General features: G+C 38.0%; 1 pseudogene; it reads right to left on the bottom strand.

Moving 5' to 3' along the window:
- Positions 1–31,059: 31,059 nt before the first annotated feature.
- LOC149186397 (beta-amylase 1, chloroplastic-like) lies at positions 31,060–64,359 on the bottom strand (annotated as a pseudogene).
- Between the last annotated feature and the right edge of the window lie 7,730 nt (positions 64,360–72,089).

Genomic DNA, 72,089 nt, shown 5'->3' with positions numbered 1-72,089 from the left:
GTGGTCAGAGGGCGAAACATATATTAGAACTTGTGCACAGTGATGTGTTTAGACCTGTGAAGGTTCCATCACTGGGTAAGTCTATGTACTATGTATCATTTATAGATGACTTCTCAAGGAATACATGGATATATTCCTTAAGAAGAAATCTAAATTCTTTGACAAGTTGAAAGAATTTAAGGCTTTGGTGGAAAACCAGACAGAGAAGAAGATAAAGGTGTTGAGGACAAATAACGGTGGAGAGTTTTGCAGTAAGGAATTTGAAGAATTCTGTAAGAAGTGTGGTATAGCATGGCAGAAGACTACTTCATACACACCTAAGCAAAATGGAGTTGTAGAATGAACAAGACGTTGATGGAAAGGGAAAGAAGCATGCTCAGTGGTTCAAGGTTAGGATAGGAATTTTGGGTAGAGGTGGTGGAGATAGCATGTTACTTGGTCAACAGATCACCTTCATCAGCATTGGAGGATAATACTCCACAAGAGGTATGGATTGATAAGAAACCCTCTCTTTCACATCTTAGGGTATTTGGATGTGATGCATATGTACATGTTCCAAAGGAGAAAAGAACCAAGTTGGATAGTAAATCTGAAAAGTGAATCTTTATTGGGTATAAGGATGGTTTAAAGGGTTATAAGCTTTGGAACCCATTAACAAGGAAGGTTGTGTATAGCCAAGATGTGGTGTTCAGGGAGGTGAAAGATGTTATTAAACATGGAGTCCAACCAAAGGAACCTAAGAAGATAGAGTTTGAGCTAAAGGAGGAAGATTCAGACTCTACAACAGAGGAGGAATCAGAAGATGAAGAGCCACAAAATTCGAGTGTGAGAAGATCAGTTCGAGAAAGAAGGAATTTAGAAAAGTATAGTCCATTTGCTTTCTGTTCAAATTTTGCTTTATCTATTACTGATGATGATCCTAGAACTGTGAAGGAAGCAGTAGATTCAGAGGATGGAAAACTCTAGAAAGAGGCCATGGTTGATGCAATGGCATCTTTGCACAAAAATGAGGCTTGGGATTCGGTGGAGTTGTCGGCTGGAAGGAAACCCATTGGCAGCAAATGGGTGTTCAAGAAGAAGACAAATGCAGAAATAAAGGTGGAGAAATACAAAGCTCGGTTGGTAGAAAAAGGTTATTCCCAGGTGTCAGGAATTGATTTTGGTGATATTTTTTCTCTAGTTGCCAAGGTAACTTCTATTAGATTACTTTTATCTGTTGCTGCTACTTTTGATTTTGAGGCAGAACAGATGGATGTGAAGACAACATTTCTTCATGGGGATATGGAAGCTAGGTCTACATGAAGCAAACTGAAGGTTTTGCGGTGAAGGGTAAGAAAGAACTGGTATGCAAGTTAAAGAAGTCTCCGTATGGGTTAAAACAATCACCAAGGACATGGTATCAGAAATTTGATACATTTATATGGGGACTTAGCTTCACCAGAAGCAAAGCAAATCACTGTGTGTATTTTAAATTAATTGGTGACCATGTTATTTATCTGGTCTTGTATGTGGATGATTTGTTGCTAGTTGGAAATGGCAAAGAAAATATCCAGGATTTGAAGACCCATTTGTCCTCCAAATTCGACATGAAATATCTTGGTGCTGTAAACTATATTTTAGGCTTAGAAATTAAAAGAGATCAGATAAAGAGGAAGCTCTCGTTAAACCAGAGGAAGTATGTCGAGACAATATTTCAGAGGTTTAATATGCAGGACAATAAACCAGTGAAGGTTCCTATTCCTGTAGGTGTAAAGTTATCTGCTGAACAATGTCCCAAGACACAAGAAGAGGAAAAGGACATGTCCCGTGTTCCATATGCAAGTGCAGTAGATAGCCTAATGTATGCGATGGTCTGTACTAGACCAAACATTGCACATGCAGTGGGAGTATTGAGCAGGTTTATGTCAAAACCAGGGAAGGAGCACTGGACAACAGTGAAGCGGGTTTTCAAGCATTTGTGTAGCACCAATGATTATGGTTTGTGCTACCAAGGAAGTCTAGGATAGGATAAAGTGTTGGATATTCATGGCTTTGTTGATGCAGACTGGGCTGGAGATCTGGATCAGAGAAGATCTAGAAGTGGGTATGTGTTTAACCTGTTTGGAGGTGCAGTCAGTTGGATGGGTAAGAAATAATTTGTAGTGGCACCATCAACTACAGAGGCAGAATACATGGCAGCCACTCACGCAAGCAAGGAAGCATTTTGGTTGCAGAGATTGTGTTCAAGTATGGGGTTAGTACAGGGAGCTATAAGAATAGACTGTGATAGCCAAAGTGAAATTTTCTTTGCAAAGAACCCTGCATATCATTCAAAGACAAAGCACATTGATGTTCGGTATCACTTTGTGAGGGATATGATAGAAGACAAAAAGGTGTTGCTGGTAACGGTGGACACTTTGAAGAATACTGCAGATGCATTGACAAAATCTGTGAGCTCTGAGAAGTTCTCTTGGTGTAGAGAAACAATGGGCATTGCAGGGCTGGATAAATGACTAAGCTCTCTTGTGGCCCCCTGTGGAAAGAAAACAACAAGTGGGAGAATGTTGGGTTGTGTTATATTCTTTCCATGACTAGCCCACGTAGTTAACCAAGGGGTTAGAAGGGGGGCGGAGCCCCCCCTTCATTGTGTCGATTATGTAGCGGCCGGGGGGGGTGTCACACGGGGCTTGAGGGGTGCAGGTAACCCCACTCTATGGGGTCTAGGGCAGTGCCATGGAAAATTTTGTTTCTGGACTATATATTAGGTTGGGAAAACCTACCTATGGTTTTGTGCTTTTCCCTACCTATGGTTTTGTGCATGATTTTTCGCACATGGTTTTGGATGCGATGGTTTTTGGTCCATGGTTTGGACGTGATGGTTTTCGGTCCATGGTTTTGTACGTGATGGTTTTCAGTCCATGGTATTGGATGCTTCGTCATGTATAAATATGTATTGTAATATTGAAAGGAACATAATGAAAAATCAAGTTGGTAGTCCTGGTTTTGGGATCTAGGGGAAAATCTATGTGTATATGTGTTTTATGTGTTATGCTCTCGCATTGTTTATTTTCCATGATTTAGAATTTGTATGTAGGTAATTTCTGTAAAGGGTTAAAACCTACACTTCCTTAGTCTCTGATTTTCTAATTGCAGTTATTCTCTCATGCTTGACTCCCTCAATATTAGGGCAGTCATTTCTCTGCCCATTTGTTCTAATTTCTCCTCCATAAGACCCACATCCTCTACCTTCTTTGATTTTAAAATCTACATCCATATGTGAGTTATGCCCCTCTCTCTTTCCAATTCAAACAAGAGGGGGACTACAAATTTCTCAGGAATAATCCTACCTCGCTCAACAAATTTGTAGTAGGATCCAAGGTCAGGTTGTGGTTTAGGCTCTTGGAGTTCTTGGAGACCTTATTCTTCCTTTTTTTAATGTAGTTTCCTTTTCCTGTAGCATTCCCTGTTGCTCCTGTAGCAATGGTATCCAGTACTGCATTACCTCTTGTAGCACCTAAAAACTTAGCTTGTAGCAGTTCAGTGGCACCCTAGGCAGACTCTGGTAGCATCTAGCTCGTCCTTTGGTACATTTATGGGGCTCTCTAACCATTTCTTGGGAATAATTTTTTTTGCAAGTGGAATTGAGGCTTGTACTTTTATACCCTTTTTTGGTAATGGGTTTAGAGCGCTTTCATGACCTAACCCTTGCACAAATTTCATCTTTTAGCCATTGTCCCCACTCCTCATGATTATCACTCCCCCTATTTTGACTTTTCCACATTGCATGGGTGGATGAGTAGATTGCAGTTTACTAATCGAAGGTGACCACGTTTACTGGCCACCTACAACCCATAAAAACTCTAATATCATTCATTAAACACAAATTTTTTACCATTATGCAAATAGGGAAGAGGTGAGGGGTGTCATACTTGAGCGTGCATGCATGCTCCTTATGAGTTGATGATCGACCAACTATCCTCCGGAGGTACGGACTTCCTTTAGTTATCTTATGCATAGGCCTTCACAACATGACGATGTTGTCGATTGATGAAATATTTCTTCCATATAGGTCTCTTTCCAATGTTTGATTTGCTACTACTGGATTGGATAGGTGACATGGAAACTGCTTCTTAGGGATGGTGTGACTTCTCTAGGCCTTAGGAATGGCCTCTTGATGCCTCAATGTGGTCAAATCGTCATTCTAGAGGTGCAATAATCCTTGGTCTATGGTCTTGTTGGATCTTTGAGGGCTGTTATAGGAATTATCTCCTTCTTGTAGCAATCAGTTAGTTCCTTCTTAAGAGCTCATACTCCATTCAAGTACTTGGATAAGTCATAGTGGGTCCAGGGACAGGAACAAAATCTTCAAAATGTGGTGAGAGTGTGTGAAAAAAGAAGAGAAAAAAAGAGTGAATGCAATTCCTTTTTTCTATGTTTTTTTTTATATGGTGACAAGAGGAATCTTGAGGATGGAATTGGCTAAATGGAGTCGATGAGGGGTGGACCTATCCTAACATTTCTCAAAGAAAAAAATGACCTTTTGGACCCTTTTTCCAAGTGGATTTCCCTCCTCTAGCATTTTTGGTTTCTCCTATAGCGTTCGGGATAGTCCTATAACATTGCAGGATTAAGGAAAAATTGGGTGCAATTGCTTGCTTAGAGATGGAGAGAGGTATGGAGGTGGATGAATGCTGATGAAAATGCAATGGTTGGGCTAGGGAAATGGAGAAAGGGACTGTGAAATCTATTTCTTCAACTACTGCTTCCTTGTCTGTCTGGATTCCTGCAAAAGGATTTTTTTAGCAAAATTTATGTAAGGATTCCTTGTGTTTTATTTTTTTCTCTCTCTCTCTTTCTTTTTGTGAGACGCGCAGACTGCCGTTGGAGAGGTTTTCAATCTGCATGCCTGACCTAGGTGACTTGGAGAAGGTTTTCAAAATGGGATCTTTTTATCTTATCTCTCTTCTCTTTTTTTTTTTGCTCTTGAGTTGCCTCATAAAGGTTTTCAACCCTAGAGTTGATCTTAGATGCCTCATGGAGGTTTTCATCTAGGCCATTTTTTCTTTTTCTTTTTAGAAGCTTGATGGAATGAGGGATCTAGGCCTCCCAATCACATTCAACTCCTTGCTAATTGAACTAATATACTCCTTTTTGGACACATGCCTCTTGTACAACTTCAATATGTAACCATTAAATAGCAAGGGGATACCTTCCTCATCAATTGTTTTGATTTGGACAAACACATTCTCATGAAAATTTTATACTAGATAAGGGCCCAACCATCTTGTCATTAATTTTCTTTTGAAATCCTTAAATTTTGAGTTATACAGAAGGGCCCAATCAACTTCTTGAAAATATCTCTCCCTAATGTGTTTGACATGCCAAATTTTAGTCTGTAGCTAGAATACCTCAGTGTGCAGGAGAGATTGCACCCTAAATTCATCTAAAACATTGATTTGGACCAACCTTGCTTGCTGTGCTATAATGAGGTCCAAGTCTAACTGAGTTGCGATCCTTAGGGTATTGAATTCAAATTCAATGGCCTGTAGGGCCTTCTTCCCATATACTAACTCGAATGGGGTAAATCCAGTGGTGGTATTCCAAGTGGTGTTGTAGGCCCAAGTGGCTTCTATAAGTCTTTATGCTAAATCCTTTTTGTTGATGCTAACAACCTTGGTCATAATTTTCCCCAAGGCTCCATTTATGACCTCCACTTTCCCATTTTCTTGAGGGCGATAGGGAGTGGATGTCCTGTGCTTGATGTGGTGTTGCTTCATGATTTATTGGATAAGATTTGAGGTGAATTGTGTCCCTTGATCAAGGACCATATTTCTTGGAAAACCAAAGTTCTAGAAGATGTTATCCCTCAAAAAATCAGCCACATTTTGCTCAGTTGCTTCCTTGAATTCCTTTGCTTCAACCCATTTAGCTAGGTAATCAATACACATAATGATATACTTCTTCTGTCTTGACGGGGGATTAATGAGCCCAATGAAGTCCATGCCCCATTTCTCAAATGGCTCTAGAGCCACTTAAGGTTGTAAGGGAATTTCATTCCTAGGTGTGGGATTACCCATTATTTATCACTGATCACACCTGGTGGTGTACCTTATTGCATCTTGATGTAGAATGGGCCAGTAGTTACTAACTTGTAGAATTTTGAAGGTTGTTCTCTTAACAGCAAAGTGGCCTCCACAAGGTCCATCATGGCATTTTGAGAGGATGTCAAAGACTTCCTCTTCCCTCACACACATTCTCAAAATATGATCGAGCCCCAACTTGAAAATATTTCCCCCAATCCAAGTGAATGTGGTACTTTTCGTAATAATCTTTCTTTTCTCCTTGGAGAATAGATTAGGAGGGCACCTCCCAGCAACCAAGTAGTCTCCTATATTAGAAAACCAAGGAGATAACACCGAGATGGAAAAGAGGTGTTCATCTGGGAGTTAATAATCTACCATCTCCTCATTCTCTATAGGTAAGTTCATACATGATAGGAAATTTGCAACCACATTCTCTTTCCCTTGTTTGTCAATAATAGTCAAATAAAATTGCTACAATAATAACAACCATCTAATTATCCTAACATTGAAATCAGGTTTATTCACTAAATATTTAATGGCTGCATGATCAATGTGGAAATTTTTTTGATATCCAGTGATGCAGTGCCTAAACATGTTCAAAGAGTGTACCACAAATAGGAGTTATTTCTCAGTGTTTGTATAGGTTAGCTCAATTTTAGAAAGGTTCTTACTGATGAAATAGCTAGCATATGGAAATCTATCTTCCACTTGTCCTAAGTCTGCCCCTACAACTTTATATGATGCATTTGTGTGTATAGGTAATGCCCAATTTGGACCCCTAATGATGGGTACAGTGGCTAACTTTTCTTTTAGTACATCAAAGGCTTATTGACATTTGTCTGTGCAATAGAAGTCTGAATCTTTAGCCAATAGTCCAAACAAGGGTGAAGCCAATTTACTAAAGTCTTTAATGAACCTTCTATAATACCCAACCAATCCAAGGAAGCTCCTGACATATATTTTCTTTTGAGGGATAGGGACCCTTTTAATGATGGAAATTTTGTTGGGGTCAACCTGAATCCCTTAGATATGGAATGGCCTAGGACAATCCCTGCATTCATTAAAAATTCACATTTTTCATGACTTAATGAAAGATTCATCTCAATTCATTTCTTTAAGAATTTATAATAGTTGGAAAGAGCTTCTTGGAAGTCACATCCATAAGGAGTGAAGTCATCCATGTATATCTCAACAATGTCTTGAACAAGGTTATCAAAGATACTCAAAATTTCCCTCTGGAAGGTAGAAGGTGCATTACTCAAACCAAATATAAGGAACCTATAGTAAAATGTACCTTAAGGACATGTGAATGTAGTCTTGTATTGGTCTCAGGGCTGATCTGTATTTGGTTGTACCCACTAAACCCATCTAGGAAGGAATAAAATATCTTCCCTTTAATACCATCCAGGACTTGGTCAATGAAAGTCAAAGGGAAGTGGTCCTTTTTTGTAGCCTTGTTAAGTTCTCAATAATCAACACAGATCCTCCACTTTCCATTTTTCTTGGGGACTATAATGAGGGGGAACACCCACTCACTACCTAAAATGGGGTATATGAACACTGCATCCAATAGATTTTGTAATTCCTCTTTCAAAATGTCCTTAAGACTGGGTTTATCCTTCTCTAGGGTTGGAACACAAGCTTGCAACCCTCTTTGATGTAGATTTGATGAGTAAATAGTGAGGGATGCACACATTTCATCTCCTTATAGTCCGAAGCAAAATAATCCAGGTGTTTCCTCAACACGTTGCATAATTGTTCTCCTGCTCAGTTGAGAGAGAGGGGTTGATCCTTAGAGTTTCAGATGGGCTAATCTATACAATCTTGGCATGTTCTAGGTTAGGGTCAACAAAGCACAAATCAGTCTAAGGGTTACTCTCATATTCCTTCATCAGTTCATCAACTAGCATGGCCGTGGGAGGATGATTATGTAAGATATGGTCAATAAGATCATCTTCATCAAGCTGCCTCCCCCCTATAACAGTGTCTAGTGTGTAGATTAGGTAGAGGGATGCCTGATAAAATTATTCCTCTTCCTCATCCTCTAACCACAAGAGAAAGTCTTGCTCAATAAAAGGTTGAGCATGAGGATACATCACAAGCTATTTTGATAGATTCCCATTCTTGATGGTCATGTTCCCAACCTTGCAACTAATGTAGGTATCAACAGTGGCCAACCAAGGTCTTCCTAGGATGAGAGGGTAGCCATTAAACTTGGTTTTGGGCTGGAGGACAAGGAAATCAGTGGGGTACTCCCAGGAGTCAATGGAGACCATTACATCCTCAATAACCCCCTAAGGATCTACTGTGGGTCTGTTTGCAAGATGCAGTGTTCTAATGGTCTTCCTCAAGGCCCCTTGGAGGTTTAGCTTCAACATGGTTTCCTTGGTCATCACATTTATTTTAGCCCCAAGGCCAATCAAGGTATTAGGGACCATAATTCTATCTATGTGCACATCCACTACTAAGCTACTAGGGTCCAAGTAATTTATGGAGATCACCTTATCAAGCATTAGATCAGACAACTTCCCAACAACATTGAGAGGGACATCTTTGATATCTTGGAGAAGGGTATTTTGACACACAAATTCTTCAATTCCCCTAGAAGTTCTGCCTCTTCTAGGGTGTGATGTTTAGGTTGGGTCAACCTCTCAGGGTAAGGAGGTGCATTGGCGTGAGGGGCACTTTCTTCCTTCTCTTCTTCAAGATATTCAGGTGGAGAAGGTGGGTGGGAATTCCCAAGTACATTCGCAAAACGAAGGGTGATCTCTTGGATTTACAAAACATAAGCAAGATAGGATGTCTCCCCACTATACCCTTGTCATGACTACTTATTACTTGGGTTTGAATTTGGTTGATGATGCAGTTGAGGTTACTTAGGTGGGTTATGGTGAGGAAGTTATGATTGAGGTTGTGGTGGGGGCATTAAAGTAGGAGTTTGGGTTGTTTGAGGCCTCCACCCTTGTGAGGAGTTGACCCATTGAGGATATTAATTTGGATATGATTGGAAAGGAGGGTTGATAGATTGAGGAGGATATTGAGGAGCATAAGTCCAAGGAGATGAGATAGGCCATGATGGATGAGAGTGTTAAACACACACATGGCAGCAACAGAATATGAAAGATAAAACATGAGGGTACATTTTTTATTAACAAATGATATACATTTATACTACACGGTGTGACTGTTGGGTTCCACATCCCAAGGTCTCTTGGACTTCCTTAGTTTATTTCGCTTCCACACTAACCCATAGAGGATTAGGTTTCAAAAATTCCCCCCCTAATCCAAAGGGTTATGTATGAGTCCAAGAAGAGAGTTGTAATACAAAATGTGCAAAAAAGCATGGTAGCACTAGGCTAAATGTGCTCTCTGAAATGTTGGTATAAGGGCGGTGGTTTAAGGATGACCACCAACACTGGAACGCTTAGTGCAGTTCCTAGAACTCTTCCAAGTCTGGCATGAAGCTCAAGTCTTCTGCTAGAGGAAGTGCTCCTGATGTTTTAAAGAGGGAAACCTTCAACCAATAAAGGGAGGTCTCACCCAGCATAAAAGGGAAAACTTCAACCTAAAAAGGGAACTCTCAACCTGTGATGGTTTAAGGATGACCAACAACTCTGGAATGCTTAATGAAATTCCTAGAACTTTTCCAAGTCCGGCAAGAAGATGAAGTCTTCTACTAGAGGAAGTGTCCCCAACTCTATTCCTAGAATTCTTCCGAAACTGGCAAGAAGTTGAAGTCTTCTGCTAGAGGAAGTGTCCTAGATTACCAACTGAAGGCATGCTCAGGGGCATATTTGTCTATGGCTACAACTCTAAAACTAGTGTGGCAGGTTGTGGCTCAGGCTCGCTTGATGTGACTTTGAAGCTTGTAGATGACCATCATTTCCCCCCCGCTATCAGCTACAAGGTGAGATGATGGAGAAAATTCAATTGCAAGACTATTCAATATTCTTGAACAAGTTCTGACATGTGACTGAAATATCTTCTTGGCTGTTGACGCCCATTGCCAAGAAGCGATCCATCCAAGATGAATATTTGTTCTTGCAGGAGGTTTTTTTTTAAGCATCTGTTTGAAGAATGACTAGTTTTATGATAGTGCTTACATGGATGAAGATCAAAACAGTGATCTTTCAGATGGAAAACTCGGTCACAGTGTTGGAATTTCACAATATGTTGTTGTTGTTGTTGCTGTGGAAGAGGGGTAGAATCTGGAACAGCTGGAGGTGAACTGTCATGAAGGAATCCAGCACTCTGAAACTGAATGGGCTTTGAGTTATCTGGAATATGGAAGGACATGTCCTTGTCATATCCAAGGCCAGTCTTGTGCTTGTTGTGGACAAGCTGTTCCCAAGGTCTGATGATGGGCTTGGGAAGTGAAAACTGATCTTCTGCATCTGCATGTACAATTTCTGCTTTATGGGAGTCCATTTCAATCTTCTCAATAGAAACAGGTTCAGAATGACTCCTCTGTTTTAATTCTTCTTGCTGTAGCTGATATTCGAGCTACAAAAAATCAATCTTCTCTTGTGCATTTTGTAGATAGACCTGAATATCTGTGAGAGAAACTTTGCTGACTTTTAATGTATAGTACACAGTAATATCCTTTATAAATGTGCAACAAATGATCAGTGTGCAACCAGAAAGCACCAATCACAATCCATTACATAAAAATAAGAGTTTACTCATGACCAGCACTATGTTTTGACAATACAACCAACTAAACTTTCCTCCACAAAAGACTACTTTTATTTGTCAAAACAATCATTGCCTTTATACAACCCACCAAACTCTTATGCAACAATCGAAGTAACAAGGAATCAATGCATATATATGTCGATTGTGTTCGTATCCCTTCTACCTCCAAATCTACAGGTTGCTTGCATGACACAAAAGCGCCACAAAATTATGTTAATTGAAAATACTGCAAGTATACAAACTTTAAGCCTTCTGCAATGTCTTGAAGCATACCAAGAAGCAACTTAAGCATTCATTCAACACTATAATTCTTTCTTTCCCAAAATTTGCAGGGAGCCAACACAATGCAGATTGGTTCTTATTGAAAACATTTATATCTCAACACCTGCTACAAACAAAAATAAAAGAATTCCAAAATACCAATATGTGTTCCCACTGGAATATCCTTTTTTTATTTGCTGACTTCACTCTTTGAATGGCATAAATTTGTTCAAACTCAGAGCCTCTCCTACAACTGTGACTCTTCTACTGACATAAATTGGCATTCCACATATGCACAATATAAATATCCAAAATTGTCCAGGGCTTTACTTCCTGAAGCAATGAGTCCTCAAAACAAAACCTACAGACTGTAACTACACATCCTAATAGGTTGATTCTTCGGATTTCGACCAACGTTTGTAACAGACCTGATGTGAGCAAAATGCCATTCGCCTTGCGATATTGTTATTGAAAAACACACACAACTCGTTACGCATAATGCTACATAATGAGATCAAATTTGCACTAAATCTGATCAAAATCAACCTATAATTTCTCTAGCTAGCTTGAGGGTTTGCTTACACTTTTCCATTTGATGTCAATTTCTACAGAATTAACAATCCCTTTACATACTGAATTATCGAATTCCATCTACAGTTCATGCTGAAACCGATTCAAATCAAACATCATTTGCTCTAATCGGATACGATTCACTTCATATGTTTCACTGTAATTTTTTTTTCTTTGCAGGAAAACTTGTCGATATTTGATCCAAAAAATTTGCATGTGCAACAAAATTTACCATTACAAAAACACCAACTTGAAAAAGTTGTGATTTTGTAATTTATTCAGGGACCATTGTCGCCATGGCTAACGCTACATTCTTTAAAGCCCGAAAGCATTTAATGGATACAGTGTACTCAACGAAATTCAACGAACAGATAAAAACTTTGCATAGAGGATATGAATCGACGCATAGAGAATGAGGACTAAGTATGTACATTGTCTGGAATCAAAATCGATTTTCGCTATCCCTATCTCAGTCGCATAGAGAGGAAACAAATAGATTTCTTGAGAGAAGCCAAATTAGTGGAGCGTTATGAGGTAATAGAAAACCTGAGAAATGAAAGGATTGAGTGTAGGCAAGGATTGAGAATTATTGTATCCCGCACAATATTGACAAGCTTAGGAGCATCAGTGCTCTCGATTTTTTAACGAATCAGCTGAATGGAACGATTCCTGAAACATTTGTTAATCTGGTCCACCTGGAAAACTTGTCATTGTCGGAGAGAAACCTTACCGGATCTGTTAAACACACGATTTATCTTGCCAGCCTTTCACCATTGGTGACAATACCAATCCTAAAGACAACACTTGGATTATATATGCAATCAGCAATGATGGCTCATACACATACGATTTTGCAAGAGTACACATCGTTCAACACACATCACACCAGCATAGTTCCAATGCACCATAAATCCTGTATTCAATAAGAACCAATGCATGTGCACAACTTCCAAAATTGATTCATCAGCTTTCAAAATTAGTTCAACGGATTCCAAAAATTTTGCATAGATTCAACATATAGTATAGTTTACTTCCATATAAAAGGAACTCAATGCAGATCTTACAATCCAATGCACTGGTATAGTTTAGGGTATTGATTTCAACAACCATAATCAATGTGCAGAGGAGAAATACACCAACGCAAAATCACAGTCAAGCCTTCAATTTATTTAAGCGCCCAGACCAGCGTACACACACACACAAGATTGTTCAATGTAGAAAGCAGAGAACGCTTTCTCGATGTCAGGGAATAATGAAGGTAAATAGGAGTTACAGGAGTAGACTTCAGGCAACATATACTGACACCACAACATTTACTACAACGTATTATATGGGAAATTGAACCGGTATGGGCAGCGTATTATATTATACCATGTCAGAGCAGAGTAGAGGAGCAGCGCTTTTATATGCAAGTGAATAATAGACAGAGAGTAGCGTTTTGTATGCAAGGTAGAATGTAGGCAGAATAGGGAGTTACAAAGCAGAGGGAAGCCAAAAATGGCACTGGAGAAATGACAGAGATTGCAACTAGAATTTAGTTGAGAAAATATTCATAAAATGCAGAACTAATGGCAGAAATGACCTACACAGAAAGGCCATAAAACTAATGGCTCAAAGTAATTATGCAGGGCAGGAATACGCCTGCTCTGATACCATGTTAAACACACACATGGAAGCAACAAAATATGAAAGATAAAACATGAGAGTAAATTTTTTATTAACAAATGATATGCATTTATAGTACATGGTGTGACTGTTGGGTTCCACATCGTAAGGTCTCTTGGACTTCCTTAGTCTATTTTGCTTCCACACTAACCCATAGAGGATTAGGTGTCCAACAGAGAGTAATGGTACCAAGGCTGGAAAGGTGCATTCTGATTTGGATTACAAGGGGGATAATGGGCACCTTGCATACCCTGCTGATATGGCCGAGGGCCTCAGGGAATCCTTCGGTTGATGAATCAGAGTTTCTATGAACCACCTTCTACCCTTTGTTATATATATTTTAGGCATGGTAGAGAGGGACATTTGTCTGTTGCATGGTTTTCTTCACAGAGAGAGCAGACTTATACAATGTTCAGTGGGCACTCATTTCTAGGATGTCTCTTAGTGCATCTAGGGGAAAATATAGATAATTCTCTCTCTCCTTCCTCTTGCTTCATTTTGACATGCATAGTATCCATATGTAGGGAAATGGTATGCAACATTTCACTTTTGAAGTCCTCCAACATAATTCATATCTCATGTTTGATTGTTGATGTAGAGGGAGATGAATTAAGCAAGCATTAGGGGAATTTTGAGGTCTAAAATGGGCATCCTAGGGAAATTATAAAATAATAGTGGAAATAATAAAATAATATTATATTACATCATTAAATTTTAGAGGGAAAAAGGAGAAAAACTATTTTTTCAACTAGTATTTTCAACTTATCTCCCTATGGTTTACTCAAATTTCGAAAGACAACACTTGTTGGATGCAAAATTTGATTCCTCATCTAAGGAGTACCAATGTTGCATACTTTCGATGGACACTACTAAACAAGAAATGAGAAATACATAAAAAACGTGATTGCAATCAAATTTTGTCATGTATTTCTCATTTTTCATGTAGCAGGGTCCATCGAAAGTATGAAACATAGATACTCCTTGGATGAAGAATTAAATTTTGCACCCAATGAGTACTCCTGCTCAAAATTTGAGTAAAACCTTTGGGAGATAAGTTGAAAATACGAGTTGAAAAAATAGTTTTATTATTTTTATTTTTTACTCCAAAAATGGTGAATCACCCCCCATAGTTGACATCATCATCTTGAATCCTATTGGTTCTCATAAAGTTTATTTTTGTTGTACATTTTTCTTAGGAGGCCCATTTTAGACCTAAAAATTCCCTTAATGCCTTCGCTAAACCTACCCCTTTTCCTAGCTACCCTAGAGTTATTCCTGAATACTGTCTTGACGTCATCATAAGGAAACTAGTGCATGTCTTCTGTAGACAACATGTTGAGGTTCTCCATTACATCCTCCTTGATCCCTTAGAGAAGAACAAGCTTGAGTGATTCAGGGTCAAGGGTACAGTTAGCCCTCCTATAATTGAGTTGGAATCTCTCCTCATAGTCTTCTAGGGATTCATCGGGTCCTAAGGTCATCCTAAATATTTCTTCCTTTGTTTCTTTGGACCTATAGTAATCCCTGTAATTCTCATTAAAGGCTTGCTGCATTTGGGCCCAGGTAGTGATGTTGCCTCTAGGTAAACCCATGAACCAACGCAAGGCTGCATCTTTGAGGGTAGATGGAAACAACTTCAACTTATTTTCATCAAAGGTATATTCATAGGTCCTATAAACAAAAAAAAATTCAAACATGAAGGTGTCAGGGTCTTAAGAGGTTATGCCATGGAAATGTGGAAGGGCAACAAGAATTATATTCTTCATTCTAGCCTCCCCATTGGTTTCTTGGATAGGAAAAAGTTCATTCTGACTATTTTCAGCCATGGTGTGGGTAGGAAAGGTGGGCTCTTCTTCTCCTATGGGTTCCTCACCTAGAGGGTTTTCTAACTCCCCTGCAGTCAAAGAGGGAAGTTCACAATCACCAAAGAAGAATGATGGTTGGCTGCTTGAAGGGGTGGGGGTTTTTGGTAGGAATTTTCCTTGACTATCCCTACTCCTATGAGGCATGAAAGAACTAACTCTATTTTTTCGAACTTTTCTATTTTTATCTTTTTTTGAAGCTTTCAAACCAATAATATTGATGCAAAACAGAAAGAAAGAAACAAGCAACTTTATAAGTAGAAATAACACCTACTTGGACACCTCCCAAGTACCCGAGCCAAAATGTGATGAGCCCTGGTACTGCATCGAGGATATTGCAACTCTCGAGGCTCTCAACTTAAATTATCAAACCAGGCTTCATACAAACTTAGAGGTGATAATGCTATATGCACAATAGGTTAAGTTCTACTCATGTCACCCTCAGTCATTAGATTAGATCAAGGCATACAGAGACCACTCCTTCAGCTAACTACAAAGATAATTTCTATGAAATCATATCATGGTTGCAAGGGAATGAACATTATTCTATATGCAGAGATGAAAATACCATTCATTAAATGTAAAGACTAATTGTAACTTCATGAAAGGGACAAACTATACTAGTTGCAGAAGTAAACTTATGCTATTCTATTTGCACACTAATCAAATCAATGTTATACTTGCAGAAATCATTAATCTAATTGCAACTTGCTTGAGAAGAAGGAATTCAATCTTCAACACAACTATGGAATTACAAAACTAAGTCTAATCTACTTGCTATTTTGTGTTTGTAGAGGATGAAGGATCTGTTTGGAGTGGCCCTAGAGTCTCCCTAATCATGGAGTCAAATCCTAGGGGATTTTATTCAACTTCATAATGCAAGATTTAGGTTCCTAGGGTGAATCTAGTTGAATATAGGCAGTGCTATAGGACTGTTACAGAAAGTGCTACAAGAAGCTCTGTTTTGCTATAGGACTTCCTTTCTACAAGAGTAGGTCCAAGATATTTCTAAGGGAAAGGATGGATTTATGAAGGTGGGGAAGTGTGGATTAAGGTTGATGAAGGATGTATGAGGCCTTTTTCCAAGCCTAGCACCCCTCAGAGCCCTATCTTGCACAAAAGTTCATGCCCACAATGTCCCTCATTAACCTTGAAAATATGATTTAGGTGGAAAATCTTGAGAGCAGTATGATGTGTCCAGGAGGAATATGGGATTATCTAAGTGAATGTGGATGAGTGTACCAACCCTTGAAAATCATTGGAATATCCTACAGATTAGAAATCAAGGACATAAATCAATATTGCAATGAAATTAATCAAAGTGGAAATGATGAGTTGAATTTTATTTCTTCAAGATCTACTCTGTCCTACAACATGCATCTAATCTAATTTCTAAATTAGTGCTGCTAATTTCTAAGTTGCAGAAACCAAGCATGCAAATGAATCTCAATCCAACTAGTAATTTCCAAGAAATCATAAACACATGTTTTTGGCTTGTTTTTGTAGATTCTTCAACCACACTTCTGACACAAGAGGTGGTGGTCCAACTTGTAACTACAATTTTTGCAATATATTTCCTACCTAAACAAGGAAAGAAAGACATTGAATTGAACAAGAAAAAGGAAAGAATACATAAGAGGGACTAAAGCTTCTAGGTTGGGCCCAAACCCAAGGGTTTCAACCCTCCAAAGTTAACTCAATTGTAGACCAACAGTAAGCTTTCCATTAACACCAAATAAAAGTCATGTACATCGTATCAAATATGAAAATAACAGTGTCAAGCTCTTGGAACTCAACATATATCTCTATCTTTAACAAAATTTCGAATCCTAATGAGCCCTTAGGCTTGTTTATTTATACAAAAAGTCACTGAGAGGCAACTCCCTTGAGAGGAGGAATGTTTCCTTCCAAAATCTCGAACTTGGTGGATCTAGTTCCCTTTGATCTTCGCATGCACTTGAGTTCCTCGTTTGCCAGTGGAATTCGAGTTGTTAGTGAGGAATCTTGGGACTCAAGGCAAGTTGGAGAGTTAATTTAGTGGACAAGCCCTCCTATATTCTCTCTAGATGTCTACAACTTGCCCCTGCATAGCAAATATCCTCAAAAATGCTTATTTTTTTTTGCATATTAACCACATTAGGCCATGAAATATGACAAACACCTTTTAATAATCCTACTAAGCACATTATGGCTACAAAATGTAAAATTATAAGGGAAAAAGAGAGTTTAAGGGTTGGAGGATAACACAATGGGCCTCAAAATATACTTATTGATCGGACCCATCAACATGGATGGATTTTTTCCTATGGAGTTTCAAAAAAATGAACTTTACACCACAAAGTACCTCAACAAAACACCTTATCACCATTTGTATGTCGATGAACTAATTTTTATTAAAAGTTATTTTTGAGGATTTTTGGATTTTAATTAAAATATTATTTATTATTTATTTTAATATTTTTTATGGGAAGGGTTTTATTTTAAAATTAATTATCGAAAGTGTTTGTTGAACATTGCAAAAAAAAAAATTCTTCGAAAAGAAATAAATTATTCAATATATAAGGGTTGTGTAGCATTGTCGTGCATATTTTCAAGGTTATTTATTTCCTTGATGTTGTTTATGGTCATTTCCTTATTATCTCCCAAAATCACCTTAATCTTTGTCTAATTATATTGGTTCACTTGATATTTCCATCACTTAAACTCATTTTGATCTCTCTTTATTCATCTCAGCTCCACATGTTTGTTTGGTCTATTTGGTGTCTCATTACTTAGCATGATTCATCTACTCCTTCAAGGTATTTGTTTAACTTATCTTCAATCAACTCAACTCATCTACGACCCTACTTATTGGAGATTACAATTTAACTAAACTTTACCAATTTTACCAAACTTCACTCACATGATCACTTATTTCTTCAATATATATTTAAACACCTCACCTATAAGCTTAAACACTTTTAAACAAATAAATGTTTAGTTTTGGGTCCATATCAATTTGGTTATATTTTCCCCTAATTTTGTTGTAAGAGGATTTAACTATATTATTCCACTCTCCCTAGTATTGTGCTTCAAATAGATATGTCTAAGCTCTTAGATTTTAATTAAAGTGTTTGTGTGTCGATTCTTACCCATGTTTTATGACAATATTTTTGTTCACTTCCCAATATGTTAAATTTTATGAAGTATACTTCATTTTTATACATATATATGAGATGAACATAATAGAAACCAATAATAAAATGTAATCACTACATCATTAATCACTACATCATTTTTAAGGGTTACCCTTTTAAAATGATTATAATTAAGATTATAGTACATATATTAAAGGCAATAACCATTTACGCTAATTTGTGCGATACATAGCTAATCACTTTACATTATTATGAATCATTTATATTACATATTCACATACGGTTATATTTACATTATCCATTTTAAATTTAAATTTATATCTATCATCAATTTCTTAAAACAACATCACTTGGGTAGTTACCACAAAATCCCAACTAAAACACTATACAATTTAGTTGATGTGTAAGTTTCTTTACATTCATGGATTGCATTTTAGTAATCTTATAAATATAAACTAGTGTGTCTCACTCGAAGGGTTTTAACAAAGTACATGCTGGCATAAATCTAGTGAAATGACCATCAACACTGTAGCAACGAGTGACAACCGGTTGAGATAACCTATTTGAATTTAATAATAAAAATGAAAATATGTATATGTAGAAATATGTAAAGATTGTGGATAGGTAGAAAATTTCCAAACTTTGACTTTTCATTAATAATATCTTGTAGATATATTTAATATAAAATCATAGAATTTACATTTACAAATACTCAATGTTTAATAATAATATGATGATGATGATAGTGGTTAACGTCCACTGAGACTATATTGATTTATTGGACTTATAATTTTCTTAGCTTTTAATTGTCTGGCTCCTTGTCTTTCTTGGCGAGATTGATGCTGTAGCTTTCTTTTTCTTCTCCACGGTCTTCCAACTTCCTTTATCTTGCATCTCCTTCATCTTTTCTGGTTCTTGGAACATTGGTGTCTTAGCTTCGTGGTCTATTGTGTTCATCCTTTTGAAGATAGTCGCAAAAGAAGTTTGGTTTAGGAGATCTGCTTTGCCATTAAATGAAGATTTATTTTGTACAATATTCAAATTCTCATAACTGTTGATGCTTGAGGGGTCGTTGAGTTCTCTTTTTTGTTGTTGGGCAGGGCTTTCTCCCTGCTTGTCTTGAGAGCTATTTCTTTCTTGCCCGATTTCTTGTGATTCAGAGTTTGCTCTAAAGTATTCTTCTTTGATGATAGTGTAGTGTTCTTTTTGTACTCCTTCCCACCATGTAGATCTGTGGTGGGATTTTCTAGCAGAATTTTTCTGGGAAGCTTTTGGGCAATTTTTGGCTAGACGACTTGTCTCAAAGCAGGATCGACATCTGAAGAGGACATTTTCATAATCGAGTTTCTGGTCCCACACATAGTCTTTACTTGTTAGGTTTATTTCAGCTGGTAATCAGGCGCTGAAGTCCATTTCCACGCAGATGCGTGCATAAGTGGTTCTGGCATATTCCTCTGTTTCTGGGCACCTGCAGTGAAATTTTCCAATTGCATTTCCAGTGGATTTTAGCGAGGAGAGATTCCAAAGATGTAAGGGGAGACTTGGCAATTTCACCCAAACTGGTGCTTATAGTAAAGGGTGAACCTATGGAGGTGGGTTACATTTTTTGAAAAGCATACGAGGTATAATTAAGAGAAAAGAAAATTAATTGAATAATTTTTAAACACTCAATTGAGTAATATTTTACCCTTCCATTAAATTTTCTTAGAATTTAAATATTGCTTAATCAAACAAATCCTCAATCAAACCCTCAATCAAGATAACCAGTGGTTACTTAAACCATCAATAGAACTCTACATAACACGTGGTTACCTAAACCCTTAATGAAACAATTTGTTAATTTTAACGGGATATTAAAAAATGGAGCTCAATCATGCTCATAACTTGATCGAGCTCTAGGCTGGATTGAGATCCATTGAGAGAGCACATATGTTGTTTAGACTATATTTACTTACCTCAAATCCGGCCCGACCTTACTTTCTTCGTTCTCCCAACCCGCCAAACCTGTCTTTCGGGGAGAGGAGACAAGACAGTAAATCCAAGCCATTGATTCTACAGTTGACCGACCTGTCCATGGATATCAGTAGGAGAGGAGATCCTAGATCTTTAGTAAGGTTTTACTGCCCTTTCTTTATTCCCCTCAATAACTCGACTATCTTTCTTCCCCAAGAAAGGAGTTGGGTGTTTGAGGTAGAAATTGTGTGTTGCACGAGCTCAATAAAGTCATTGCTAATTAAGCTAGCAAGAGAGCAAGCAAGCAACAGCCATGTTCATGCAACTAAGCAATAATGGACGCTGCCCCGTCATAATGGCTAAACGAAAGGACGTTGGATTTCGCATTAAAACCCTTTCCCTCCCAATGGTCTTTTAGAGAAGCTCAATGATATTCCTTGATCGAACTCTAATATTAGCCCCGTAAGACTCGCATGCATAAACTTGCATGGAGAAAATGATAAAAGGAAATCCGGTGGGAATAGAATAGAATATCTATTCTTTGGTAAGGTAGTAATTTGATCGGGAGTTTATTGAGTTGGGTTTCTACTTCCCTAATATGATCCAAAAAAGGTGGGTACAGAAATGTTAAACATGCTGGACCTTGAATCTTCATGTTTGCTCCTTTACTCCTCCTGGTGAAATTGTGAGCACTTGCTATAAGTGGAAGAGATTTTGAATTATATATATAAATGAAGAGTAGACAATCATGCATGGGAAAGGGAACCTTTTCAACTATCTACATTGTTCAATTAGACACCTAATTGTACTTACTACAAGAAGGAAATACACGCATTTCCCATATAAATCTCAGGGGAATAATCGATGAAACAAATCGCAGTGATCTAGCAATCTGAAGTGAGCACAATTAAAAGAGTTTGATCAATCTCTTTTAGTCCTAATAGGGCAGCTCGAAATAAGGGCTCGATCGATAGTTTTTTCGATTGAAAGATTTTCTTTAACCTTACTAGTAGTTCAATATCTATTTAGGTATTGAGGGCTGGTTAAACTTTAGATTAAGTTATTTCAAAATAGAGTTTTTAGTTTAGTTTGTTTTTTTTTTTTAGCAACATCATCTTATAGCATTGCAAATTTACGGCAATATTTGTTTTTAGGTGGTGGAGTTGATCATGTTGGATTCATGAACGAATCCTCTGTTCAATGATATATGAGTTTGACATTTTCAAATTCATATGATATTTTCTATCTAATTTCTTTTAAACTTTATTCTTAAAATTTTTTGGACCATTTTTGAAGGTGCTAAATGAAAAATCAATAACATAAATATACAAAACGAAAAAAAAAAATCATTCACTTCATTTACTAGTCCTCTTCCAAAGGGTACTCTTGGTTTCTATTTATTTAGAAATAATAAAAAATATAATTTTGTGTATAAAAATAAAGTTTCAATATGCATTGTTTAGTGCCCTCTTTGTAGATCATGCTCTCTCTCTCTCTCTCTCTCTCTATATATATATATATGACTAAATTAGTTCGCTCAAACACACACATACTCATCAAGATGCACAAAAAATTGTAAAGACAAACATTTAATTTAATGGAAAATTAACAAATTATATGACACTAATATTTTTTTGAGAAAAATATCATTATTAAAACAACATAAAAGTTTCAATATGCATTGTTTAGTGCCCTCTTTGTAGATCACTCTCTCTCTCTCTCTCTCTCTATATATATATATATATATATGTGTGTGTGTGTGTGTGTGTGTGTGTGTGTGTGTGTGTGTGACTAAATTAGTTCGCTCAAACACACACATACTTATTAAGATGCATGAAAAATTGCAAGGACAAGCATTTAATTTAATGGAAAATTGACAAATTATATGACACTAATATTTAAAAAAAAAAAATATCATTATGAAAACAACATAATTCTGCACAAATTGTCCATTTACTCCAAATCAAAGTCACAAAGCTTATATGAATTTTGAGGGCTTGAATTCGATAAAAGATAAAATTTTGGAATTTCTTCACCACATTTTGCCCAAAAGTATAGACCATCTTCATGGATTCACCCTAAAGTGTATTAATTTTACACCATTAATAATGACTGGGTGTCTTTAGTAATGTAAAAATAATATAATTCACTGTAGATATTGGCAACAAACTCATTAAACTTACATAATATTATTTTTATTCCTTATTTTAAACATTAAAATTAAATAACAACTTTACATAACAACATTCTAATTGAACCCTATGATAAACATCAAGATTAAACAAGTTGATGTCACAATTTGGAATGGTATAACCACTTTACATCTAATGGCTCTAGTCCTACCATAGTTGGGATAAAAAAATAAGGGTGTATGTGTTAAGAATTTCAACTTTAAATGGGTGTAACTTTCATGATACTTTTATGATTCTTTGTTACGACGTCAATTTTAAAATGAGATATCCATTTTGCTTCCATTGGAACTATTTTGATTGTAATTTTGGCCTTTTATCAAAACATATATTCTTATTGAATTGAGACTTCTGTGATACATATCAATTTTTTGAAGAATTCTTCGGCGAAAATCACATGGAGAAATTTCTGTCGACGCGTTTCGAACCAACCAGTGTGGTTCATCGTCAGGACAAGTTGAATGAGCAGATCAAGCTATGCACTTTAAATAGACAGGGCAACATATCCAATGACTCAGATTCCTTGATAAGGTAAACTGGAATCGTGATGGAATCTCTGCACCTTTTAAGAAATGCTAGATCTGCTTTCAACTTAGAAACCTGCAAGCGTGCCCGTTCAAAACGATGAACCTTAGATGCAATGGCTCCTCCATGCAGGGAATTAATTATTGAATTGAGACTTCTGTGATCCATATCAATTTTTTGAAGAATTCTTCGGCGAAAATCACATGGAGAAATTTCTGTCGACGCATTTCGAACCAACCAGTGTGGTTCATCGCCAAGACAAGTTGAATGAGCAGATCAGGCTATGCACTTTAAATAGACAGGGCAGAATATCCAATGACTCAGATTCCTCGATAAGGTAAACCGGAATCGTGGTGGAATCTCTGCACCTTTTAAGAAATGCTAGATCTGCTTTCATCTTAAAAACCTGCAAGTGTGCCCGTTCAAAACGATGAACCTTAGATGCAGTGGCTCCTCCGTGCAGGGAATTAATTATTGAATTGAGACTTCTATGATCCATATCAATTTTTTGAAGAATTCTTCGGCGAAAATCACATGGAGAAATTTCTGTCGACGCGTTTCGAACCAACCAGTGTGGTTCATCGTCAAGACAAGTTGAATGAGCAGATCAGGCTATGCACTTTAAATAGACAGGGAAGAATATCCAATGACTCAGATTCCTCGATAAGGTAAACCGGAATCGTGGTGGAATCTCTGCACCTTTTAAGAAATGATGGATCTGCTTTCAACTTAGAAACCTGCAAGCGTGCTCGTTCAAAACGATGAACCTTAGATGCAGTGGCTCCTCCGTGCAGGGAATTAATTATTGAATTAAGACTTCTGTGATCCATATCAATTTTTTGAAGAATTCTTCGGCGAAAATCACATGGAGAAATTTCTGTCGATGCGTTTCGAACCAACCAGTGTGGTTCATCGTCAGGACAAGTTGAATGAGCAGATCAGGCTATGCACTTTAAATAGACAGGGCAGAATATCCAATGACTCAGATTCCTCGATAAGGTCACAGCTGAAAATGGTGGAATCTCTGCACCTTTTAAGAAATGCTAGATCTGCTTTCAACTTAGAAACCTGCAAGCGTGCCCGTTCAAAACGATGAACCTTAGATGCAGTGGCTCCTCCGTGCAGGGAATTAATTATTGAATTGAGACTTCTGTGATCCATATCAATTTTTTGAAGAATTCTTCGGCGAAAATCACATGGAGAAATTTCTGTCGACGCATTTCGAACCAACCAGTGTGGTTCATCGTCAGGCCAAGTTGAATGAGCAGATCAGGCTATGCACTTTAAATAGACAGGGTAGAATATCCAATGACTCAGATTCCTCGATAAGGTAAACCGAAATCGTGGTGGAATCTCTGCACCTTTTAAGAAATGCTAGATCTGCTTTCAACTTAGAAACTAGATCTGAGTCATTGGATATTCTGGCATGTCTATTTAAAGTGCATAGCCTGATCAGCTCATTGAACTTGTGCTGACGATGAACCACACTGGTTGGTTCGAAACGCGTCGACATAAATTTCTCCATGTGATTTTCGACGAAGAATTCTTCAAAAAATTGATATGGATCACAGAAGTCTCAATTCAATAATTAATTCCCTGCACGGAGGAGCCACTACATCTAAGGTTCATCATTTTGAACGGGCATGCTTGCAGGTTTCTAAGTTGAAAGAAGATCTAGCATTTCTTAAAAGGTGCAGAGGTTCCACCACGATTCTGGTTTACCTTATCGAGGAATATGAGTCATTGGATATTTTGCCATGTCTATTTAAAGTGCATAGCCTGATCTGCTCATTCAACTTGTCCTGACGATGAACCACGCTAGTTGGTTTGAAACGCGTCGACAGAAATTTCTCCATGTGATTTTCGCCGAAGAATTCTTCAAAAAATTGATATGGATCACAGAAGTCTCAATTCAATAATTAATTCCCTGCACGGAGGAGCCACTGCATCTAAGGTTCATCATTTTGAACGGGCACGCTTGCAGGTTTGTAAGTTGAAAGCAGATCTAGCATTTCTTAAAAGGTGCAGAGATTCCACCACGATTCCGGTTTACCTTATCGAGGAATCTGAGTCATTGGATATTCTGCCTTGTCTATTTAAAGTGCATAGCCTGATCTGCTCATTTAACTTGTCCTGATGATGAACCACACTGGTTGGTTCGAAACGCGTCGACAGAAATTTCTCCATGTGATTTTCGCCGAAGAATTCTTCAAAAAATTGATATGGATCACAGAAGTCTCAATTCAATAATTAATTCCCTGCACGGAGGAGCCACTGCATCTAAGGTTCATCGTTTTGAACGGGCATGCTTGCAGGTTTCTAAGTTGAAAGCAGATCTAGCATTTCTTAAAAGGTGCAGAGATTCCACCACGATTCCGGTTTACCTTATCGAGGAATCTGAGTCATAGGATATTCTGCCCTGTCTATTTAAAGTGCATAGCCTGATCTACTCATTCAACTTGTCCTGACGATGCACTGGTTGGTTCGAAACTCGTCGACAGAAATCTCTCCATATGATTTTCGCCGAAGAATTCTTCAAAAAATTGATATGGATCACAGAAGTCTCAATTCAATAATTAATTCCCTGCACGGAGGAGCCACTGCATCTAAGGTTCATTGTTTTGAACGGGCACGCTTGCAGGTTTCTAAGTTGAAAGCAGATCTAGCATTTCTTAAAAGGTGTAGAGATTCCACCACGATTCCGGTTTACCTTATCGAGGAATCTGAGTCATTGGATATGCTGCCCTGTCTATTTAGAGTGCATAGCCTGATCTGCTCATTCAACTTGTCCTGACGATGAACCACACTGGTTGGTTCGAAATGCGTCGACAGAAATTTCTCCATGTGATTTTTGCCGAAGAATTCTTCAAAAAACATATATTCTTTCAAAATTCTGAGTCCTAATTGAAAAATAAAAAAATAGCTAATTTTAAATTAACGTTTTCCTTAATTCTCATACATTTATTTAAATGTTTGAAATTGTGTATTTTTTAAGAGAAAACTAAAAACATAATCTGTTAATTTAGGTTCTACATAAAATGATTCATAAATGGAGCTTAATATCATGACCCCATTTTTGTCACAGAAATAAAAAATAATTCTTCCACTTTGTATTGAGAAAGAGATTTAATAGGAAGTGATGTCATTAACCCTTTACTAATCACAAACCAGATATTCAAAGAAGATATAAATTATACTTTTTTCTTGATTATATTCAAAACATTAAGGTAGGGAAATGTCATGCAATAATCCTTTTATGGGGATATTACCTCTTATTCACTTATCTAGAAGGAAAACAACTTATGAGCCAAGTTCTAATATAATATGCTCCATTAGATGCTTCACTAGGAGAATTTAATCTTTATTTTAGCTAGCCATAAAAACCTAATCATGACCAATGTTAGCATTTAACTAAGCCTTCTTTAATGATCCCACTTTACATTTATTTAATTCTAAATACCTAATGGGTATTACTGATTAAGAATATTGGGATTATTTTATTGATTAAGTATATTAGTGTTATTCCAATTATAATAAATGACCATAATTATTATTATTCTAATGGTCCTTTCAACCCCTTATGACACCCATACGGAGGATTATTCTGGGAAACTCATGATATCATTAATCCTAATGTATCTTAAATATTGCATGAAACAAACAAAAAAATTAATATCTAATACTAATGACAAGTTTAATGATGGTCAAATTATTACTGAAAATTTATATTAGAAAATGGATGAACCTTCATTCAAGTTTCACTAGATACATGAATTAAGTATGACACTGATGAACTTGGTTAGGTGACAAGTTTGTCCAAACACTTACAAGAAAATTCTAATAATGACCTAAATAAAAAAGAAACCGTAAGTTTTGAGGAAATTAATAATGAAGGAGTTATTTAAGATTTTGATCCTTTGGATTTTATTAACATAGACACCTAAAATAACATCTACATAAATTTATCAAAATGTTACATTAACATTTGTAAATTTGAATTTTTTTAATGCAATAATGGAGGACATGAAAGTTAAACACAAAGATATGGTCATGAATTAACCATTGGAAGAAAATGCATTAATCTCCTATAACAAATATGAGAGAAATAACATAAAAGGGTTGTACGAAAAACCATAATATAATTAATGAAAACATGGTATTGAATCATTCTTAAAACATTATGGGTTGAAATAATTTGTCATATTTGCAATAATAATAGAGTTGAATATGAAAACATTATTTTTTAATTTCTTGCCTACATCAACATTAAATACCGCAATGCCACTTGAACTTATTTGTTCTTAATACTTCTTCACTAACACATATACAACATCATGTAAAGTGTCATCTTTCTTCAACATCATCTTTCCATCCTCTACCATGTCTCAAACAAAATGGTATTAGATTTCAATATATCTTGCCATCACATTGAAGGTTGAGTTCTTTATGAGGGAAGTGACAATTTAACTATTACATTGAATCATAATACCTCTTTAACTTATCCCTAAATTTGAATATAGTCTTATATGTCAAATGCCTTCTTAATAAGCATATATATCTACCATATACTTGTCTTTGTAGTGGAAAAATCACCTTAGCTTACTACTTACTCACCCAAGTCATTGCTCCATTGAACAATCAAAACACATATCCAATCATAGTTCTCCTCATATATACATCTGTTACTCAATTAAAATCCACATAACTCTACATATCGAGTTCCTTAAAATAACATTATGATAACAAATAAAATAATCATAAATACCTCTCGAGTACCTAGAACCTATACAAGTTTTTAGAATTAAATTCACAACTATTATTAGTTCTCAAGAACTTAATCTTTTTACTTGTCTATTCCAAAAAGGACTTAAAGTCCTTAAACCTACTAATAACTTTCTAGTTACCTATGAGAAAATATACCTATGTCCATTTAGAATAATCATCGATGAATGATACAAAATATGAAAAATTAGAAATTAAATGAACTTCAATAGAAGTAAAGACATCACAATGAAGTAAGTTTAACCACAAAGAAGATTTTTAAAATCAAGAATAAAATTAAATAATGTTAAATTTTCATATATAGAATTCTTGCAAAAATTAACTAAATACATCCTAATGAAATAAGTTTAACCATAAAGTTAAACATTTTCATATATAAAATTATTGCAAAAATTAACTAAATACATCCTAATGAAATACGTTTAAACACAGAAAATTCTTAAAAACGAGAACAAAATTAAACAATAGATTTTCATAATAGAATTCAGGCAAAAATTAAATTTAAAAGTCTCAACAAAGTTTTGGTTTTTAAGGCATGTATTTCCATCCATAGGAATGCCTTATTTATATTTAACATTTTACGTGTAACAAGAGTTCATTTAGCTACCAAAAAAACTCCACCACCAAAACTCTTTTGTGTATGATGTTCTGTTCAAATGGTTTGAGATCTTGGCTATTATAACCCAAATTTAGTATTTGGCCTTTGAGTAGATTGGATTGGCCCACGAGACTCAACCGCCAGCTTCCTCCATCATCTATTTTTTGGTAGGGTATTCCACTTTATGACCAATTCAATGTTTACTTTTTCCCATAACTATTTTACTTATTTTAAATGCTTTATAATTTTTATAAAATTCCAATAAAGTAATTAGTAATTGCACTACATGTTGCAAAAGAAATATTGTAAGGCAATAACATAAGAAAGACTAGCATTGCTGAAAAAAGATGTGATATTTTATGTGATTTAATTGAATATTCATCATCATTTTGAACAACCATTAAAGTATTTGAAGCAACACTAGAATCAAGTGCTTCTTTTGAGTGGAGTCTTTCACAAGAAACTATGATCTTAGTTTGATTGTTTGGGATCAAGCTAGAATCTACTTCTCTTTTGCACTCCTGATCTTAGGCCAATTGTTGCAATCTGCTGGAACCTAAACATACTCCTTTATATTGAGACTGTAATTCTTTTGCACTTCTTATGTAATGGCACTCTATCTCCATCAATGTGCTCACACTATGTAGTTTCGAAGCTTTTTTTGCATATCAAAAGGTTGTTGTTTCCCCTCACCCAAATGCTTGTGAACCATTTTTAAGTTACCATAGAAATATGAGAATGACATATACCTCTCAAGTTCTCTTATTCTAATAAAATTTCTGTGCTAATAAATTGTGCACAAAATAGTTGAGATGTCAACTTACACTATAGATCACAACTAATTTATTTAACACCTGAAACAAATTGAATTGAAAAATGTTATTAAACTCGATATGATAGTGAGGGAACTCGATTTCTGGCTCTCTGGATGTCACTGTTTTATTTTTTCTTTGTGTTAGACGTGGTTCAATATCATCATCATCTATAATAAGGCTATCCCGAAGTGGACATAAATTTCTTTTCTTATACGGAGCTTTTCTTCTAAATCCACTAGTAAGATAGGAAATTAAATCTCTAGTGATCTTCGTAATAGACTTCAATGTCTACAAATAACTTCCCAAAGCAAACCCAACCACCAAGGTTTTAGGTCAGCGAATTTCTCTCAATGTTGCAAAGCGTTATTGAATTTATGCAAAACCCAGAAGAAACCATTATTGAATTTCTACAAAACCCAGATGAAACCATTATTGAATTTCTGCAAAACCGAGAAGCAAATGTGGGTGGAAAATGCAGTTAAAACACTCACCTCATGTGTACATTTCTTAATAGGAATTGTAAATTCCCTTATGAAACCAAGATCTGCTATTTTTACAACCAGATTTTGCTTATCCACCGGGAGACCAATGATAACAAATTTTGCTCTTTGCATTGTGGCTCTGCAATCAAGGTCAACAATTTACCCTTTTTATCTTACACTGGATCATGGGAAGGTTCTTGAAGGGTTTTCTGCAAGGTGTCTTCCTTTACAAAATACATTAAGGGAAACATCATATGTGCCCTAATCTGGGATTTAGAAACAAATTTCAAACAGAAGGAAGGTAGGATGCTAGAATGCAAGATTAATCAACCAAATCATTTTAGACCAAAAAATTAGGCTCAAAGGGCTTGACTGACATTGTAGCAAATGTGAATTCTATTGATTAAGCTCAAGTTCCAAGTCCATTATTCAATTCATCTAACAATGTTGGGGAGGGTCATTATGATATTAGAAAACCTCATAATATAGAAAATTCACCTCAGACACTCCTTAATGTAAACTCTAGTCTCTGTTGGCTCAATGATCATGTGCATCACAACTTTGTCTGTGCATTAGAGAAAATGTAATAGTTCTTCTTTAGAAAACCATAGCATAGAAAATTCACCTCAGACACTCCTTAATGTAATGTCTAGGCTCTGTTGGCGCAATGATCATATGTATTAGAACTTGTATGTGCATTAGCAAATGCAATAGTTGTTCTTTAACAAACCACTGAACAAGTTCCAATAGTTGTTAAGAGAAGAGGAGTTCAATATAGATAAAATGTAGATTTTCTCATTTGATTGAGCAGTTAGATTTTTAATTTATGCCAAGAGGAGATTGGATTTGTTTAAAGGAGATTTATCCTTGACATGGTGAAAATTTGGGGTTTTGGGAGGGGATCAAAACCTTTGCAAATATAATGGGGCCCATCTATTACAAAAGGGATGGAAATAAACAAACATCCTTCCATTTACTCTCTTTTGGGGACTAATAAGCCCTATGGTGAATTCCAATAGGATCAAGAGATGTCCCAACATTCATTTTCATATGGACCACCCTTGGTATAGCCATGCCCCTGTGCCATGTTGATCATAATTTGCAAACATGATATCCCTGAGCTATGGCCTTGAAATCGGATTTATTTAAATGAGATTTATCCTTGACATGGTGAAAATTTGGGGCTTTGGGAGGGGATCAAAATCTTCCCAAATACAATGGGGTTGATCTATTACAAAAGGGATGGAAAGGAACAATAATCCTTGCTTTTACTCTCTTTTGGGGACTAATAATCTCTGTAATGGAAGCCAATGGGATCAAGAGATGTCCTAGCATTCATTTTCACATGGAGCACCCCTAGTACAACCATGTCCATGTTCCCTGTTAGAAGTCCTTAGTTGGATTTCATACTTTTTGCTTATTTAAGTAGAAGTAACCTCTTGGATAGGATGTCTAATACCTCTCTACTTTTCATCCCTTGAATTCAGGACAAGATTATGTTGAGACATTCTTCTCACAAAAGACACAAAACTACTCCAATTCTTACTTTGGAACAAATCCTGACCCATCCCCAAATAAGTAAAAGCACACATAGGTTCAATCTTGTCCTCTAGACTATATTATTTCAATCGAAGACTGGAATATTAAGAACTTATGCGCATGCAACTTCATCAAATATAGGAAGAGCATTTTCCCCAGCCAAAGGAATCTTGACTTTTCGGGTTACCTGGATCAATTTCTTTATCAACTTCTACAAAGAACATTTTGCATCCACTGGTTTCTCTACATCTTTCATCTCAATACAAGTTAAATAAAAAACTACTCCATGTCTCCCAATCATTTGTGTTATCGCAAGATAGCCATCTCTGTCTCTAGTATTGTAATATTCGACAGTGAGCTCATGTACATGAGATATGTTTAAATAATGCCAATGAATACCTGCCACTTTGCTAGAGATTTTGGCACCAAAGTTGTGAAAAGCAAATTCATCTTCAGCTAGGATCCTTTCCCCATGATTCAGAAGCATGCTAGAATACCACTACAAAAAAACTCACCATAAGTTGAGTCCCAACCACCTTCACGATGAAAGAACTTTGTCCCCTCTGACTAATTGTTGTAGTCATCTGCATTAGTTGGCCCTCCATAAGCCCATTCTTTCTTACTAATAGTTTCAGCTATGGATTTAAGGTTAGCCAACATATACTACAAGGATACATACAAAACAAAATGATCATTAAAGGATCTAAAAACTCAACATAGTATCCATGAGGTTGGAAATGTTATAGTTCCAACTTCCATCCATACCTTTTCATAGCATTGAAAAGCTCCAATCCCAAGAAATTTCCATGTACCATTACTCTCAGGATAAGAAGGATACCACAACTCTCCTGCTGGACCCATTCCTACTTGAATTTCCTGCATCATCAAGCATACAATTCTCATACAAATCTATAAGCATTATGTAATATGACCATGAAAAATCACATGCACAATTAAAAATAATAATAAGATAAGATAGTTTAGGCACTAACTTATTATTTCGCCAAGAGAAATGACCCTTTATAGCCCAGGTGGTGTAGATCTTTAACTCTCATGATTTTTATGTGAGTAACACTAAAGAAAAGAAAATTAAAAAAAGGTGGATGCATTATTTATCTATCTTACCATATTTAAAAGATAGTAATAAATAAATTGGCATAGATCCATCTTAACGTTGGATCTATTACACATAAATATGTTAAGAGGGCTCACAAAACATTGAAATTTTCACCTCTAGTTTTTTTATCCATCTCAACACTTAATAGATCTATGGTTAAGATAGATATGTGCTAATATACAAAAAATTCAGAAATGGGACATAAAGTCTAGGTTTCATACATAAAAAAATAAAGAGGTGCACATCAATAACTAGGCCATAAAGTTTAGGTTCCATAAATAAAATAAGCAAGCGGTGCATAATTAACAACTGCTCCATAAAGTCTAGGTTCCATATATAAAACAAGAAAGATTTCCATAACCAAAAATTGGGTGTTGTATAGGACATTCTAGTCTTATCTATTTCATAAAGTACATTAGACCTAGACTCATGTAAATAAAGTATTCAGTCACTTCCTAAAGTCACATCTTGGGTCATAAAAATTTAAATGGAATGTAAAAGCTTGGGTCCTACTTATTCCATGCTAAAATAAGTGTCTTGATATTTAAATATGAGTAGTTGACCCATATAGAATCCAGATCCATATAAATAGTAGGCCATATGCCATATAGTCATGCAAGGATCATCATGAAATTCCCCTCACCACTTGGGTCTCACAAGTCCATTAGAAGACAATTTGACACCTGGGATCTATTACACATCAATAGGCCAAAAGGTCTCACAAAACATTGAGATTTTCACCTCCGGATTTTTTATCCATCTCAACATTTAATAAATCTATGTTTAAGTCTAGAGATCTGTGCTAATATACGAAAAATTCAGACATGGGCCATGAAGTCTAGGTTTCATACATAAAACAAGAAAGAGGTGCACAATCAAGAACTGGGCCATAAAATCTAGGTTACATACATAAAACAAGAAATAAGTGCATTTTAAAAACTATTCCATAGAGTCTAAGTTCCATACATAAAACAAAAAAGAGGTCCATAATCAACAAATGGGTGTTATATGGCACATTCCAATCTTATCTACTTCATAAAGTACATTAGCTCTGGACTAATGTAAATCAAGTACTCAATCACTATTCCTAAAGTCACAACTTGGGTCATAAAATTTTAAATTGAATGTCAAAGCTTGGGTCCTACCTATTCCATGCTAAAAGTAATGTTTGGATCTTTAAATAGGAGCAATTAGCCCATACAAAATCTAGATTCATATAAATAGCAGGCCATAAGCAGTATAGTCATGCAAATATCATCATGAAATTCCCGTCACCACTTGGGTATCACAAGTCTGTTAGAAGACAATTTTGACACTTGAGTCAAGGAATTTCATACAAAAAGTACATGCTTAGATCAAATTCCCTAGTCAGAAGAAATGAAATGTTTATATTGCGCTAGTTGCATCTAAAAATATTAAGCACTGGGTTCTAAAAATGAACTTCTTGGACATGAAAACTCCATATAATATGAATTTACTGACTTCAATCAATCCTCACAGAAGAAAATGGATCCTTGTGCCATAAATTCCATACAATAATTAAAGTCTTGGATTATCTACATTAAACACCAAGAGATTACATATAAACGTTTAGACATCATAAAGAGTTAGAAAATCCATGAAAAAGCTAATGCCTCTGAAAAATGAGCACAAAAACCAAATTTTAAGGAGTCCTACCACAACAATTTCACTCAATAGATCACTAAATCACTCCTTGAAGCTTCTCATGGAACCAATAGAGCATTGAACATGGGTTCTCCCTTTTAAGACAAGAAGATTATCACAACCCAATCAAATGTACTCATAGTTCTCCTTTTCCATTGGTTGGTGTAAGCCAGATCATTATCATGGTCTGTTTCTTAACCCACACATTTTGGCAAAGGAATACTGCACATATACAATCCCAAAAATACTAGATCCTTGGTTATGTTAGAAATAAAAAGCACAATTCAAACACAATAATTCTTGTTTCATTTTTGTTATGTGAGAGGTCTCGGCACGCCAAAACTCTAGCTTTGTGGTTCTTGTATGCATGATGCATTTATTCATTGCATGCTTTGTATAGAAGTTGTGATATATTACGTTTGAAGGACTCTAACCAACATTTATACCTCTAATTTAATTTCAGACCTTCAGTTTAATGTCTAAATTCATTCATATACCTTTCCTAGACCAACTATTTTTATTATAACAAAATAGTTTCTCACGAAAAACACAAGAAAGTCACCTCCATAAGACCATTGTTTGTGCCAAGCGAGAACTAAATGTTATCTTCAAAATAAAAATAAAAAATAGAGATCATAAAAATGATGTAATATACTGAAGCAGTAGATGATGCTAAAATATTGCTTGAGTATTCCAGATTGGCAAAGATTTTAGTGTGTGCAATACCTTATATACCTCCTTTACCCCAATATATTAGATTAAATTTGCCAAGAAAATTACAAATTAAATTGAAGAATCTTTAAATATAGGATGTACTCTAATCTAAAAAAGTCCTACTATTCTATAGGAGCTAAAGCTAGCCCTCTCCAACAATTGTTGGAGATTAGAGTCCACATTTTGGTAGTAGACCAGTATGGGGTACCTGTCATGAAATATGCATGTAACTCAATGGTAGAGTAACCCACTAGCAAGAGGAAGGTATTGGGTTTGATAATTGATTTACAATATGCCCAATTTTCAACATGATATCAAAGCTAGGGATTGAGTCTCATTAACAGTCACTAGGAAGCCTAAACCAAAATGTGGCATGAAGGATGATCTAATTAAGAAAATTAGTTTTGTTGTGCTAAAATTCTCTTTCAGGCTATATTAAATGTGTTTGAAGAATTGTGTGATTGTTTTCAAGTTTAAAACATGGGTTTTTGAGTGTTTTATGTAAGTTTTATGAGAAAATTAACATAAATAAATGACTAAAAAACAAAAAATGGCAGACATAAACATCACCATAAACAATATCATAGCAGCACATGATGAAGGATTTCACCCCTCCTGAGATACGTCTCGTTTTTCCATCTTCCAGTGGCTTGACCCTCTCTATTATGCTAAAAAATTTGAATACATCAGTTTACAATGCTCAGAATTCTCTGAAACCTATTCCAATGGCTCCAGAATGCCCAAAAAATGCATGTTTAGCCTCTTTCTGCTCTTGATTTGGTAAAAAGCTGAAGAAGTTATGGCCTTTCCCAATCTTCTGCTAATCGCACAACAAATTCCCCAAAATCCAACTTCATCCTACAATTTCGCTTGCAAAGCGCGCTAATAGAGTGACAATTTTGTTGAAAATTGGGCGAAATTGTCAGACAACTAAAATTCTCGTTGATGCTTAAGTTCCAAAAATTGAGGCCACGTGGGGGTCCATGTGCCCTAGGCTAAGGCCAATGACCTGCCCCCGCCAGCCGTGCCCCCACTTCTCCTCCGCGATGATCATATACATGGTTATGTAACCATGGCTAGTCGCATGCATGGTTATAACCAACAACTGACCCCGTGGGTTGGCCCTACCCCCATATAGCGCAACAATTAACTTTATAAAGAACGCATGAACTTAGGGGTTAAGTAACACCCTGATGGAATATTGGTGACGACTGTGTATTATTGGTGGGAGGTCGTAGGTTCAAACCCCGTTACCTCTGCCTTGACTATAAAAAAGTTTTTGGTGGCCTCCCGGTTTGCCATGTGGCAGCGTTTGGCTGGGCCACAAGTTAGCCTATGGTTGGCCACCCCACAAAGCAATCAAAATTGCTTAATTTGAACCAATAGATGAGTGCCACTTGTCACCTGGTGATTCCCCGAGGAGCCTGTTAACTAAGTGAACTTCCACATGCCCTGTCCAGTGAGCGCCACGTCAGCAGTACGAACTGCTGACTAGGCTATCTTTTTTTTTTTTTAATTTGCATGTTTGGGAAAGTGAACAGAACTTGTTTCTAGAGTCATACAGAGTTTGTTTTGTATGAGACGAGTTGCGCTAGATTTAGGATGATGAGCACTATGCGGTCGTCTAGGTTCCACACCAATCTGACAACTTTGAATTTTGAGCTATTTTTTGAGCACCTGATCATTCCTCCCCACTAGAAGCCTTTTGGACCCCAAAATATCACTTTAAGTTTTCCAGCAGGTGAGGGAACAGTTCCCTCATCTTTCCAATCTCGATCCATTTGGCCTTTGAAGGATTTATTCCCTTGAACCCCACTCGAATGTAATCCACATTCCTTCATTTTGAAGACCTTGTTCTTTTGTCAAGTATGGCGTCTTGTTGTAGTTCATCAAGGTATTCAGGAGAAAATCCTCAATGGAAGGAATTTGGACATTTTCTCCTTGATCTTCAATCAACAAAGGCTCATACAACCTTAGGTTCTCAACATTAACAACAACATAAATTTGCATATGTAAAGGAAAATCCAACTTGAAGGCATTGATATCAATCTTTTCCAAAATTCTGAATGGACCATAACTAATTGGTTTTAGCTTTTTACGTTCTCCTTGGAGCCTCTCTTTGCTAATTTGAATGCAAACTTCATCACTGACTTGGAACTTGTGATCTACACGATGTTTGTCATGCCTTTCTTTGTACTTGCCTTGGCTCTTTTCAAGCTATTCTTGAACTCTTTGGTGTAACACTTGGATTTGTTCAATGAACCTTATTGCTTTTTCTATGTCACTATGACCATCAATAGCAACATATTTTCCAAAAATGAAATCCAAAGGAGACTTAGGCAAGTATCCCAAACATGCCTCAAATGGAAATGTTTGAGTTGAAGAGTGTTTGGGCCAGCTATAAAGCATGTTGAATATAGTACAAATGTTCATCCCACAACTTAGGAGGCTTGTTGCAATACCCACGAAGAAGATGTATCATTGTCCTATTCACCACCTCTGTTTGACCATTTGTTTGTAGATGAAATGTGGTGCTATTTTGCAATTTGGTGTCCATGAATCCCCACAAGCTTGACCAAAAATTCCCAACAATGCGAGAATCTCGATCACTAACAATGGATGTGAACAATCCAAAATAACCCATACATTCTGAAATAATAATTGAGTAGTTTGTTCATCTGTAACTTTCTTTTTACATGGCATCAAAATACACATTTTTTTGAATTTATCCACAACTACATAAAAATAATCATGACCTCTTTTTGACAATGGAAGACCTCCTACAAAATCCATAGAAACACTCTCGCATGGTCATGAAGGAACTAGAAGTGGTGTGTACAATCCTAACTTCCTATTTCTATGCTTGCTGATTGCACATAATGAACATCCTTTCATAAAACGTGACATACTTTCAAGCATATGAGGCCAATAACAATACCTCTATAGATGTGCCACCAGTAATAAGAGAAGTATGTGCCTCTCTTATGATGTTTACTCTTTCTCCCTATGGAATACAAAGCTTTCCAAGATGGTAAAAGTTATCATGAAAATGATAATCCAATTCCTCTATTTGGTTACCTTGACTCAAGCTTGCATAAACATCTCGAAAGTCATTGTCTAATGCATATTGTTCAATATAACTTTCATGAAAAACATAATTATGCTTGAGTAAAGTAGCTACAGTAACAATAGGCCTAGAAAGGATATAAACAACTTTATTGTAGATACCTTTCTTATACCTGATTACCAAGTGGAATTGTTGAAGAAAACCCATCCATCAGAAGTGCCTTGAATGCTGCAACTTGGATTGAGATTGAAATTATTGCAATGGTTGATGATTAGTGTGAATGATTGTTTCCTTAACCATCAATTAGTGTTTCCCCTTTTTCACACTTTGCACCAATGCATACAATTCCTTGTCATATGTAGGATAGTTAATCACTGCACCATTGAAAGTTTTCGAATGAAAATAGATAGGCTTACCATGTTGCATGAGGACTGCGGCGTAGTCACTAGCATCAATCTGAATCTCAAATGACTGTCTCAAGTATGGAAGTGCAAGTACTGGAGCTGAATTGATCTTTTCCTTCAATGCATCAAAGGTGTTTTTTTGTTTGCCTCCCCACTAGAAAACCTTTTTCACACTTGTCAGTGCATGCAAAGGAGTTTCTATAGAAGAAAAGTTAGCAATGAATTTCCTCCAATATTGGGCTACTCCCAAAAAGCTTCTTACCTCAGTAACTGTCTTGGGCCTTGGCCAATTTAAAATGAAATCAACTTTGGAGGATCTATTTTCAACTCACCTCCTCCAATAATATGACCCAAGTAAACTAAAGAAGTTTTTCCAAACTCACACTTTGACATCCTTAGATACAACTGTTCTTTCTTTAAGACATCAAGTAATTTTCTCACATGCATGACATGTTCATCATGAGATTTACTGAAAATTAATATGTCATTTAAGTAGACTCTAACAAATTCATCAATAAATTCCCTCAACACATCATTCATCACACGCATGAAGGTAGTAGGAGCATTACATAAACCAGAAGGCATAAATAGCCATTCAAACAAACCTTGTTTTTTTTTAATGTTGTCTTCCAAATGTCTCCTTCAACAATTCTAATTTTATGGTAGCCACTCCTTAATTTCAACTTAGTAAAATACTTTGCATCTTTCAATTGATTAAGTAAATCATCTTTTCTAGGTAGTGGGTAATGGTTCTTTACCATAATCTTGTTTAATGCATGGAAGTCCACACACATGCGTCATGTTCCATCCTTCTTTGGGACCAAAACAATAGGTGAACCACATGGCAAAGAAGATGACCTAATTATCCCTTTATCCAACAACTGTTGAATTTGATTTTTAATTTCTGCACTTTCCATCACTGACATCCTGTACATGCCAATGTTAGGAAGAGGACTATGTTGCTACAATTGTATCTCATGTTGGATTCCTCTCTTGGTAGGAAATACTTTTGGTTTTTGAAACATCTCATCATATTGGTTAACAACATCAACCAAGTCAGATTTCAATCTTGAATCACAACCTTTAAAAACTTCATTATCAACATCATTCTTGGGTTTGACCATTAGAAGCACAATATTCTTGCTTGAATTCACTAGTCTTGTCATCTGCCCCACATTAACAAATTAAAGATTTAGTTTCTTGCTATGAGCTCTCACAATATATTCTACTCCATCTTTGAACAAATGGTATTTGTTTTCATGTCTATGGAAGATAACTTTTCTGTCACAGAGATATGGGCTACCCAAAACTATACTACATATGTCTAATGACACAAGATCAAGCTCCACTTCATCTATGAAATTTGCAGTAATGGCAAATTTCACTTTACATTTTCTAGTTACCTACAATTGTGCATTGTCACACACCCATCCAAGTAAATATGGTTTATGATGTGGAATGGTTTCCAAGTTTAAACTTTTGACAATGTTTTCAAAGATAAGATTGGCTTGAGAGCCACTGTCGAAAAGTGTATCAATTTTGCTATGTTTTGAAATCACTCTTATGTAAAATGTTCTATCCTAGTTTTTTCATTTGGAGTTTCATTGTGTGAATTTGAAGTACTAGTGATAGAAATGGATTCTTTTCCTTTCATACCCATGGCTGTAATTTTAGTTTCATCACACGAATCGGATCCCAAATCCTGTTGAGTGGTTGCATTTGTATTTTTTTCCCTTTTTGTTGAATTTGTTTGGTTTCATTTCAGGATGAAGCTTCCAACAATGAGATTCATCATGACCCTCTTTGGAACAATGTTTGCATGTTAATTTATCTCCTTCCTTCTTGATAGATGCATTTTTCTTTGCCTTCCCATTGAAACCCTTTTCTTTTCCTTTACCCTTAAATGGATTTTTACTACCCTCTTCTCGAGTGTTTTTCCTCTTGCCTCAAGATGAGTGGCTTCCACACACACCTAATCTAGACCCCTTATGTACTTCAACAATGTGTAACTGTGATTGTAGGTCTACAACTAAAATTTGAGATTGTTTTTTTGAATTCTTGGGTGTAATCTTGCACATTTTGAATTTTAAGTTGTCTAAAGTTCTACCAATTCATGATGGATTTCTGCATATAAGCTAGAGGGTGAATTGTCTTTTAATTGCATCAATGAAATCAGACCAAGAAATTGAGATATTACCGTGTTTTTTTATCTCATCTTATGTCTTTGATTCCCACCATACTAATGTTGCACCCTCCATCCTCAAGGAAGCAAAATGAATCTTTATGTCACCCTCTTGAAGGTTTTGAATTATGCAATAGACCTCCAATAGACGAATCCAATTATCAAGGTTTTCTGCATTCACTTCACCATTATACGTGGGTAATTCAAATTTAACATCAAGTCTTAATAAGGGTGATTTACTAGTTCCTTTTGAGGTATGTTGATGAGTATGAGTGTTACACAGTAATTTGTCACCATTGATCACTGTCCCTATCGCCCCGATTCCAGTACATTGGAGGATGCATTTCGGGACCTGTGAGCAGTGACATAGCCTAAAAACACTTGCACTATGTTCCCCTGAGTATGTGCTTCATGTTCCCTCAAGACACCTTCTGCAAATTATCCCTAAAAAGTGCCCTTTTCCCATTGGCGCAGGTACCCAATGTCTGACCCGCACCAATAACTCAGATCCTCAAAAAGGGGCGCGCCCATTGGCGCTCTGTCTTAGAACAATGCCCGCGCCAGTCGAGTTTAGTAATGTTTTTTGCCAAAAGCACGACTGTATGATTTTTCCTCCCAGATCATGAAGTCCTTTGAGGGAAAAATCCATCTGATAAAGCTCGAGAGTCATCATATCTATCCGCAGTAGCTTTTCATGGATGTTGCCATTCCATAATGGGTGTCCTGGTGCATTGAATCTTTCTCCCTTCTTCATCTATAAAAGCCTGTCCTCATGCATTAGACAAGCTAGTTCCAAGTTTATAAGTTCCAAGTTTATGAGTTCCGAAGTGCTGTAGTTTTGAGTTCTTGAGTTGTTGGAGTAATGCTAGAGAGGTTATGCTGCCGGGAGCCCGAGAGAGAGGAAGTCTACTGCAAGGCATATAGCTTCTCGCCCAGCCAGAGGAAAGGTTCAACGTCAGAACCTTGGTTGTAACTTTTCCTGTCTATTATTAATTAATGAACGACTGTTATTATAGTTCCAATCTCATTGTCTATTATAGTGATGTTGATTTATTTCCTTTCTGACTGAAATATAGTTGTGCCTTGGTGGATTTTATGCTTGTATCTGTTTCTTCCTTTGCATGTGCAGGTGTCCGTTTGCAAGGATAGCAAGGATTGTGACCTGCCGGAGCGAGGGAGCGGGAACACCAACTCTGCTTCAACTATAGCGTTGGATTCCAGGTTGGTCTTCTTAATTCACCTTTAATGTACAACTAGGAACTTGCGTGGCAGCGTGGATTGATTGTGGCTAGTTCTGTTTTAAGCTAGTGGGATCGCCTCTGTCCGCAGAGGGGATTTACCTAACCAACAATTTGGCGACTCCACTGGGGAGAAGCTATTTGGAGTTTGTCTTGCATGATTAGTTTTCTCTCGCTTGCCTGAGTTAATGAAATTTCTGGGTTAGTCTTGAAATTGCTATCTGCTGGGCACTGTCAATCAGACCCTGGGTTGTTATATTTATTTTTTGGGTCAGTAAACGCGGCTGGCGCATTTTTTCTTTTGACAGTCGCGCCAGTTGGCGCATGTTGCTCCATAAAGACCCGCGCCAATTGACTGTTAACGCGAGTTGCAGATTCACAGTCGCGCCAGCTCTGTGAATTTTGCCAGTTTGGTACTTGAAAGCTCCTTAAACTCGGATTTTTTTGTTTTTCCATATCTTTTGCTGCTTCTGGGAGTGTGTTGGACCTCTGTGTGACTGGTTGTTACCTTCATCCTTCAGTTGTTTGCTTATTTCTATCGATTTTGTATCCCAGCCCTAGAGTACCTAGTGGCTTTGCATGTCGAGCCTTCTGTGGGACCTTGTGGTTTGATTATCGAGTCAGCTTGTTGGTTGTTTTCCGCACTCATCTAGTGGTTGTTAAAAGTTGGTATTCTATGCTTCCAGTGATTCACTTCTAGCTTGCTTGGATCTTGCTTGACTTCATTTGAACTTAGATCACATGGTTCATTGAACGTCTTCGTGTTTTCCTTTGCTTTGACAGTTCATCTTCATGTTTCTAAATTGGTTCTATGTCCATTGAGTGAATTGTGTTTGTACTCGTGGATATCTCTTGAGGTTTGTTTACATGCATTATGCCATTTTAAAAAATCAAAAAACAAAAGAGCTTTTTGCATTATATTAGTTAGCATTTATTGCTATTTGTCGCTTTTAAAAAGAAAAGGAAAAAACTTTTATTTCTTGTTATTAGCTGCATTAGGATCTTTGTTACTTGCTTGATGATCATTTTGTTTGTGTAAAAAAAAAAAAATCTCTACTCTTCTGTAGGTAGAATTCATCGAATGAAACGATATAATTTTGGCATATAGATTGCATTTAGGAAGTTTGGAGAGACCACATACGGTAGGACCAAAAAACTGAAACATAATTGAAGATAAACTATAAAATAAACTCAATGAACCTAACAACGCATTGGAACATAACGCAAACATTCTAGAGGTCTAGGTTAGAGACGTGTTCCGGCGTCGTTAAACCTGGTAGCTTACCGTCGAGTGGTTGGGTGATTCCTCCACGGTGAAACGATAGGTGCCAGTACGGACTGTGCTCCCACGTACCGTCGCGTATACATTGGGAGACCCCTATAGGAATAAAGCTTTTATCCATAGGAAGCCGTGTCGGCCGCCCTACGATTCGCAATGCAGTGAACACAGCATTCACGAAGATCGACCACCCGTACCCTAAAAAGTATTCTGTGGTTTTGCGAAAAGTTTGGCACACCCTCTACCTAGAATTCCAGAGCAGTCACTTTTGATCCTTTTCGGACTCCTTAAACGAAAAGGTGCCTGTGAGCGTCTTGTCACTTCGTGCTCATTAAATATTCGAAGGAGACTAGAGTCATCTTTTCGTCCTTTTCTCGACTCTTAAAAAGTGAAAAGGTCAAGTTCAAAGTTCAGTGTCTTAAAATTTATTTGACCACGATCACATATAACCCGGTTAAATTTTGCTTGCGTTAGCTTGAGTAGGGTTCTTTCTCGCTCAAATGGCATCCTTCCCTGAGCCCACCGGCCAAGGTGGTCCCCCGGCTAGTCCGATTCCTTCTGTCGGAAATGTTGGTGTTCAGTATATAGCAACTTTGTCTTTACCTGGGTTCACCATCGGTTTACCCGTATGGGTGTTCTCAAACTCAGTGGTCTCGAGTGTGATAACTCCTGTTCCACCACCACCTCCTCCACCCGAGCAACATCATTTTGATTCCAAGGTGGACCCCTGCCCTTCTTCGCCTACTGCTGTGTCCTCATCTTCTACTTCGCCTGGTGAAACTCTGGATTTAAGTAACCAGGTGGCTAAGAAGAAGAAGAAGAAGACCAAAAAGAAGAAGTCTCCCAAAAGAAAGGTCCCATCTACCCCGAATATACCTGAAGTAAAGTCTCCTCCTGCTCCACCGCGGAAGGCTAAATTTCCTTGTAGATTATGCAAGGAAGACCATCTTCTTCGCGATTGTCCTAGCATCCCCAGGGTCTTAGAAGTATGGGCTCACGATCGGGACCGCCCTGCATCGTCCTCTGGAGATCATGGTGATGCTACCCTATCAGCTGGAAATGTTAAGGGAAAAGGGAAGATTCGAATCCCCTGTAGACTTTGTGAAGGCAATCATCCCCTTCACCTTTGTCCATTCATGGATAGAGCCTCTATTGTATTGGAAAGTCTTACAGCTCCCTCAACTCAACTTCCTGCTGGTTATCAACGTCTCTCTGCAATTGCAGAACGTTCCCCTGCTGACCAAGCAATCAAGCATGATTCCTCTTTGGTCCAGCTTTCTCTTCCTGAACCTGGCTGTGCTCAGCCTGTTCCAGACCAGTCCCTGGTCGGAAAGAGTGTTGCTTTACAGCCTGTTCCAGACCAGTCCCTGGTCGGAAAAAGTGTTGCTTTACAGCCTGTTCCAGACCAGTCCCTGGTCGGAAAGAGTGTTGCTTTACAGCCTGTTCCAGACCAGTCCCTGGTCGGAAAGAGTGTTGATTTTCAGCCTGTTCCAGACCAGTCCCTGGTCGGAAACGCTGTTGATTTACCTTCGTCGTCTACACACCACTTTGTTCCGGAAACGTTTGTCATCAAAGATGAACCACCTGAATCCAAACCAGATGAAAGTCCAAAGGTCCAGATGACAAGTGACCCGGTCTTTCCAAAGGTCCAGATAACAGTTGACCCGGTTTTGCCTTCAGAAGTTCCAATCTCAGATGATATTATCACTGTAAAGGATGAAGATCACACCGTCCAAATTCTATACATAAACATAGACTCTAATGATCAAGTGAGTATCCCCCTCATTCCTTCACAGCAGGAAGGAAGTCCATCAGAGTCATACCCGGCCGTTTATCCGGTCCCACCTCCAAGCGACCTAGTTGTTTCCTTCAATTGGGATCAACTAGGCAATTCCCGGTTACCAGCTTCCAGACCATTTCAAATTATAGTCCAAGTCTACCGAATGGTTATGGCCGGTACCATTATTGATGAGGGATCTCCTGTGAGCATCCTTTCTTCCACAGCTTGGGAAGCACTTGGTTCGCCACTGCTTCTGCCTGAGATGAGAAACCTTACAGGTTTTCATCGAGAAACCAGTTGACCTTTAGGAATTCTTCCTCATGTACCTATCACATTAGAAGGGAAGACCATTTAAATGGGCGTCATGGTAGTCCAAGGCCCGTTAGATTACAATTTACTCCTTGGGCGAGACTATATTTATCGCATACGTGCAATTGTGTCCTCACTCTTCAGAGTGATGTGTTTTCCGCACGAAGAAAGAACGATCAAGATCGTAGACCAACTTTCGTTCCCCGGTTCACACTTTACATATAGTCATCTACCATTCCTAAATGGTCTTATTTCCACAGGAAATGCCTCAACATCCACTCCGTCATTCTGATGATGGCAGCTGACCCGGGCGCGTGACTGAAGCCCGGGGGGCATGCATCCTCCTTTTCAAAATCGAGTCTTTCCAAGTGAACCTTCATTCCATCCACTCCGTGAATGCCATGAAGCTTGGGGGGCATGTACCTCGATTTGCATTATCATGCTGGGGGTATGCAAATTTATAACAAGCATAGTTTTTTCGTTTCAAGCTTGTGTAAACATGAAACCGAATCCAAGCAGAGTTCTCCATGGTTCAAGCTTGTGTAAAAATGAACCCATACCTGATTTACATCCCGTGATTGCCATTTATCTGCTAAATTCTGCTAGATGAGCCTTGGTTGTTTCATTCCATCGCCACCATCTCTTTGGCCGATCATATGCTTTCACTTGGTTGTTTTCCTTTCCTGAGGAACCGCAACGATGAGTGGTTTTATTAGCCAGCCTCTTGACCATTACATGTTTTAAGCAGTTCCACCACTACCGGAACCAGTTGCTACCCTTTATACCACTCGTTCCTCTAGGACGAGTCGCCTTTAAGCTCTTTTCTGACTCGTAAAATATGAAAAGATTGCCGAGTATTTTTCCCTTTTTGACTCGTTAAAGAGAATAAAATTGAAGGTCTTTTTTCAGCTCTCTTCCGACCATTTAAAGAGGAAAAGATTGCCGAGTTACTCCCTTTGACTCGTTAAACGTAAATAAGGGGCGGTCGTTTTAAGTTCTTTTTGTCGACCGTTAAAACTTAAAAAGATTACCGGGTTTTTGTCGTTTCAAACTCGTTAGTGGTTACGAAACGACGTGGTTTTGATCATTTTTTTACTTTTTCAGGTCGAAATCACTACTTATGAAAAGTACTCCTCGATCGTAACGATCGGGCGGTTCTTTCGGGCATTATTTTATACTTTTTTGGGCCCGAGAGACACAACTTTACGAAAAAGGACACCCCTGGAGTTTCCTTTTCGCTGTCTTTTCAAATTCTCTAAATATGAAAAGACGCCGAGATCTTCCTTTGTCAGACTCGTTAAAACCTAATGACATCGGATTTTGTCGAAATGACGCACCATAAGCATATGCTATCCCCATCAAGCTTGTTAAAAATAATTGGGGTACTCGCCAAAAATGGTGGGGGAAAAAAAAAAAATTGGAACCATAATTATTGTTGTGTCGGCAGTATGTCGCTCTTGAACATGGCACTCCTCTGCTTTCGTGTCTGGGTGGGGACATCTCATCTTATTTTTCACTTGCCTCCGTGGGATTAGGTAATCCTATTTGACCTCTCATCTGCTCATTGCCTCGTCACTATGACCTCTGATCCATCGATGTCAAATACTGCCAACTCCACTCTAGTGCCGCCGATATGTTCAAGAGAAGTTGACCTCTGCAAAGAAACAACCTCCCTCTGATAGCTCATACAATTTTGATTCACAACATCATCTCTCTGTCTCGTGTCGATGATGTGGGAAACATTATGGCCCACCTTCGATCAAGGTCACTTCCTGTCGACTTCAGCTCATTATCCAGGAAGTTGATCTAGAGACTCCCTTCCGGTGCCTTGGAACCTGCATGCCTCAATGGTAGGTTTTTCGTGTTCGACGCGAGGTTTTCATCATTGGCCTCCGATCAAATGATTCTACGGGTGTTCGACGTCAGATCACTAATTCGCACGCCGTAGATTGTACCGATAGTACCTTGAGGGCCATTGTCATTATTGGTGGTACCTCTCGCGTCTGTTAACAGTTCCAAATATTGACTGGTAATCAGACGATGTTCATGCAGTTCTTCAGCTCACATATTCGCATGCTTGAACTTGTACTTCTGTTCGGGTCGAGATGGAGCGCAAGACCCTGGATTGTGTCTGTTATAATCCAGGCGTGATTCTTGATACATGACTCATTCACTGGATGGCTACGACCATACCTAAGTCAATTCATTGATCCTACCTAGATGGCTGCGTCCATACTATGGATCTAAATTATCATGTACTCTCTTATGGATGGCTGCGACCATACCACGTACATCATGTATTTGAGCTATCAATAGTATCTCTCAATGCAGGTTCTCGGCAGCAGCTATATGTGTTCTTGCAAAGCATTTCACCCCTCTCTCTCGCTCGGGCCTCATGCTTTGGGGGGCATCTATTACACAGTAATTTGTCACCGTTGGTCACCGTCCCTATCGCCCCGATTCCAGTACATTGGAGGATGCATTTCGGGACCTGTGAGCAGTGACATAGCCTAAAAACACTTGCACTATGTTCCCCTGAGTATGTACTTCATGTTCCCTCAAGACACCTTCTGCAAATTATCCCTGAAAAGTGCCCTTTTCCCATTGGCGTAGGTACCCAATGTCTGACCCGCGCCAATAACTCAGATCCTCAAAAAGGGGCGCGCCCATTGGCGCTCTGTCTTAGAACAATGCCCGCGCCAGTCGAGTTTAGTAATGTTTTTTGCCAAAAGCACGACTGTATGATTTTTCCTCCCAGATCATGAAGTCCTTTGAGGGAAAAATCCATCTGATAAAGCTCGAGAGTCATCATATCTATCCGCAGTAGCTTTTCATGGATGTTGCCATTCCATAATGGGTGTCCTGGTGCATTGAATCTTTCTCCCTTCTTCATCTATAAAAGCCTGTCCTCATGCATTAGACAAGCTAGTTCCAAGTTTATAAGTTCCAAGTTTATGAGTTCCGAAGTGCTGTAGTTTTGAGTTCTTGAGTTGTTGGAGTAATGCTAGAGAGGTTATGCTGCCGGGAGTCCGAGAGAGAGGAAGTCTACTGCAAGGCATATAGCTGCTCGCCCAGCCAGAGGAAAGGTTCAACGTCAGAACCTTGGTTGTAACTTTTCCTGTCTATTATTAATTAATGAACGACTGTTATTATAGTTCCAATCTCATTGTCTATTATAGTGATGTTGATTTATTTCCTTTCTGACTGAAATATAGTTGTGCCTTGGTGGATTTTATGCTTGTATCTGTTTCTTCCTTTGCATGTGCAGGTGTCCGTTTGCAAGGATAGCAAGGATTGTGACCTGCCGGAGCGAGGGAGCGGGAACACCAACTCTGCTTCGACTATAGCGTTGGATTCCAGGTTGGTCTTCTTAATTCACCTTTAATGTACAACTAGGAACTTGCGTGGCAGCGTGGATTGATTGTGGCTAGTTCTGTTTTAAGCTAGTGGGATTGCCTCTGTCCGCAGAGGGGATTTACCTAACCAACAATGAGTAAGGGTTGTGTTAGTGGAAGAGGGTGAAGATGCCTGTGAAGAGGAAGATAAAGAAGATGGTGGAGAGGGTGGAGGTTTACCTCCATTTCCATTACCTTCTCCTCCCGAAGAACCTTCTCCTTTGGGAGGTTTGGATCTTTCACCCTGCAGTTTGGTATTCCTCTCTTCATAGAGGAGCTTCACCATCTCTGTCATTTCAAAGAAAGCCTTCCTAAAGACCTACTCTTCCTCTGTCACGTTTGTAGTCTCTCCTTCATGAGACATACTCAATGGAGTCTCAACTACAACTTGAGGAAGAATTGGTGGTGGAGATTGTGGCAACCTTGCCTTCCTTCCCCTTGACCCAACTTCAGGGCTTTCAACCACCTTCCCTTCTCCTCTTTTGAGTTTTAACCTTATAAGCATGACATAAACTTGCAAACAGTTAAATCCTTCTTTCACAAATAAAACCAAGTTCTTTGATACCAAACATGATTTGATTAAGAAAATTAGTTTTTCTATGCTAAAATTCTCTTTCAGATTATATTAAATATGCTTGAGGAATTGTGTGATTGTTTGCAGTTTAAAACATGGGTTTTTGAGTGTTTTATGTAATTTTTATGAGCAAATTAACATAAACAAATGAATGAATAGCAACAAATGACAGACATAAACATCACCATAAACAATATCACAACAACACATGATGAAGGAGTTCACACCTTCTAGGCTACGTCTCCTTGGTCCAGCTTCCAATGGCTTGGCCCTCTCTATTATGCTAAAAAATGTGAATACATCAATTTACAATGCTTAGAATGCTTTGAAACATGTTCCAGTGGCTCTAGAATGCCCAAAAATACTCGTGTAGCCTCTTTCTTCTCCTAATTTGGTCAAAAAATTAAGAAGTTATGGCCTTTCCCAATATTTTGCTAATCGCATCGCAAATTCCCCAAAATCCGGCATCATCTTACAATTTTGTGCGCAAAGCATGCTATCGGAGTGAAAATTTCATTGAAAACCCGGAAATTGTTGGACAGTTAAGATGCCCACTAACGCTTAAGTTCCGAAAGTCGAGGCCACGTGGGGGGGCCACATGCTTGGGGCTAAGGCTAACGACCCGCCTCCACCAGCTGGGCCCCCACTCCTCCTCTGCAGTGGTCATATACTCGGTTATGTAACCTTGGCTGGTCATGTGTGTGGTTATAACCAACAACCCACCCTGTGGGCTGGCCCTACCCCCATATAGCGCAACAATAAAAATTATAAAGAACGCGTGATATTAGGGGTTAAGTAACACCACGATGGCATATTGGTAACGATTATGTATTATCGTTGGGAGGTTGTGGTTTCGACCCCCGCTGCATTTTCCAGGACTATAACAAAGCTTTTGGTAGCCCCTAGGCTACCATGTGGTGGCCTCCGGCTGGGCCACGTGTCAGCCTATGGTTGGCCACCCCACCAACCAATCAAAACCACTTAATTTCAACCAATAGATGAATGCCACTTGTCACCTGGTGATTCGTCGAGGAGTCCATTGACCAAGTCAACATCCACATACCCTACCTAGTGAGTGCAATGTCAGCAGTACGGACTGCTAACTAGGTTGTCCTTTTTTATATTATTTTAAATTTTCCTGTTTGGGAAAGTGAACAAAACTCGTTTTTGGAGTCATATAGAGTTCGTTTTGAATGAAACAAGTTGCAATAGATTTAGGATGATGAGCACTACATGGTTGTATAGGTTCTACACCACTATGACAACTTTGAATTTTGAGCTATTTTTTGAGCACCTTATCAAAGGAGGCGTTGGAAATAATAATAGGAACCATTGCCAGGGATTGAGAGCCAAGCCCTATTTGTTGTTAGAAGAAGGAGGAGTGAAGCTCTAGAAAGAGGCCTAAAGACCTAAAGTTAATATTCTAACTGGACCAAGATAGTAAGAGGCCTTAAGGATTAAGCCACATTTTAGAAAGAAAGGATCAAAAGGCCTCAAAGGTTTAAGAGAGATTTTGAAATTTTTGCCCAAATGTTGATCGATATTATGTTGATGGCCTCAGCCTTAGTTGCAGGAGGGCCAACGGGCCTCAGTCCAAGATCAAGGTGGTCGAGAAACCTCAGTTTTGAGGGCAGAAGAAGATCAAATTACCCTAGAACTGCGAAGAAGTCAGTGAAGTTATCTTTCTATCTAGTAAAAGGAGGTTTTGAATCTTTCTAAATGCCATAACTACATGTAGAGAGGTGTGGGTATCTGATCAGAAAATTAATCGACCATAAGAAGCATTCCCCAAATATTTTTCCATTTCTCATCTCTGGATAAAAATGAATGGATTTTGGAAGTTGTCTGATTTATAAAATGGATTACACAGTTATTTGAATGTAATGATGGTTTTTTCATTGACGTATGTACATTTTCTCTCTTCAGTTTTACTTTCTAAACTTACTATTAGTCCATGCTTTGCCCATTTTTTCTATCCTTTGAAAAAAATGGCTATGGATGGTTTGCTCTACAGATGAGTTAATTGTCAACTCAAGACAAAGTGAGATGTTTTCAAGAGAAAAGAACATGACATGAGGAATTCATTTGTCATGGTGATCATGTAGAACATACTAAGAAATTATGTTAGGTCTAGAACTCATGCATACACATGTAATTCCATTCCCACTACTAGATACATCCACTTTGAAACCCACATCCTCAACAAGTTGGAAAGGAGAGGCTGAAATTACATCATCATCCATGTTGTTGGGAAAAGTATCTATTCAGAATGCCCCTATCCCACTCTAAGGTGTGATAGTGCCTTAGCAACAAACAAGGAAACTTACTTGAGTATTCTTCTTTATGAAATGTAAATGAGGAGGAGGGATGTAACTAACCTGTGTCTTTCGCTAGTTTGTTGATCCAATCACTCCTCTCTTCAATAGCTCCCAGCTCCCTGCTCCCTTACCAGCCCAGCTTCACCGAATTCTGCAAGATCACAAGAGAGAGAAACTACACGAAGATACATATATACATTCATAAAAAGCTCAGGATCAGATTAAGCTAAACATGCAAATATAACAAAACATCATTGGCACACAGCATGTAGGAGAAACTCAAATAGTTTATTGATAGAATAAGAAAGTCCAAGAGGAGATACAACCAAGTGAGTCCCGATCCAGCATCTACCTCCCAGCAAAGGAATCCCTTCCTCTCCTCCAACAAAGCATAAATCACCCAATGTACTAAACTCAATATCAAACCAACAACAATTCTCTGCAAAGTACAAAATTCCAGCCCCCTGGATCTCTGGGTGAGAGACCCATATATAGATGTAAGCAGAGAGGATGAGTCAGCTTATGTTTTGACTTGTGGATTCTCTCTGTCAATTCTTGCTTCCACTTGGAGGTTGAGAGCCTCTTACTCATCACTAGTCGAATTCATTGAGGCAAGTGTCACTGGAGAAGATTCTTGGAAGCTTCCATGGTCTTTCCACCTCGTTGAATGAGCTTGCCATTTGTCATTTCCCGCTCAGCGCACCCTGGTAGTGCATTTAGGTGCGTTGCAACGCACCTAGCTAGTGTACTGGGGTGCATTGCAACGTAGGTAGCTAGTAGAGCATCTGAATTGATCTTGAATTGGCTGTTTCTGAGTGGTTTTTGGTGGAGAACTTCTGGGAGAAGCTGTCATTGGTTGACCTTGTTCCTTTAGGGGCAGGAACAACTCTTTTAGGGACTTTGGATCCCTTGGATTATGGAAATTTCATGCTCAATGTTGTAAGGCACAAAAATGTCTATAACAGTTGCCCCCTAAAGTATGAGGCCGTTTATCGGGTGAAATGATTTATTAGGAGGATCCGAAGTTCTTTCAATGCTGGGAGGAGACCTGTAATAAAATACAATACAATACATTATTTTTCATACTGTTTTCATGATCCAGCTGAGGCAGCATTCCCATGCTCAGCTTTATAAATTCATTTTTCTGTACATAGAACAGACAATCGTCTGGTGGTAGACTGATGATTTTGATGAAATCATCATCCTTTTGGTAGGATGATTATCTGTGCTGCAATGCTGTACATGTCAATGTCTTTATTTTTCTGAATATATATCGCAGCCCGGATGGATGAAACTAGATCCGGGGTCTTCAATCTCGTCTGATCTTCACTCTAAGTACAAGTCGATCCATGTGAGAAATGTTTTGAAGTCGAACATGGAAAGACATCGCTTGATTACCAGTCAATGATGAAAACTGTTAACAAGCGCGAGAGGAATCACCGATAATGATAATGACCCTCAAGGTACTGCAGTACAATTCACGTGGTGTGAATAAAGGACTTGGCGTCGAACACCACGCAAAATCTTTCGGTCGAAGGTCATTGATGTATACCTGTCGCCGGAAGTGAGAAACTTGCCATTGAGGCATGCAAGCTTCAAAGTACTGAAGGGGGTGTTCCTAGATCAACTTCTTGGATAATGAGCTGATGTCGACAAGAAGTGATCCGTCAAAGGAGGGCCTTGATGTATCCCACATCAGTGACACGGAATGGAGCAAATGATTTTGATGGAGGTGAAAATGATCTGATGATATATGGTTCAGGGTGGCGGTCATGAAAGAATGAAGGATAATGTATGGTAGTGGATGGGACACGGTTGACTTCTCTGGATGACTTCTCTTGAACATATCGGCGACACTTATGTGATGGATTGGTAGCATTTACCCCAAAGGTGGATGGTATGGCGAGACCATGGTGATGTGATCGGTGAATGAAACAACCCAACCCGACTCTGGCACGGAGTGGAAGTGTCATGTTCAAGAGCGACTTGCTACCAATAAAGGTTCTTTGAGTTTCTTCCCAATTTTTCCCTAGTCATTGCTGACCAGTACCTCCTTATTTTTTTCAAGCTTGAGGAGGATAACATATGCTTGTTCTATAATCAGGGAAAATTTTAAGAACCCCCCGTAAATTTATAAATATAATAAATGGGCGAATCTCCATGGTATATAGGAAAAATGGAAGGCAATTTTATCAATAATATAATATTTATATATAATTTTTTGGTGAATCTCTCACTAGGCATGGCGAATATTTTACTCAATTATAAAATCTTGTAAGATCTTGGCGAGTCTTTCACTAAATAATAAAACTTTGTAAAGTCCTAGTGAATCTTAGCATAGGCTACATGCTGGTTTAATTTCCCCATTTAAATAGGCTACATTCCAGGTGAATACCATGGGTCAATACCATGTGCCATTTTGGTGAATACCATGGGTCAATACCATGTGCCATTTTTATTTTTATTAATTCTAATATTAGGGTTAATAATGGTTTTTTGCATGGTATTAATAACAATCTAGTCCATGGTATTTGTCCCATAGTATTTTGGCCATAGGTTTCACCTAAATATAACCCATTTTTTGAGTGTTCGTAAATATAAGGTGACTTATGGAGTAGATATAAAAAAATGTTTTATTTGTTTACCATACCTCTCGTTTATTTATATTTTTATTAATTTACCATACCTCTTTTATAAATATGGTATTTGGCCCATAGGATTCACTTAAATAAAACCCTATTCTTGAAAATGGGCGAATGGATTCACTTAAATAAACCTATTCTTGAAAATGGGCGAATGGAAGGTTGTAAGTCCTAATTTCAAGGGCTAAATTTACCTTTTTTACCCTCTCCCTTAAAATAAGGTGGGCTATTTGAGGTGATTTGTAAAAATGTACTATGATACAAAATATTCGCCCACTAAAAATTTAAAACCTCTTAATTTCGCCAAAGGGCGAACATTCGCCCCTAAAATTATCCTTGTCTCTAATTTGCCCTTCGGGCAAACCCATCGCTATGTTTTAACGAGCCTAGCGATAGTGAAACTCGTTCTCGTCTAAAGACAAGTTTGTCGCTATTAATCTTTTTAATGAGTCTAACGACAAAGATAACTCGGTCCTTTTCATTTTTAGAGAGTCTGAAAAGGTACGTAAAGTTAACTCCGAAAGTCCTTTTTTGTCATCTAATCCCTTAAGTCCGAAAAAGTATAAAACAATACAGAAGGGATGAATTTTCGATAGTTTTAACAAGCCGAACAAAACAAGCGCTCGATCTTTTTGTGCAATAATCCCTCAGGTCCAAAAAGATTAAAATCTAGAGGAGGGATAGCTCTTCCGGTCGCTTTAACGAGCTGGAAGGCCAAAACTCGGCAATCTTTTCATATTTTACGAGTCAAATGAAAAGAGCTTAAAGAAGACTCGTCTTTTGAGGAACGAGTGATAAAATGGGTAGCAGCTGATTCCAGGTAAGGGTTGGAATTTTCCAAGCACGGCAGTGTCACAAGGATGGATAGTGAAATCACTCTTCGCAGCTGTTCCTCAAAATGGGTAAACAATCATATGGAGGTGAATGATCGGCCAATGGAAAAATGGAGGTGACGGTGCAAACATGACCAAGGCTTTAATGGCTGATAATGTTACATTCACGGTGGTTATTTACCAGAGGATAGTTCTTTTTTTAACGAGCTTAAACGCGGGTTGAAACACTTGCTCAATCTTATGTTTATTTTTAACGAGCATGAACTATGTGCTAAAACTGCTCGATAATCCAGTCATATGATAAGAATGTCTCATGTAAGATGCCATTTTTTATGGAGCTTGCGCCTTACAAAGCTATGCCCTGCATCCTTTCGTTATGCAAGTTCAGAAATGACTAATCCTACGAGTTTAAAGGGTTAGACCTACAGGTTTAAAGGGAGGACCTAAAAATTTAAAAAATAAATAGCCGCCCCTTGCTTGCACTTCAAAAGGTTTGCATGCCCCCAGGTATAAAACAGAGTTTCGAGGTCTCCCTCTATTCGAGCTGACAAAACATTTGTTTTATCAGGAAGGGTCACCCTTTATTCGAGCTGACAAAACATTTGTTTTATCAGGAAGGGTACTACCTCTTACAGGCTACCCAAAGATTGTTCTATTTACAGTGTAAACAAAACATTTCTTCGGCGATGTCTACCGAGATAAACAAAGGTGAGTGACAACGAGCGCCACACACATAACTTTAACAAGAGAATCTTATTCTAGAATAACCCCTCTTCCAAGACGGACGGGGTACAGACTAGTCATATTCTCCCGCGGAAACCTACCCTATACCCAAAGTTTTCCTGCCGAAGCAGACCAGGACGCATACCCCCTGGGTTCTAGTCATATCCCTCCGAATTACTCGCGCTCATCGGGAGGACGGACCGTGGGTTGAGACATTTCTTGCGTGAAGAGACCATTTAGGGATGGCATATGATTATTTGCGATGTGTGATCCGGGAAATGAAAGCTGGTCCACGAGCTTGACCACTCTTCCTTCGTGTGGAAAACACATTACTCTAAAGAGTGAGGAGACGATGGCTCCCATGAAATATATATAGTTTCGTCCAAGGAGTAGGTTATAATCCAAGGGTCCTTGAACGACCATCACGTTCATTTGAACGGTCTTCCCTTTCAATGTTATGGGCACAATGGGGAGGATCCCTAAGGGTCGATTGGTTCCTTTATCAAAGCCTGTCAGATTTCTCATTTCAAGCAAAAGCGATGGCGAACCAAGCGCTTTCCAAGCAGTAGAGGAAAGGATACTCACAGATGCCCCCTGATCAATGATGGTGCTAGCCATGACCATTCTATATATTTGGACGATAATTCTGAATTGTATGCTTGCTGGCAAACGGGGTCTGCCTAGTTGGTTCCAGTCGAAGGATACAACTAGGTTGCTCGGAGGTGGGACCGAGTAGACGGCCGGGTATCGCTCTGACGAACTTCCTTCCTGCGATAAAGGAATGGGTGGATTGCCCCCGTGTTCGTCGGAGTCTGTGTTGATGAAGAGAATTTGGATGGTGTCATCCTTATTCTCCTCAGTGACTGTATCATTCGAAGATAAAACCTCTGAAGGCAAGACCGGGTCAACTGTCGCCTCGACCTTTTGACTTTCGTTGGGTATGGATTCAGCTGGTTCATCTTCAATGACCGGCGCTTTAGCTGACCACTTGAGCGGGCCAGCTGGATTTTCAACTAACGAAGGACTCGGCAAGAGTTTTTTATATCTAGGAGGAAGTCGTAACGGTGAAACCGGACGATCACCCAAAACTCTTTTCGCTTCGTCTAAGAAGGGACAACGGTGGATGGCATGGTTGCCTTTGCACAGTCTACAGGGAGATCTAGCTCTCCCTTTTTGTCCAGGGACTTCACTTTCGCTAGTTGATGGTGTGCTTTCAACATGGCTATCAGAGGTTGACGCCACCGAATTGTGCAAACGGGGAGACCAGTCCCTTAGTATCCGAGGGATGCAAGGACAATCTCTGTGAAAGTGGTCTCCCTTGCATATGACACATGGCGATTTAGGCCTAGTCAGTGCTGTGTGTGGATTTTCGTTAGACGACACTCGTTTGCCCCCAGTCGCTTTTGGCTCCTTCTTCTTCTTCTCTTTCTTCTTCTTTTCCTTCTTCTCCTTAGGAACTTGGTTTTTTGTTTTACCAGTTCCGTCAAGCGAAGAGGAAGGGAGAGAGGAAGAATTAGAGGAAGTAGAAGGCTGGTGGGTAACTCTGGACTGGTCTAACTGTTGATTCGATTGTTCAGGAATAGTGGTGTTCTGAACGACATTGGTTGAGAAGAGCCAGACTGGCAAGCCAATTGTCAGTCCTGGAAGCGACAATGTGGCCATATGGGGCGCACCAACATCTCCCCAAGAGGAGAAGGGACTAGGATTTCCACCAAGGGGAATTCCTTGGTTGGTAGGCTCCATTTTCTCAACCTAAAGATCAACGCAGGAAAAAGGGTATGAATATTCCGTTTAAAATAAATTTTAACGACGCTTGGACACAACTTGCTTTTTCAATTTTAAAGAGTCGAGAAAAAGCAAAAGATGACTCTAGTCTCCTTCGATGTTTTAACGAGCACGAAGTGACAAATGCTCAGATGGATTTTTTCCGTTATAGAGTCTGAAAAAGGCCAAAAGGAACTGCTCTGGAGTTCTAGGTAGAGGGTGTGCCAAACTTTTCGCAAAACCGCAGAATACTTTTTAAGGTACGGGCGGCCAATCTTCCCGAATGCTGTGTTCAGTGCATTGCAATCAGTAGGGCGGCCGACACGGCTTCCTATGGATAAAGGTTTTATGCCTATAGGGGTATCCCAATATATACTCAACGGTACGTGGGAGCACAATCTGTACTGGCACTTATCGTCTCTCAGGAGGAATCACCCAACCATCAGTGAGGCGACCAGTGACCAGGTTTTACGACGCCGGAACCCGTCTCTAGCCTAGACCTCTATGTTGTGCGTTAAGTTACAAAGCGTTGTTAAGTTCATTCAATTTATTTTAGGTTGATCTTTCTTAGAAGTTTGCCTTTTTGGATCACCACGAGATGTATGATACAATTCCTAAATGTAGTCTAAAGATGATAAGCAAGCTTTTATATCTTTTCAACAATGAAAATCCTAGCTACAAGGGGAAAAGAAAGACACAAACTTTTCTCAAAGAGCAAAGAGCACACTGTAAATGCATTTTTCCTAAATCAAACCATACAAACTATCAATATGAAAATGCACAAATGCATGTATTTGTTTTTCACTTTCTTAATATTGATGCCTAAAAAGAAAGCTGTTGTACAAATTTGAATTCGATTTCAAGTGAAAACACAAACAAGTTTCTTTTTGAAATCAAAAAGACGATTACGACACTTTGTGATTTTGAAGTAAACACTTGTTTCGACACTAGAAATTCACAAATTCAAACCAAAAGACAAAAGTAAAAGCGTAATCAACTGTGAACAGTAAACAAACTCACTCCTAAGATCAAAACGACACTTACGATAGGTCTAGATCTAAGGGCGACAGTATGACTAGTTTACTTTTGTAATGGGAAACTGCAAATGATGTAACAAATACACAAAAACAAATACAATTTCTTTATACAATTGAGGCGGAATTAAGGCAAAGAAAAGGGGTTTCAGATAGGTACACACACTGATAACAAGCTGCAAAAAACAGAGACAAAACTGAGCAAAAGGAAGCAGGGAACCACAGCTGCACAAGGCAAAGGCTGATCAGCGTACCCCCAGCACAGAGAAACTGAATTGCAGTGCAGGTAGCCCTCTCGGGACCTGTGTTGAAATGCAGAACCTCTTCACAGAACCTGTGCTGAAGCAGAAACGAGAATTGTCTCTGGGTTCTGGGTCACGGTTTGCAGTTTAATCTACAGTTTTTGGCCGGATAAAAGCTATCAATTAGGTACAATTAGGAGGATGATTTAAAGGAGGACTAAGATCTATCACAAAGGGCTGTTAGAGCACTTGTGGATCAGCTGTTCAGATCATAAACAGGCCCAGTGAGTGGACTAGAGTGGCAGATCTCTACTTTGCATTTGTAAATGGCAAATGCAGTTCGATTCGGCACTCCTGAGTTTATGAGAAGAAAAACAATAGAAACACAAATAAACTAACTAGATACGATCCCCAGTGGAGTCGCCAATTTGTTGTTGGGAAAAGTATCTATTCAGAACGCCCCTATCCCACTCTAAGGTGTGATAGTGCCTTAGCAACAAACAAGGAAACTTACTTGAGTATTCTTCTTTATGAAATGTAAATGAGGAGGAGGGATGTAACTAACCTGTGTCTTTCGCTAGTTTGTTGATCCAATCACTCCTCTCTTCAATAGCTCCCAGCTCCCTGCTCCCTTACCGGCCCAGCTTCACCGAATTCCTGCAAGATCACAAGAGAGAGAAACTACACGAAGATACAGATATACATTCATAAAAAGCTCAGGATCAGATTAAGCTAAACATGCAAATATAACAAAACATCATTGGTACACAGCATGTAGGAGAAACTCAAATAGTTTATTGATAGAATAAGAAAGTCCAAGAGGAGATACAACCAAGTGAGTCCCGATCCAGCATCTACCTCCCAGCAAAGGAAGCCCTTCCTCTCCTCCAAAAAAGCATAAATCACCCAATGTACTAAACTCAATCTCAAACCAACAGCAATTCTCTGCAAAGTACAAAATTCCAGCCCCCTGGATCTCTGGGTGAGAGACCCATATATAGATGTAAGCAGAGAGGATGAGTCAACTTATGTTTTGACTTGTGGCTTCTCTCTGTCAGTTCTTGCTTCCACTTGGAGGTTGAGAGCCTCTTACTCATCACTAGTCGAATTCATTGAGGCAAGTGTCACTGGAGGAGATTCTTGGAAGCTTCCATGGTCTTTCCACCTCGTTGAATGAGCTTGCCATTTGTCATTTCCCGCTCAGCGCACCCTGGTAGTGCATTTAGGTCCATTGCAATGCACCTAGCTAGTGTACTGGGGTGCATTGCAACGCAGAAAGCTAGTAGAGCATCTGAATTGATCCTGAATTGACTGTTTCTGAGTGGTTTTTGGTGGAGAACTTCTGGGAGAAGCTGTCATTGGTTGACCTTGTTCCTTTAGGGGCAGGAACAACTCTTTTAGGGACTTTGGATCCCTTGGATTATGGACATTTCATGCTCAATGCTGTAAGGCACAAAAATGTAACAATCCACCACACTTTGCAGGTCACCCCAGTTTCTTTCCATAGAAAGAGGAGAAATTGGGAAGATAAATTTACTCATTGAGTTGTTCAGGGAGGGATCTACAACTAGATCAATTGTGTACTCAATAATAAATTCACCCTCCTGTATGAATTCCAAAGTATGAACTACCCAATCCTTATAGGGAGTTTTGAATATCTCGATCTGATGCTTCAACTAGTGTGAGAATCCTTATTATTGCAAGTTGGTGGGTATCTACATTTAGTACCACACTCATACACTACTGATTTAACTTTAACAAGTGTTCCACTGGCTCTGTAAGGACATTATCCTCCATTTCTTCTAGCACAAAGACAATTCCCAACATCCATACATCCTCTAATAAAACAGCATCCTTCATGTAATTCTGGTTTCGATAACCAATCCAGATATTGCACAGTAAGGAGGTATTTGAAATCATCAAGAATTTGGACATTATCTACAGAATTCACGATAGGTATAGGAAATTTGTGTTGTCCATCCCCAATGTCTTCCTTGATTACACTTGCTTTCTTACCATGTGAACTTCCCCTGAACCAGAATATGTAAGAAACTAGAGGAGGTTGATCTTGCTTCCTTCTTAGTTTGAATTTATACACTAGAAATCCTCCTCGTCCATTTTCTGACCAGGATTTCTCTACATTGTAGAGTCCATCATATCTATACCCACAAGGAAATTCCTCACATGATCATATTAATCTAACAAGTTGTTTCTTCATACAATTACACTTGGGGCTTCATTCCCTCAAGTGAGCTCCTGATCATAAATTTGCTTCTTTCTCTTGTCATGATCATTTCCACCTTGGCCTGAGTATATTATCACATCTCCGTTGTCAATGTTGTCTTCATAACCATCAGAAAGGACAATATTGGTAGTACATGGGCTTCACTCAATGAGCGTTTGACATATCACGTACGTTCATGCCATATTAAACAATACCCTTAATTTGACTACATATTGGAAAATAACTCTAAAAATCACATTATTTAACCCCCTACCAATACGAACCCAATACATATTCCCAATTTAAAAAGCCCCTAATTTCACTAGATATTGTATGTATCCATTTTTTCACTAACATTTTTAATATCCCTTTATATTTTTTCATTAACTTTGAGCTCCATTTTTTGTACCTGCCAATATAAAAACCCTTTACCCCCTATATACTGCCCAATATATTATGTCATTTTTTCCTCAATATATATCCCCCAATATGAACCTACGTGGTATGGTATTACTCCCCCAGTGAAGCCCCTGTGGTTGGTAGCAAGTGGCACCATCTAGCCTATTTCTTCAGGCTTTAGATAATATATACCTTCCTGAAAAAGTCCATGCAAATCTATATTACTTAGTAGCCTTTGAGACTGGAACAAATATCCTACTTCTATTCCAAGAACATATCCTACATAATTCTTGCGAAAATTTTGCCAAAGAGGTTTCAACCTATTTGGTGCCTCGTGGAATACCTTTTTGGTTTTTGGGTCATCCTCTGGTTCCATAGTTTCTTGTTTCTGGACCAAAGTGTGGAATATTGACACCAATGAACTTCTTTCTTGGGCCTCTTTGTGGGAGACACTTTTAAGCTCTTTCGAGTCCTTTGGCTGATTTCTTCTTTTTTTTCTTGCACTGTAGCTAAATTTGTTTTGGCCAAACTAGAGCATGCCTAGTGTTTGGTCTCTTGAAATTCAAAGTCCAATTCTTTGCCACCAACATGATTAGGAATGCACTCTAATGGTTTGTTTGATATCGGATTCACCTGTTCTCTCTGATAGTCTAGATATCCATGTTTCCTCTTTCTTGCAATCTTGGTTCCTTCGGCCCCACCTTTAACAACATAGCGTCTAATAGGTCATTCAAACGAAATGGGCTTGACGTAAAATACCTATAGATTAACCATTGAAGTAAGATGTGGGGATCTTAGGGTCTCGTTGCGATGGTTTTATGTCCACTCTGTTAAGTGGGCCATGGCTTGAGAAGAGCTCGAAAAAATATGGGCAAAAGTTCTCCCAAGATATTAGTTGTCGCATTAAAAAATGCAGAATGGGGAGAGAAATAAGAAAGGGCAATAAATACACAACAATATAAATGGTTAATAAGATACCTTTTAAAAGGCCCTCAAATACTCAAAATGGAGCCACAAATACTCAAACTGGAGCCACAAGTTCCCTTGAGAATCTATCAAATCATAGGTTTCTTGGACATATTTGCCACTGCAAAGTATAGGCACAACATAAAGAATCCTCGTTCTATTCCCATTTAAATCAACATCATTAGAGACCCTATTTATATAAGTCACTACTTGCAATCCCTATCCAATCCACATCCGCACCCCACATATTTGCCACTGCAAAGTATAGGCACAACATAAAGAAACCTCGTTCTATTCCCATTTAAATCAATATCTTTAGAGACCCTATTTATATAAGGCACTACTTGCAATCCCTATCCAATCCACATGCGCACCCCACTTCTCATATTGACTAAAACACCATCACCACACAAAGTTTACAAAGAAAACCACTCCCGCCGGCTGGTAATGCCAAAAGACTAAAACCAAGACAATCTAAAAAATGTTTCAATGACCACAAAATGACTATATTTGTTTCTCATACATACACACTGTATTTGTTCTCTACACATTTTGAAACAAATAGCGCACCATTCAACAAAATATCAAAAACCCAAGTGACTATACCTTAAGTCTGCATTCCTGATATCTTGAATTTGCACAGTGGGTTTCTCATACAACGCGTAGAGCTCCGCTTGACATGTTCAGTTATCTTTCCAATGGCCTTCGATGCAAATGATTGCAAAAAATCTGATATCAACTTCCCACATGAAAAAAAGTCTTAAATCTAGTTGCACCTAGTCTGACGGCACTCAAATCCACCTTTTCAATCTGTTTCGATGACCAACAACAGGAGATAAAATCGTAATAAAATGTCAGAGATCAACGACAAGAAAAAACAATTTGCTGACAAGTTCTCAAAACTCATGAAATTATGAATACAAAATTTGTTACAATTTCACGAGCATCATGGAATTGTGAGTATAGAATTTGTGATTAGCCCGCCATCATATCAAATCATTTCCTTTTGATGTTTATATGAAGTACTTTCTTGCTTATCGAAGACATGATAAAAAAGTAGGTTATTTGTGAGATTTTTTTACCACGGAAAAAAGAAAATTAATAACGAACAAGGAGGAACAAGGAGGCTAATGCATTACCGACACGAATTTGACAAGATTCATCATAGTTGTAAACAGGATGTGGCTAATGCATTACCGACAAGAATTTGACCAGATTCATCATAGTTGTAAACAGGATGTATCATACATGTGATGGATATTAAATTGTTGCAGCTTTAGTTATAGGATGGTTGACATGCTCTTCTGCAGATTTCTTATGCACATAGACTCTGGCAACAAATTGTCCAATAGTTGCAATTGTAGTTTGTTGGAAGAAGCACAATCGTTTAACATTGCATCTGATGGTATAGAGACTCATACACCATGATAACTAGAGAAATTGTTTTAAAAAAGAAACATCTTAGGCCGTATATATATAAAATATTCCACTTCAAGACTACTTGCATGTCTACTTTCTACTTTCTAACTATTGTACTCCTCATGTTTACAACTTTTACAAAATTCCAATAAATAAAAAGCATATATATATATATATATATATATATATATATATATATATATGGATTTAGCTATAAACAACGAATATGCATACAACGAACATGCATTGCAAATTGAAAACCCTTTTATAATGTTTTATAATGAAGAGGCATACTGACCACAGAAATAAAAACTACAACGATGATCTTGTCAAGACTGTACACGTTCCATAATTAAAAAATTGCATACAGTTTATTCAAACCATAGGTTTTTCTTTAGGATCGAATATTCTTATTGCAATATTAGAGACATAGTTGTATCTCAACATGAATAAAGTCTTCGGCAACGTGTGCTCTTTATCGTTCACCAGAGGCACCTTTTGAGGATGGAACTGCATTTCTTTGTAATAGATTAAACTCTTAGAACTCATGTATTACATTCTGTGATGATTTGTTTGGGACTAACATGGATTACACACTATCAAACTGCAAAAATGATGGCCAGTAGCATGCTCATGTTCAATAAATAAAGCTACTTATAATCGTCAAAAAGTAATTGATCTCTATTCATTTGGAATTATATCTGATACTTACAAACAATATAATAGAAGGAAAAGTATTCACTTTATAAACAATTCTGACTGTCGGCTGGATTGTTTACACTATTCCGTTTTATGACGAGGATTATGCAGTAGGTCCATACTCAAAATAAATGCAGTTTTCATATATTCGTCTCAGTGATGTTCTTACCTTGCAATGTGTGGTGGAAATATGAGCACATCGAGCGTTGACTGTGCTACAGTCCGATGAGATCTCATGGACACCATATGATTGCTCTAAGATTCCCTTTATGATACCATAATTTTGGCTTCATAATTAATAAAGACATTTCTCGGTGTCCTGAAAGTGGACAGGGTTGCTTTTAATACTTGGAATCATAATGATGATGCATATTTTAAATCTTGCACGGGCTATTTGACAACGTTTAGTATGTATTCATTCGTTGCTCTTTATAACACTCATCCTTCCTTTCTCTTCTTTCCATCGATCAAATACACGTATGAGTCCATGTACTCTGGTCAGGGCATTGCCAAAGGGTAATGCAGAGAGAGTGCACCCTTTTGTTAACATAGCAGAAGAGGAAAACTCCATAGGAGCAATGGAGTCAGCTGATTATTTCAGCAACCCTTCTGCTAAATTGTTGACTGCTTCTCTGGATGTCATGATCTCTGCATATTCCAACGTTCACTTTCTCGCTAATTCCAATTCCAAGTGGGTTAACGATGGACTGGAAGACACAGTGAAGCTTCTTGATATGTGCAACGCTGTTAGCGATAACATTTCTGAGGTGAAACGTTATGGGAATTTGCTTCAAACCGCCATTCATCCTTTGGATCATGCAGGAATGGACAACATCAAGATGAGTCAGACACCGCTTCTGATGAGAGCAACAAATTTGTTGACCGATTGCAGACGTGCCGTTATCAATGTTAATGCTAAACCCATCACCAATACGTCAAGATCGAAAGGAATGGTTAGCATTGAACAGGTTATAGCTGTCTCTTCAAATTATTCAAAAGTCAGTAGATTGGAGAATGATTTATCAGAAAATATGGGTTACCTTAAGGACTGCACTGCTTCCGTTCTTAAAACAGTAGCCAACGCCCTCTCACTTGACCTGCCGAGGCCATCTCTTCATGCACAACGTCATCCCCGAGTGAATGTGGGGTGCTGTTCCCACCTCCGCAGTTTGTTTAAAAGGGCGACGAATCATATGAGCTCAAAGGGTTCTCGTTGTCTATTGCATGAATTAGTGAGTGCAGCTGTTTTAGTAAGGATGTTGTATGATCTATTGGCCAAGAAGCAGCAGAAGAAGGAGCCGGCCGAAGTGAAAGAGTTGTTGGAAGAATTGAAAAAATGCAGGGTGAAGTTGGATAACGGGATCACTGCAGTGGACAATAAAATCAAGGAATTGTACAGTGGTCTCATCAGAATTCGGGTGGCGTTGTTGGACATCCAAACGTACTCACTTTGATGTGGTGCGAACCCATTAAGGCCACTAACTAAAGCCTTTTGTGTTCTTTGAGCAAATTAACAAGCAGAGGTTGCTCTGGCTGTTTTCGTACTATAAACGGGAAGTAATTTCAGTAATGAAACGAGAATCGAAATCGAATTGGATATATTACTAGCCTTTGTTATGAAGGTAGGTTTGTTTTTTTCCTCTGAAAGAAAATATTACTTGCCTTTGTTTATCTTATACCTTCATTGGATTTATATCTCAAAACATTTAAGAGCCTTTTGCGAAGAAATTTCTACCAGAACACTGATAATGTGGAGTAATTCGCAAATCGCAACAGGTCGATATGTGGAATCAAAAGGATGTCCAGCGGACGACCACGCCATATAATAACTATATTTTGCCATATAATAACTATATTTTATTGTAACAACGTTGTTTTAATAATTAAGAATTTGTGAGCACATGGCAGTTGCATACAACCTTATCCTTATTAAAAGCAGACAACCTTTTCATTTTAAACTCGGTTCTCGTTATGCTAACTTAATTTCATTTTTAATTTAAAAAATGTATCTCTTTAAAGTCTTAATTTTTTTGTTTTTCCAAAATTATGTATTTTTTAAAATTAAGAACCCGATGATAATATGTAATTTTTAAAATTGAAAACCGGATGATAATTTAGAGTTGAAGATTTATTTATTTATTTTAATTTAATACACATCTTAAAAATAATAATTATAATTTATTGCATTTGAATATATATAATATATATAATCTCGTCTAAGATCTCATTTTTTTAAAACTAGGCAAAGCAATCCTGATTTAATGATTTAAAAGTAGTTCAGCTCAATTTAAAAAGTGGTCAGCTCATTTATCAAGAGAAATCTTAACTGATTATACAATCTGATAGATAGTGAATACTTAGGTTTTAATAAATATAAAGAAATTTTCCTGATTTATAAAAGGAGAATATTTTAAATTAGTAATTGTACTATACGTAGTAAAGGAAACGTTTAAGGTGAGAGAGTAGGAAAGAGTACTCTAGAAGTTAGAACTAAAAATAATTTAAAATTTAAACTGTTGCATAAACAGTTACGAAGGATGTTGCATAAACAGTTAGGAAGGATGGTAGGAAGGAAAACATAATTGAATCTTCAAAAGTTCGTGGTGAAAGCATACATTATAGTTAGAAGTTTAAGCTACACATTGAAAGTATCATGTATTCACTAAAGTCTTCAACACAAAATTTTTATGGCAAAGATTGCAATTTACAAACACCTTATCAACAAAGTGAAATGTAGACTAGTGTTAAAATTAACATCCAAATATGTAGATTTTTACAGTTCAACATAGTTCATTTCTATATTTAAATTGTGTCAAAGTTTATAAACATATTATGTTAAACACATGATATTGGAAGCCAAATACAACTGTATATTAATTGATCCCAAAGAATGGCATACATGATGTACATATAAATAAATATAGAAACTATTCGGTTCAGTTTTTGGGTCTTCTTGGCCTCCAATAATACTCACCATAATACAAATTGAACCAATCCTTAACCTTGAGGATTAGTTGTCTAACATTTCCCGCTTAATCCGAAGGGATGTACGAAAGTCCAAGAATGAGAGTTTAAAGTGCAAAAATGCATCTCAGCCAAGAGCTGATGATCCGAATTGGATCCTCAAACAATTCCATGATTGGTAAGAATGAATGAAAGACTTCAAGAAATTTTATAGCTATCAGAAATAACCTCTGAATAATGGCAATTTTCAGCCAGCACGAAGCAACAAAGACCTTCGATCAAAGCGCGCTGACCGTTGGCCCATGGAGACTGCACATGGCGCAAAAATGGCAATTAGGAAGCTCAGATCCGGAAATGGAGGTTGTTTTTGATACTTGATTAGCGCATATCGCTGGGCAAAACCCCTCAAGAAGGAAAGACCCCAAGCACTCAGTCACAAGGGAATCTTGAAAACCATGGGAAAGTGCTAAAACTAACAAGGCGGGTCCCACGCTCAAAACTGGCGGAATATCAGAGGCATTTCGAGCAGTAAGCGGGTTTGGCCGAGGACCCAACGATTCCATACACTGAGTGATGCATGTCCGGCAGGGAGAGAAAAACCTCTTACATTGCGGACTAAAGGTCGAGCAACTCAATCGCATGATATACTAAGACCGTAGGATCTGGGGGTCCCAGATCAATGTCGGAGGTTCCACCCGATGGATGACCAGACCCAAGGGAGAAATAAGCTATGACGCATAAGATTTGAAGTCCAATTTGACCAATGAATCGAAAGAAGGATCCGTTTCGTAGGCATCTGGGAAATAACAGAAAAAATGACCGTTCAGGAGCAACTAACACTCAGTTAGCAAGGAGAAAGGTGGCCACCTCTCTGCAAAGCGTTACGCAACAATGATGATGCAGGGCAGAGAAGTCCCAACGGATAGAGGCAAGCGATCCAGAGAGCCGGGAAGCCGAAACAAACAGTAGGTGAATGAACTGGCTTTAAAGCCACGAGTTGACAGAAACAGGATAGAGAGATAGTGAGGCAGAGGTCGTGAACAAGCCAAAGGTCGAGAGACACAGAAAGAGAGGCAAAGTTGCAGAGGGCAGAGAAGCCGAGCTGACCATCAGTAAGGGCAGCATCGAGTGGACAAAGACCAATTGAGGTCGAAATTCAGTAAGGGGAGTTTGTGAACTCTAAGGACTTGGGAATTCCAAGTGCCATCCTACTGATCATCCTCTGTCAAGAGAGACTTAGATTGAGCTCCTTATTGTAAGACTTTGCTTTAAAAACATAATAAAAAGGCCACCACTAAAGGCTGGACCAGGAGACATAGCCCAGGAGGATTGGGTGAACTCCTTATTAAATTTTGTTGTGTTTATGTTTGCTTATTGTGATCTCTTACTGTTTCAAGTGTTTGTGTATTTCACAATCTTATCGATTCGTTGCATAAGATAACATAGACAAACACCATCACATGAGTTTGTAATACCTTCATTAATTTCCTGAGGTCACCTAGGGGTGATTTTAGATCAAGTGGTATCAAAGCTATAGGTTGTTAAGGTTAGACAAGCTTGTGCTGGATTTAGCTATTGAATGCTAACTAGATCGAAGCTCAAATTAGGAGAAGGAGAGTTGGTCAGAACTAATCCTGAAATTGGAAGAGTCTCTCCTCCATGGCCACTCAAAAGGCAAGGGGAAAGAAGAAAGCTTTCTCACACCTCCTAATAGCCCTGTACATAAAAAGAAGACATCTTTCATTAAACTAGATGTTAAATTTGATTTACCAATATATGATGGAGAGTTGAATGCAAAAAGCTAGACAATTGGATCAGACAAATTGATGTTTATTACAGAGTATAGAGTATCGACTCAGAAAAGAGCAAGATTTAGGTGGCTAGCCTATGCCTTGGGGGCACTGCCTTGGTTTGGTGGGAAGGCAGGACACAGGCTGACATGAAGAGACATGGTAAGACTCTTTCTGTCTGGAGTAAATTTGCTTTTGCAATCAAAAAGTTCTATCCACTAGCCTGCATGCAGCAAGCCATGATGAGCTGGCAAACTCTTCGCCAATTGAAAGGGAAAAGTGTACAAGGTTACACCCAAGAATTTAGGAAGAGAGATTTGATTCTAGGAATCTCATTAGACTCACCTGAGACTCTATTGAAGTACATCGGTGGTCTACACAGCTACATGAGGCACACTATCCTCATGTTTAATCCCACCAGTATAGATGAGGTATCTGTTCAAGCAACACATCCAGAAGCTAGAGGAAAGAATGGGAACCCAAAAGTTGGGGGATCATCCAAGCCCATTGCAAGCAAGAATAATGAGAAAAGAAAACAGAAATGGAAACAGAGGAAGGTCAACACTGCACAAAAAAGCAAATCTTCATTCACTCACTGTAAGAAGGATGGGCATGATGATGAGCACTGTTGGATTCTGCACCCGGAGCTGAGACCTAAGAAGTTCGAGGGCAAGAAGAAGAAGACTGCTACAGCTATTCAGAAAGATTTGGGGTTGGACTCAGGAGATGAAGCAACCATTGCAGCCACATGTATAAAAGGTAAGAATTCTGAAGCATCTACTAGTAATTTTGCACAATCTAGTATTGATGAAGAAAATGAGAGAAAAAGACATGAGCTTTTCCATATTCGAGTTATTTCCAAACATCAAAAGATTGATACTTTATTTGATAGTGGCTCACAAGTAAATCTAATTTCTGAAGCAATTGTGAAGAAGTTTGGATTACTGACTACACCTCACAAGAAACCATACCCATGAGGTTGGTTAAGTGATAAAGCAAACTACAAGTGACTAGACAATGCAAGCTTACGTTTTCTTTTAGGTTAGCATTTGTAGATGAGGTTGAGTTAGATATAATTCCTTTGGATATATGTGGAATTGTTTTAGGAAGTCCTTACTTGTATGATAGAAAAGCTATTTTCTATAGAGCTGAGAACAAGTATCTACTCGTTAAAGAGGGAATTGAATACTTTTTAAGAGCTCATAAGCTCAAGAATAATTATACTCTCATAAATTCAGGGCAGATGAAACGAATTGTAAATTCATGCAAACAATTTTTACTGATGGTTGTAAGGGAAAAGAAACCTGATAAAATTAATGTATTTGAGGGTTGTGATGCTAAACAACAAGCTGATTTAGAAAAAGTTGTTTCAGAGTATGATATCTTGTTTCAAGAACCTAAAGGTCTGCCACCCAAAAAGGAAATAGTGCAAGATATTAATTTGCAGCAAGATGCTCCATTTCCTAACATTGGGATGTACAGGTTGTCTGCTTTAGAGAATGCAAAAATCAAGAAGTAGGTGCAGGAGTTGCTTGAGAAGGGGTTCATCAGACCTAGCACGTCACCATGTGGGTCACCAATCATTTTGGTGAGAAAGAAAGATGGCTCGTGGAGAATGTGCATTGATTACCGAGCACTGAATAAAATAACGATAAAAAATTGTTATCCCCTTCCTCGCATAGATGATCTATTAGGTAAATTAAAGGAAGCTGATTATTTTTGCAAGTTAGACTTGCATAGTGGATATCATCAGGACAAAGTTGCAAAACAAGATGCATGGAAGACTGCTTTCAAAATGATGTGCTCAGACCTTTTCTTGATGATTTTGTTATTGTATATTTGGATGACATTCTTATATTTAGAAAAACATGGGAAGAACATTTAAAGCATGTTAAGCAGACACTAGATGTTTTGAAAAGAGAAAAACTTTATGTTAAACTCTCAAAATGTGAATTTGGAAAAACATCTTTGAATTATTTAGGACATATAGTAGGGGGTGGTGAATTGAAGATAGATCCCTCTATGGTGGCAGTCATTGTAAACTGGCCTAAACCCAAATCTGCTACAGAAGTTAGGAGCTTCTTAAGAGTAGCACAATATTGGAGAAAGTTCATTTCTAACTTTTCCTTAATTGCAGCTCCCTTACATGTTTTAACAGGATTGAACAAGGTGTTTCAGTGGGGAGGCAAACAACAGAAAGCCTTTGACACCTTGAAAGAAAAGATTAGTACAACACCAGTACTAGCACTGTTTGATCTTCAAAGACCATTTGAGATCCAAACGGATGCCAGTGACTATGCCATGGGAGCAGTGTTGATACAACACAGTAAACCAATATGTTATCATTTTGAGACATTTAATTTTGCAGTAGTTAACTATCCCACATATGATAAAGAATTGTATGCATTAGTACAGAGTGTGAAAAAGTGGAAACATTACTTAATGGGCAAAGAGACAGTTATACATACTGATCATCAACCACTTCAATATCTACACTCCTAGACTAAGTTGCAGCAATTAAGACACTATAGATGGATGGGTTTTCTACAACAGTTTCATTTAGTCATCAGATATAAAAAGGGCATACATAATAAAGTTGCAGATATGTTATCTAGACCCATTATAAATGCATCTACTATACTTAAGCATAATTTTGTATTGCATGAGAGCTACATTGAACAATATGCTCAAGATATGGAATTTAAAGATGTATATGCAACTTTAAGTCAGGGAAAATGAGTAGAAGAATTGGATTATCATATTAATGACCAACTCCTATATCATTGTGGGAAGCTATGCATTCCACAAACTGAAAGAGTAAAGATAATTCGAGAAGCACACACTTCTCTAATATCAGGTCACTTTGGGGTAAGCAAAATAATTGCACAGCTACAAAGATTTTGTTATTGGCCAAAAATGAACGAGACAATTTCTAGATATGTAAGAGAGTGTACTATGTGTGCTAAAAGCAAGCCTAGCAATAGGAAACTAGGCTTGTACACTCCATTGCCAGTTCCTTCTCATCCTTGGGAAAGTGTTTCCATGGAATTTGTTGGAGGACTGACTAAATCTAGGAAGGGTCATGATTATCTGTATGTTGTTGTGGATAGGTTCAGCAAAATGTGTATTTTGATACCTTGTAATAAGCAGATTACAACTGAAAAAATTGCAAAACTGTTCTTTCAACATGTGTGGGTTCATTTTAGATTTCCC

This window comes from Pinus tabuliformis, chromosome 3_1 (genome assembly GCF_031772625.1).
Source record: "Pinus tabuliformis cultivar Carrire ecotype Pingquan chromosome 3_1, CPIR1, whole genome shotgun sequence".
NCBI lineage: Eukaryota > Viridiplantae > Streptophyta > Pinopsida > Pinales > Pinaceae > Pinus > Pinus tabuliformis.
The sequence above is the reverse complement of the archived record's forward strand: the minus strand, read 5'-3'. Positions and strand labels throughout refer to the sequence as shown.